The 66,919-nt window shown below is 35.2% G+C and overlaps 2 protein-coding genes across 4 annotated transcripts; one reads left to right on the plus strand and one right to left on the minus strand.

Moving 5' to 3' along the window:
* The first annotated feature begins 2,844 nt into the window (after positions 1 to 2,844).
* Positions 2,845 to 9,852, plus strand: LOC129263884 (putative nuclease HARBI1). Of its 3 annotated transcripts, none has more exons than XM_064103993.1 (4): positions 2,845 to 2,940; positions 6,815 to 6,892; positions 7,160 to 7,376; positions 9,398 to 9,852. In XM_064103993.1, exons 2-4 carry the CDS (start codon positions 6,848 to 6,850, stop codon positions 9,835 to 9,837), a joined length of 702 nt encoding a protein of 233 aa, XP_063960063.1. In that variant the 5' UTR covers positions 2,845 to 2,940; positions 6,815 to 6,847; the 3' UTR covers positions 9,838 to 9,852. The 3 variants fall into 3 exon arrangements, with proteins under 3 accessions (XP_063960063.1, XP_063960065.1, XP_063960064.1); XM_064103995.1 differs by lacking the exon at positions 2,845 to 2,940 and adding an exon at positions 5,841 to 5,924; XM_064103994.1 differs by lacking the exon at positions 2,845 to 2,940 and having other exon boundaries at positions 6,016 to 6,892.
* Positions 9,853 to 13,806: 3,954 nt separating this feature from the next.
* LOC135155295 (uncharacterized) lies at positions 13,807 to 35,219 on the minus strand. Its single transcript, XM_064104244.1, has 6 exons — positions 35,207 to 35,219; positions 34,478 to 34,648; positions 28,371 to 28,532; positions 23,836 to 23,914; positions 16,272 to 16,342; positions 13,807 to 15,414 (listed from the first exon to the last, which is right to left on the minus strand). The coding sequence occupies exons 1-6, from the start codon at positions 35,217 to 35,219 to the stop codon at positions 15,149 to 15,151; spliced, it is 762 nt and encodes a 253-aa protein (XP_063960314.1). The 3' UTR covers positions 13,807 to 15,148.
* Positions 35,220 to 66,919: the final 31,700 nt, after the last annotated feature.

Consider the following 66,919-nt stretch of genomic DNA (forward strand, 5'->3'; position numbering starts at 1 on the left):
AGGAGATAGCAGATTAAACTCCCGGATTAGACTCATGGTAGTATAGGGCCGATACAGGCGCTGGTATAGACTCAAAAAGGTTCAGTCCGCATTCAACATGGACGCCACACACAATCGCACCTGAAAGCACAATGTGACAATAGACAGAGAACAATACCAGACACGGCAAAAGCCACGCAAAATCCCTCACGGTCCAATAAAATTAGCTTGTGTTTCTCTCTTAAAAAAAAACGTATAATTAATGGTTGAAACGATTACAAAAACTTATTTTCTTTGAGGAGAGATCTCAAGGATTCAGGAAAACCCAATTTTATTGTAAATCATTGACGGTTGCTAAGCACTTTCAGTCAATGAAAGGATGAGTTTCCGCGTGAAACATGTGAAAAAAGCTCCGAGAAGTCTGAAAGCGGGCGAAACTTCAGAAGCGATTTTCTCGTAAAAATACTTTTTATGAACTCTCGTACCTGGGACATTTAAAAACTATTTTCTCAGCAAATACCATGTCCCTTAGCATGTGCTATATACCAAATTAAAGCTTGAGAAATGGAGAATCATAATCTTACAAAAAATTATGTTTGAAAAAATCGAATTCTGTCTGCTTTTGACAGGACGAGTCACATATGTAGACCATATAGTAGAAAGCGAAATTTGTTCTCAGCTGTAATTATTTTTTCTTCTATGGGAACTTGCTGTAATATTAAAGAGTTGATTACTTAAATTTTGTTGTAATATATTTTTCATATCACTTGCAAATAATAGAGAAAATATAGTGCCCCCCCTAAAAAAAAATGAATTTTTAAAGGCATCTTGCACAAATTACTACAATGTTTTTGTTTTATTTAACAATCACTATGAGATCTGTATAAAGTGATAAACCAATTAATTATTTTTATATGTATATGTTTCCAATTATTTGCCTATTTATTAAAAAAATAATGTTTGTGTTATTTGACAATTGTTTCACATAATTACGTCGTCGGTTGTCATCTACCTATACCCATGGATTATCTCCATCACCTTCACAACCTTGAATTGCTAAGAGAGGTATGATTGATGAATTTGGTTTACATTGTTTTAATTTGTTTAAAAGTATTATTGAAATGATTTGATGAGATAACAAAAATGAAAACTTGAAATAACATTTTGAATGTAGTTTTTGTTTACGGACAATCTTTTGAAGACAATTAAGATTGCAGTAATTATGTTGGTAGATGTGAAATCAAATCTACATGCACATGTTTACTGTTTGGAACGTTTATAAAGATCACAAAATAAAATAATTAAAAATAATATTCAACTCTTCTGCATACATGTACAGCTACCTTTGCCAAGACCACGTCGTGGGCTACGGGATGTTAGAAATCCATTGGAATCGTACGAGGATGGGCCATTTCGAGATCGGTATCGACTGTCAAAAGAAACCGTCATTTACATCATCAACATGCTGGAAGCCGAATTGAAGAGGGACACACAGAGGAATGATCCACTTCCGTTTATTTGCAAGTGTTGACGGCTCTCCGTTTTTATGCAGTGCGTAATTGAATTAAACGATTATTGAGTGTTTCTGCACTGTTAAAAATTGCCGTAATTTTACGGACAAAATTTAACAGAAATCGTCCGTAAACGATAAAATACGGAATAAAATTGTAAATTTACGGATTTCTACAGAAAATCCGTAAAAATTACATAATAATCAGGTAAATGATCAAATTTACAGACGTTTTCTGTAATTGTACAGAAGATCATTATTGAAAGGAGACGTTTACGATACATCTCATAAATTTACTGTAAAGTAGATGTAAGTTTACGGATAAGATTTAACAGATTAATTTGTATTACGTGTAAAGTGCAATTTCTACGGAAAAATTTGTAAAATTTACTGAAAAATCAGGTTAATGATACATTTTCTGACGTTGTCCGTAATTGTAGTGAAGATCATTCTTGAAAGGAGACGTTTAGTGGTTTACGGTACAAATCTTTGTAAATTTACTAGAAAGTAGCTGTAAGTTTACGGACAAGATTGAACAGATTAATTTGTAATACGTGTAAAGTGCAATTTCTACGGAAAATTTGTAAAAATTACATAAAAATCAGGTAAATTATCAATTTTACAAACGTTTTGATCCGTATAATTGTACAGAAGATCATTATTGAAAGGAGACGTTTACAGTACATCTTGTAAATTTACTGTAAAGTAGATGTAAGTTTACGGACAACGTCAGAAAATTTATCATAAACCTGATTTTTCTGTAAATTTTACAAATTTCCGTAGAAATTCCACTTTACACATATTACAAATAAATCTGTTTATCTTATCCGTAAACTTGAAAGGAGATATTTAGTGGTTTACTGTACAAATCTTTGTAAATTTACTAGAAAGTAGCTGTAAATTTACGGACAAGATTTAACAGATAAAGTGCAATTTCTACGGAAACTTTGTAGAATTTACAGAAAAATCAGGTTAATGATAAATTTACTGACGTTGTCCGTAATTGTAGTGAAGATCATTATTGAAAGGAGACGTTTACGATACATCTTGTAAATTTACTGTAAAGTAGATGTAAGTTTATGGACAAGATTTAACAGATTAATTTGTAATATGTGTAAAGTGCAATTTCTTCGGAAAATTTGTAAAATTTACAGGAAAATCAGGTTATAATGGTAAATTTACTGACGTAAGGAGATGTTTACGATACATCTTTGTAAATTTACTGTAAAGTAGATGTAAGTTTACAGACACGATTTAACAGATTAATTCGTAATATGTGCAAAGTGCGCAATTTCTACGGAAACTTTGTAAAATTTACAGAAAAATCAAGTTAATGATAAGTTTTCTTTTTCGAGCATGCGCACTTGAGAAGTTTGTGAAAAGCCCGCGAAGCAAAGAGAATTTTCCTTGATGTCTTGGATGTGTCAAGTGATCTTCTTGATCAGAAATTCGTCAGTATTTTGCTTTGAATTCGTAAAAGAAATTTCTGCTGTGCTTGTCTGGAATATATTGATACGTTTTATACAGTTATATGAAATTAATAGTGTTGGTTTTCATGATTACGAACAAGGTTTTGGCATTGACAAGTCCAGACGATGCAATGTATCGTCGCGTACGCGCTGCTACAGTCCCATTGGTGCATTTGAGTGTTGGATATTTTGACACTGTGGTTGAACGAATTGAATCGAAGGTGCGAAGCCGTGGGCCAAGCTTGTTTTATGAGCTTCACAAGGATATTTATATTATGATGCCATTTATATATTCATTTGTATCTTCATTTGTAAATGTCAAGATGAAAATATAAACCTCAAAATATTAAATTTGTGCAATTAAACTTATTTAAAGGGGTGGATTAGATTAGATCTAAATCAAATCAATGACAATGTCAATGGGTGATTTCAAGTACGGTGTTGAAATCTTGTGTTGGTGTTGTGACAACACCGTACTTGAAATCAGGCTGGTGTTGGGATTGACCTCGGAAAATACGACGTATTTCCGGCAGTTCGTGTTGAATGTCGTCTGCTGAACCCACTCCTAGTACCAATGAGGTCCAACATTACATGTATGGACCTCATACTCATAGGCGACATCAGTAGTATTTTTGGTTAGAAATCTCTGAGAACAGGATATTTATATATTATATCACAAGTACAAGCTATATTCCTTTCTCTTATTTAAATTATAATTTTATAGTGTAAATGCATCGTTAGCAACAAAAAAAAATGAAAGAAATGAAGGGGAACTTACATTTTCACGGCTTTTTCCTGATTTTCTGGACAGCTGCTCTTCTCTTCTGACTCGCGATCGAAGCTGATTTGAAGATCACGTGATTCGCGTTCTCGTCAGCTGATCGGTTGGTTATTCTTTTCGTCAGACGTTAATAATATATATTTTATAATGCTAGCATTCATCGCTAATTTAGGTGAAAGAGATTGAAGTTAAACAGCGCCAGGTCGGAATCATAATTATTTTGGAAGAGTGTATTTATACACTCGATCTCATACCTGACGTAGACGGCGCTATTCAACAAATGCACAATCTTCAATATAAAAAGTAAAACAGAAAGAACGCCTTGAACACAGGCCAAAATGCCTAACGATTTCTCCGCGGCATTAACAACTATCGTAAAGGGCGCTCCATTTATCAATAAAGATGGATGCTAAGCTGTCTATGGCGACAAAATTTGCCGCAAATATTTACGAAGAATTGTGAGAAATGGTCTGAAAATGCAACAAAAGAACCGGTGAGTACCGATTAAACATTATCAATTTATTTGATAGAACATATTTAATGACTACAATGTAACAATTTCTAGATAATATTGCTTAGTTCTAAGCTAGGGCGGCCCAAATGCGCGTGAGTGGAGTCCCAGTTTATTAGCACGGGTAAGTATTGGGGTGTCGCCTAGAGTGGCTGAACCCAGCACTGCGGCTGGTGTTGACGATCTACGTGCAATTTCCCCATTCACCAACACCAACCCCCAGGGATTGGGAAAATCATGGTTTCAAGTTCGGTGTTGGTGTTGGCAATCTCAAGCTCGTGAACAGGCGGCAAACACGATGAAACATCCCCGTAAAATTAGCTTTTACAGTTAAGATGAGCTAGTACTAGTAGTAGAACAAATCATTTGAGCTGTAGGGGCCTATATATTTTGATAAAGAATAATGTTAACTCTTTCGAATTCTTGAATTAATTAAAACATTGGTAGGATGGGGGGTTGGGTGTCCGGACACGTAACATAAATGAAGCCTTGTTTTTATCTCAGGAATAAACCAAAAATATAGGTTGAATAGTTTTTTTTCACCATCAATATTTGTTCTTTATAATATTTTCTTATATTCTGTGCTAAAAAGAATTAAAGACATTGCTTGTAAACTTTTCAAAATTGAGAGTAAAAGTCATGTGTCCGGACACCCAACCCGTCCGGACACACAACCACTGGGTATACATGTATTCTGTACGATGAGAATTTAATGCATTTCTTTCCGATTTCATTTTCGTCGTCGAGACTTCTCGCGTGAAGTTGAGATGATTTAGCAGCGCAGCGCAGAGGCGTGATGTCATGTGCTATCGATAACGCAATTGGTATCATTCCTCTGAACCCAGTCCCAGCTCGGTGTTGGAGCTCGGTTCAGCGGCCTTTTTACGCTCTCAACACCAACACCGAACTTGAAATCACCCAATGTCAACTACAGTTAGTTAGATCTAGTATACCTCGAGCGAAGTTCGTGCAGGCTCCACTCCACTTCACTACCGCTACACTACACTCCACCTACCCAAACTTCGGGACGGTGATCTCGATCGGATATTCCGAGTGACAAAGGTGGGGTGGCCGATGGAAATGTTATTTATTGTAAAAATCATAACAAAAAATATAAAGAGAAAGAAAAATGGCTTAATTTCTTACTCTTCACCCGTATTTCACTCCGTGTCCATCCTCTGGTTATCCTCTAAATTGTTGATTTTGAGCCAGTATCTATTTCCTCACACGTCACTATTCATGGCCGATTTAAAAACATCGCATGCGATCGGTCGCAGGTCAAACAGCATAAATATTTATATTATTATTGGATTCAGAAAATACCAAAAATATTCTACGAGTATGGGAAAATGTTTTTTTTCCTCATTTTATTTTTTTCTATATTTTTTTACAATAAATAACATTTCCATCCCACCTTTGTCACTAGCGGTAGTGAAGTGGAGTGGAGCCTGCACGAACTTCGCTCGAGGTAGATCTAGTAATGACTTAGTGCTGGCTAGCGACCGACGGGTTTCCATTCTCAGCCATTCACTGATAATTCAGTTATGACAGTGTGTTCCATGTGTGTATGTGTGATGCGACGCTACCTCAGCTCAAGCGATGTAGACGACCTTGTTGGAGCGTACAGTGTAGCGGTAGTGAAGTGGAGTGGAGCCTGCACGAACATCGCTTTAGGTAATGCGAAGCGTGCTGTACATGTGTCCTCTGGACGTGTGGGCATGGGTTTAGTGACAGTGTGCATGTGATTGTTAAGGGTTGAAGCCCGGGTTGAAGTTTCTTACAGCTCTGTGGGTTTATCTATAATTAAATGATTCTCTTTTCAAGCTTAAATTTTTATAATGATGATTGCTACATTCCAATTATTTGATTAAATTGTTTGTTTTAGAACAGGTCTTTTATTTTGTCCTCAGTCTATTTCTCCCATTACATATCAATTAAAGAGAGTCTTCACTTGTGTTTCATTAAATTATTATACAATGTCCACTGTAATGAAAATGGAAACATGCCGGTCAAATGAAAGTGCAATATAAGTGGAAACATGCTGGTCTATTGACTATATGTTGACCATATAGTAGAAAGCAAAATTTGTTCTCAGCTGTAATTATTCTTCTATGGGAACTTGCTTCTCATAGATCAAATAAAATTTCCGAAGACCCCATATAATTTTGTACTATTTGGTGCATTTAAAGAGGAGAAAGAAATGCTTTTTTTTTTCAATTTGCCTAAATTGCATTTAAAAATATACCTTTCTTTTGCTTTCGGCACAGGCCAATTTTTAGAGGCTGAAATATTAAAGAGTTGATTACTTAAATTTCGTTCTAAAATCTTTTTCATATCACTTGCAAATAGAGAAAATATAGCGCCCCCCCCAAAAAAACTTTAATTTTTAAAGGCATCTCGCACAAATGATTACAATGTTTTTGTTTTATTTATCATTCACTATGAGATCTGTATAAAGTGATAAACCAATGAATTATTTTTATATGTATATGTTTCCAATTATTTGCCTACCGGTATTTATTAAAAAATAATGTTTGTGTTGTTATTTGACAATTGTTTCACAGAATTACGTCGTCGGTTGACATCTACCTATACCCATGGATTATCTCCATCACCTTCACAACCTTGAATTGCTAAGAGAGGTATGATTGATAAATTTGGTTTACATTGTTTTAATTTGTTTAAAAGTATTATTGAAATGATTTGATGAGATAACAAAAATGAAAACTTGAAATAACATTTTGAATGTAATTTTTGTTAATCTTGGGAAGACAATTAAGATTGCAGTTATTATGTTGGTAGATGTGTAATCAAATCTACATGCACATGTTTACTGTTTGGAACGTTTATAAAGATCACAAAATAAAAGAAATAAAAATAATATTCAACTCTTCTGCATACATGTACAGCTACCTTTGCCAAGACCACGTCGTGGGCTACGGGATGCTAGAAATCCATCGGAATCGTACGAGGATGGGCCATTTCAAGATCGGTATCGAATGTCAAAAGAAACCGTCATTTACATCATCAACATGCTGGAAGCCGAATTGAAGAGGGACACACAGAGGAATGATCCACTTCCCGTTTATTTGCAGGTGTTGACGGCTCTCCGTTTTCATGCAGTGGGTGAGTAATTGAATTAAATGATTATTGAATGTTTCTGGGCACTGTTAAATCTATTTGACTGAGGTTGTTTCTATTAATTTTAGGACTCCAGACAAAGTTGATGATGATGACAATATCTAGAAATCAGAGAGGGATCACATAAGTAAGAGTATCATTTAAGCAAACAGTCAAGTACCTATGAATTGCATGCTTAAAAATTCCAAAACTACCACAGCAGGAGTGAAGCTCTGCTGTTTCTGCTGTTAGAACTGTTATGTCAGGTTAGAGTTATAAATTCGTCATTAACCCTAAATTGGCAGATCACCCCCACCCCCCCCCCGAAACTTGGCTGTGTTGCGATGAAAAGCTATGAAATTTGGCACATAGATAACAACTCGAGATGAACATACACAAAAAAAACTAGAGCTGCAATCGTATCAGAACAATGTGCATGCATTGACGCCTGTGATTTTATGGAGGGCAAGAAACAGAAGGAGATAAAGAGAAAACTCCTGAGGATATACATTTTCAAAATATTAAGAGGGCGCTATTTTTATAGGCAATGGTCACTGATGCGTAAAAAAAACATTTTGCATATGAGGGATGATGCCATTAGCAAACCCTAAAAAAGTGATACCAAGATAAATGGAAACAAGGAAGTGATGGCCATTTTACTGTTTTCCAACTTTTTAATAGAGAGCGCTATTTCTTAAAGGTAATGGTCACTGATGTGCGTAAAAAAACATGGATTATGAGGGATGATGCCATAAGCATACCCTGAAAATATGAGACCGAAATAAATGAAAACTAGGAACTTATCGTCATGGCCATTATAATATTTCTTTAGTTTGCAATAGAGGGCGCTATTTTTGAAGATAATGGTCATTGATGTGTGAAATGAAAAAAAAAACAATTGAATTTGGACTATCATAAGTCAACCATGAAAATATGAAACTGAAATAAATGAAAACAAGTAAGTGATGGCCATTTTACTATTTTTCCACTTTGCAATAGAGGGCGCTATTTCTAAAGGTAATGGTCACTGATGCGTAAAAACAGATGAATAAGGAAGCATGTTCCCAAATCAGACCAAAATGAATAAAAACAAGGAAGTTACGGCCATTTTATGATTTTCCTACTTTACATTTCAATAAATATTAATTTTTTAAATGTAGACTATTTCGGATTTGAATTAAGGGCATGAAGACGGCATTTTCAAGGGCAAGTCATATTTTCATATGAAGAGCAACTCTTAAACAATCTACAGCAATTTGTTAGAAGTGTGTAGCATGCAGGATAAGAGAGTAAGAATGGGATTAGGAATAGTATGCAAATGGACTAGAAATTTACAAAATGGCGCCTGGATGGTCATGCATTGCCCCTGTCCGTCCGCCCCCCCCCCCCACTTGGTTTCCGCGCAATAAGTAAAAAAATATGTAATGGATAAAAAAAATTTGGTGTGTAGGTATAGGACACCAAAATACAGGCTCAGTTCGAATTCGGAGTCCGCAGGTCAAAGGTCACAGCTCATTAGATATGCGAGTTGGTTTCCACATGATTATCATAAGTTCCAAATGAATATTTAGAAATGTTTTTTTATTTGAATTATAATCATGTGAATGATCACACATAGACATCTACTATGTATGGGAAATACCATGTATGTTGCGCGCCATGTTATATAGTGGTACACTGTGGGGGTACTGACCAATTTTTTTGAACTTTTATCAATAGATCTGCAAAAACATCAAGGTAAAAAGTCAAAAGCACGGGGCAGAAAATAAACATTATTCAATAGCTGTTTTTGAAGTCAGTACTGCTGCTATATCGAATCGCGTATGATGGCGACACTGCAAGAGGCCTTCCACTTGTTAAAATGAATTGCAGAAAATTGTCTGATATTTGTAAAAGATGAATATTCTTATGAAATATGTGCTTAATTTTTTTTATCATCAGAAGTATCATCTGTATGTGTAATGAAATGTTTTAAAATTACCTCGAAACAATGACCTATCAACCATATGGTTTGTTTGATTTTACAGGATCATTTCAAAAGATGCATGGTGATGAGGCAGCAATATCACAGTCATCAATGTGTCGAATCATCAAAGATGTGTCAGAAGCTATAGCAAGAAGGAAAAGGCAATACATGAAGTTTCCTTCGACAAGAGAAGAAGTTGAAGCAACTCAGCGACAGTTCTTCCAGTACTGCAGATTTCCAGGAGTGATAGGTGCAATTGATGGGACACATGTCTACATCAGGAGCCCTGGTGGGGATCAGGCAATATACTTCCTCAACAGGAAGAATAGATACTCGATCAATGTTCAGGTTAGATTAATTATACCCTTTCTTAGGCCCTTTTCACAATTAGTGCTGAGACTGCTTGCAACCTTTGTGATTGTGTGCGACATATATTGTGATCAAATGATTGCAATTGCTAATACAAGCAAATGTGAAAGCCACTTAAATTACTATAACTAGAACAATGTACTATTTTGTATAAAGTTTGGCCAAAAAAAAGAATGTGACATTAATTTTCTTTCCTAGGATTTCCTATCACTTCAGTTTCATTTATAGTAATTATTCGATTCGTATTTGATTGGGCAATTTTTAAAATGAGTAGTTAATTCTGTAGCATATATATATTTTTTTTTGTGCAAGTACTGAGCAATTGAAGCAGTGGAAGGGTGGGGTGATTGTTGGATAAATCAACCTAACATGGAAAGCACACCAATAATTTTTATGTGCATGCATGTTAAAATTGCATTCCAAATATGTGATAAACTTGCAAAACTCAATTGTTGTGTGCTCCCATTGGATGTCCCAAAGAAAATTGAAAATTAAGTGCCCAGAACAATATAGAGACAGTTATGAGTGTAAGATTTGATATTCCTCTTTTGTCTTCTGCTAGTTTGTTTGTGATCAGGCTGGGAAAATAACAAGCATCGTTGCCAGATGGCCTGGCAGCACACCTAACTCCGCAACCGTAAGTCACTTTTCAACCAAACTTGGATGGTAGATGTACTTAGGCGACCTGCATATTATGCTGCAGTCGGAGGTCACATGGTAAGGTCAAAGTGTTCAAAGTTTTTGTAGAAATGTACCAAACCCGACGGTGCTCTCACTCCATGATGTGTCACTGCATCGTAGCAATCCAGTCGGATTTGAAATGGTCTACACATGTTGAATATATGGTCAAGAGCGCAAATAGTCGTTTATATGTTCTTCGCACTTTGAAATATCATAGTCTGTAATTTCAGGACCTTATAGTTGTATATACTAGTTTCGTGAGACCAGTTGTTGAATATGCTGTACCTGTATGGTCAGGAGCACTAACAAAACAACAAGTACAAGTCATCGAACGTATTCAGAAACGTGCCCTTAGAATCATTTTTGGAGCAGCATATTCTTCATATGAGCATGCTTTACTCCAGTCAGAACTGATGTCTCTTGAAGATAGATGGATCAAACTCTTTGTCTTGCGTTTGCGAAGTCTATGCAAATCCCCACGTCTAAACTGTATCACCTTCTACCTCAAAATAGGACTTGTCAATATCAGACTAGAAGCTTGGCCGGAACAGTAGAGATGCGATGTCGAACTTCACGATATAGAAATAGCCCCTTGCCCTCGTTGATTCGGCACCTTAAAGAGAAATTCCAGTAGTTGCAGTAAACACTGATTTCATGAGAAAGTCTGTAAAACAAGGCTTAATTGTCAGTATATCATCGAGGATCTAGATCTGGTACAGTTACATAAACTGAACTTTGTGAAATCTTGAAATCTACGCTGAAAAATGTTCAGGCTGAAGATCCCCAACACAGATAAGCGCACGTGGGACAGTGTATAATTATTGCTTCGAATATCGGGCCCGACGCTCTACCCGAATCCTGTGCTTATTTGCTGATTTCTCAGCAATTACACAATTTCTTCCAGAATCCTTTGGCACATATGTTTTATTTATACAAACAGACACTTTGGTGGTCATTTCATTGGATTCTGTACGAACTCATTTTGATATCGTTACCAAAACTAGCATTTACCTTTAACTCTAAAAGAATTGATTACAAGGAGTAGTTTTTTTTGTATATATCTTCCCCTATCGTTACATGTATAATAATATCAAACTACGAATGGCTGAGAATTAAAGAACTCATCATTCATTGGACTCTTAAAATGTGATATCATTAAGAGATTGTTTTTTATAAAATGCAGATTACATACTAATTCTAATGTTGAGTTCTCTTTATGTTGGCGAACTCAAGTTTCATTTCATTTCATTTTACTTTGTTAATCAAAATATTTTTCTTTCATATGAGCAATTATTCACTGATATCTAGTCGTAAACTTAATATTTGAATTGAAGTCATAAAAATTGCCAAAATATGTATTATTGCAGCATATTAGATTATCGTTTTTTCCCAAAGTAATGTAATTCAGAATTTAATATGTAAATGTGTTTATTAATTTCTCTTTGTATATATGTTTAATCGTTTTATGATTTCTGTATACAGTGAATACTGAATCATTTATTTTAATTATTATTTATTTATTTTTATTTGTTTATTTTTTATTCATTTTATATATATTGTTTATTTCTTAATTTTATCTTATTTTTTATTCATAAAATTTACTTATAAAAGGGGGCCTTCACCCTACAAGCACTGCTTTTTAGTTGGTCTCCTTCCCTTTCGATTTCATGGTATTATTGTATTATAAAAAAATGATTTAAATGTTATATTTTGTTATAATGTATATTGAACTATCATTGTAAATGTAAAAAGATTGAAAGAGAAAATAAATGAATTGAATTGAATTGAATTGAATTGCTTCTTCGCCCTTTTCTCTCTGTTTCCCTTCCACCATCAATTTCTTCTCTTCTCTCTCTCTCTCTGCCTCTCTTCTCTCTTCCACTATTTCTATTCCTTTCTGCTTTCCAATTCATTTCCTCTATCCACTCATATTTACATGTATTTTGAATATTTTTCAAATTTTTTTATTGATCAGTGAGTATCAATTTAAATTTATTTATGATATACTTTGTTACATATGTCTATATTGAAATTTGTTCGTAGTACTATAAGTTTTTTTACCTTGTTATTGATGATTTTGTTTGAAATGTAAATTTTCGCAATTCGGCTTTTGCCGCAAAGAAAGGATTTTTAATAAACCATTTTGAATTGAATTGAATTTACAGGTCAACATTAAAGTTTATGTGCAAGGCTCTTATGACAAGTGTTATTCCATCCCAGTCATTTCACAATGAAGTTTCAATACAATTATGTTGTGTGCCCTCGCAAATCACGATATTTCTGGTTATTTTCATGAGTGGGCGAGACACAATCACTGTTGCCATGTTTTATTCTAGAAATAGTAAGCTTAGTATGAAAAAAATTATTGAAAAAAGCTGGCCCGATTTGTCCAGGTCAGAAAAGGGCAACACAATTTTTGTTCAGGCCTTAAGTGAATGCATTCATACAATCTACCATGTGTTTGGGAGTACATGTTTAAATAGCAAATCAGCGTTCCTATTGTAAGGTATCTACTGATTAAAAAATATCTGTAAAAAATTTAAGAATTCTGTAAACTTGTTTTTTTACAGAAATGTGTAAATTTACATGGGAATTTTGTAAAAGTACGGTAATTTTACGGAAAAGGAATCCGTAAAATTACGGATTAAAAAAAAAAATTCCGGCAGCAAAATTTCCGGACAAATTTTTTTTTTCCTTTAATTATTTATACGGAATCATGTTAATTCACGTAAATTTTCTGTAAAATTTCCGTAAATAATATCCATATTTTACATGGGAATTTGTAAAAGTACGGTAATTTTACGGAAAAGGAATCCGTAAAATTACGGACAAAAAAAAAAAATTCCGGCAGCAAAATTTCCGGACAAATTTTTTTTTCCCGTTAATCATTTATACGGAATCATGTTAATTCACGTAAATTTTCTGTAAAATTTCCGTACATAAAATCCGTATTTTACATGGGAATTTTGTAAAAGTACGGTAATTTTACGGAAAAGGAATCCGTAAAATTACGGACAAAAAAAAAAAATTCCGGCAGCAAAATTTCCGGACAAATTTTTTTTTCCGTTAATTATTTATACGGAATCATGTTAATTTATGTAAATTTTCTGTAAAGTTTCCGTAAATAAAGTCCGTATTTTCAAGAATTGTAATTTACGGAATCTTGTATATTTTACAGAACTTTTCCATAAATTACCACTTTCTGTAAATTTACGGAAAAAAAAAAAAGTCCGGAAATTCTGCTGCCGGACTTTTTCCGTTAAAAAACGGAAATTTTTCTAACAGTGTGGGCTCTGTTAAATCTATTTGACTGAGGTTGTTTCTATTAATTTTAGGTCTCCTGACAAAGTTGATGATGATGACAATATCTAGAAATCAGAGAGGGAGCACATAAGTAAGAATAATACAAAAAGGCAGTTATATATAGTATTACGTCTTAATGACACGCCTTTCTAGCATTAATAGGCATAACTCGGTTACTATACCAGCATGCCTGCTTCATGTAAATTGAAGTTATCTCCCTCTTCTTCACACAAATCATAATCTGTCCAATTTAGCTCCTCAGCAAATCTTAACATCAGAGAGTAAATTATATATTGTACTCACATATTAAGGTGTCCAAAATCAACTATATACATCAAGAATATCAGGATGAGACATCGATTACCGCTTTATGTAGGCACGTGCAGCTACAGCCAGTCTCATCTGCTCACTGCATGTATGAGCTTTTTCCTGCATGCAGTGAGTGTATGTCCACTGGAGCATATCGCTCCTCTTTAGCTACATTCCTTTTGTACCTGATTAATTTGCATTATAAAGAGAAGGTTATTTCTCATCCCCTCACACTCGCATGATTTCTTTTCACGAAACCCATGCTGATTGTCATGTAAGATATTGTTATCATTTAAATGACGAACAAGTTGTTTACAAACAATTCTTTTTAACAGTTTACAAACGTGCGAAGTCAAGGATATGGATCGATAATTACTGGGGTCTTCTTTATTGCCCCTTTTAAAAATGGGACACGCATTAGCACAGCGCCGATCTAAAGGCAAATATCTAGTTAATAGAGATATATTGAAAAGATCACAAAGCGACGGTGCAAGTTCAACGGCACCTTCTTTAAGAATACATGGGGCTAATCCGTCTGGACCTACATACTTTGTAGAATCAATGTTCTTAAGTAATTTACGTACATTTTCAACATTACAGTTAATATCGTTCATATCAGGTATATTACTGTTTTCTGTGCATTCAGGAATATGTATGTTACTGGGCAATCGAAACACGGATTCAAATTGTCTATTCAAAGCATCTGCCTTTTCCTTGTCATCATGTCTATCTGATATTGTTGTTTCTTTGTATATATCTGTTCTAATTTGTTATTTTTTATACTTTGCTTTTATATTTTTGTACATTATTATATTTGTACATTCATGTTTTTATTGTGAATTTCGGAAAATAAATAAATACAAATAAATACAAATAAATGTCTGTAAACTATCGACCGGCGAGGGAAAAACTTTAATAGGAACTATTGTCCGTATGTATAACCCTGACTATCGGTCAATGGGTCTTGCAATTTTCATGAATTTTTAATTTCTTGTACTCCTTTTGCCAGAAATAATATGAATAATAATGAATAGACAAAACTTGTCAAAGGCCGCGTACATTCTCGTGCGCGTACGTATACATTTACGTGACCTTGACGTATGTACTAATTATGTAAAATTCATTCACCCCGGCTTGATGTGCGATATCTTTACATTATCTCACATTTACCTTTGGGCAGTATCTCCTCTTCTCGCGAGCGGAACACGATGTTATCATCGGATCGCTTGATACAGGCTTCCAGGATCTTAAGAAGAGCAATGTGTCTCTTAGAATCCATCTCGTGGTTCGAAGCTGTGTAGTTCTCAATGAAGAATAGACTTTTCCTCTCCATACCAGCTTTGGTGATGTCGCCAATGATCTCTTCCTGGTTCAAGATGCTCTTAGCGAAGGTCACAACCATGATCGGATACGAGCCTGCATGATGATGATGGTAATGATGACGATGATTGTGGTGATGAAGATGGTTAAAAGTGGTGATGATGATGATAACGATGAAAATCGGGATGATAATAATGAAAGTGATGTTGAATACGGTGATGATAATAACGAAAGTGGTGAGGGTCATGATGATTGTAAAAAAAAGATAATGGTAATATATAAATACAAATGTATTTAGTAGTAGTACACTCTAAATTCCAAGGATTTCAATAAATCCAGATCGGCTGTGGATAGTGACCAGCCAAATGCTGCATTAATTTTAAATCTTTATGATTAACTTTCAAATTTCCAAAAAATTAATTTCAAATCTTTTAAGATTTATATTCAAATCTACAACGTTTAAAACTAAATCTAATATTCGGATTGTCACTATTCACAGCCGATCTGCATTTGTTTTAAATCCTTGGAATTAAGAGTGTAGTACTTTGAGTAACAGTCTAGGAGACATACATGCATTACTGTAGTAGAAAAAAGAGTGGTAATTGGTGTAGTATTATATTTTACGCAATTTCTGAAGGTTTTCATCGCAAATAAGACAAGTGAAGTAGGTTTCATGGTACATTTATCTTTCTTGGGCTAATGTTGGTCCTGAAAAGCACCACCCAAACTCCATGTTTTGACATGCACAGCAACATGGCAGAGTAAACTTTGGTCATTCACCTGAAGACGACAAGAACACACTTGTCGAAACGTCGAGTTTGGGTGGTTCTTTTCACGACCAATATTTGATCGAGAAAGATACATGGTGTATCATGAAACTTACTGCACTATGTTTTACGTATTACAAGTAAAGAAATGTAATGGTAATATCTTTTTTAGTTAAGACAACTTACCGAACTCGTTCCTGATTTTTGGTACAAGTAACGATAGGAAGTCACGACAATGTTGTATTCCAGTAGCAGAGCTAGGAAATAAAATACAAATGAAATGATAACGATGATGGTGACAATGTTTGAGGTGACGCAGCGATTTATAATATTCAATAAGCACGAGGCGCCTGCCCCAAGCGTTTGTGGATACAGGGAGTATTTGCATCACGACCCAGGACGAACCCTAGAACACAACAAACGTAAAGAAAATGCCCGTCAAATCACAATAAATAGCTGGGAGGCCTTTGTCGAAAATTTATGAATCTGAACAGCAGCTTTTTCTGCGTTTCGGAGCTGAAAATGCAAATATGTCGCTTGTCCATAGTCCAGGAAGAAATTGCTGTTTCAATTCGTCAACGGTCATCTCAACCGTTGTATCACTCATACGACGGTGCAAACCAATTTCAGAAAAAAAAAATACTTCAAAGTTTACCATAATTTTAACACTTAGTTCTCCAGCCTTACGACATATTCATTGCTTGAAAATACATGGTTGCAAAGACCAAGAAAATTGCTTGACATTGGTATCTTTATTTTGTACAAAAGTAAGGATCCGAAAAAAACACGAAAAAAGCTACATGCTTGTAATGTCGGTTTGAGCGACTTAGATTTTTCCTGTACAAAAACGCCATAGGGCAAAGGCGATACGACCTTTTGACTGACCGCGATTTCAATGCGCGCAATATGTCAAAACGTCGTATCGCTTTTCACGTGCAGAGTCAATGTAGTGCCCAGTGCCAATACGCCGGTTTGGTTGACCGCGATTTCAACGCCGTGAAAATCCTCTCATATTTCAGAAACTGAAATAAATTGCTGCCTAAAAATTTAGTTATGAATAATGTAGGACTTGTACTTTAATTTTCTGCAAAAATCTCAAAATCGATTTTTTGACCAAAATTGACAAATATGACGGATTCATCAACCATGGACAGAGACAAAATGTTATGAAAGGCTTTTGACAATAGATTATCTAGGTTCACGGAAGCGGTATGCCCTGCGGGTGCGAAAACTTCCTAATCAGGTGAGTAAAATCCCTATATCGCGCCTAACATCTCAAATTCAAAACTGTTCATTGTTACACATTATAGTGCATAAAGGAGTTCAATATACCACAATATAGTGCTGAGTTGAAATAAACGCTCAAGAGAACGACAATTAGCATGTACTATGTATTATACAAGATGAGAACACTTCTGACTTGAAATCGTACCAAAATATGTCTGAAATTACTGAACTACAAAATATACCGCTGCACTGCTTTAGGCGATGACGTCAAAATACGATTCAATTCATTGCGCTAGGTAAAAAAAAATAAAGGTGTAATACAACACAAATTTTGAATATTTATTTAATCATTGTAATGAAAAAATACCTTACCCTGTGAGGTTTTGTACACAAGCTACCGTGCAGAAATTGCTGGTATATGTCACGATCGTGGCAATATACCGGATTACGTAATTGCAAAAAGAGGGAAATTGAACAAGCAGAAGCGTTCTCTCATACAACCCATCTTATAGAATTTCGTTCTGAAACGGGTCGGTAGAATGCATTTGGTTGATGATAATTTGTTCAAATCACTCCAAATTGTTTAGGATGGTTACGATATTTAAAGAAAATATTATTTCTTCAGGCCCGTCATTGCAAAAATGAAAAAAAAAAAAAAAACGAGCCCGCAAACAGTGCAAGTCTATACAAAACTAATTTAAATAGGGTACGTAAGGCTGGAAAAATATGATCCAAATAAAAAGAGCAACAAATCAATGTTATCAAAACAGAAGTCCAAAACTCCTTTGGAGAAGCAGTCCATGCATTTCGGAATGAGCGACTGGAGTGCCATTGATGTCATTTCCTTTCCTCTCTCACATACATGTACATGTACCTCCCACACACACCCAACCACACATTCCCTCCCACCAATACATGTTTTCACCCATCCACACCACTCACCCTCACACAAACAGACACTCACCCGAATACACCCACAATAATACAAAATTACACATCTACACACGTGGATATGGCAAGCCCTTCTAACATTTTATTCACATTTTCTGATATTAAGAATAAAATTTCTTGATATCAAGAATTAATTTCTAGATATCAGGAATTCATTTCTGGATATCAAGAAATTGTTTTATGTGGTTCACAAATTATAATTCTTGATATCAAAAAGTGAATTCTTGATATAAAGAAATGATTTTGATTTCGAACGCAAATGTATTGCACGAATTCCCTCTCTGTCACCGAGTGTCAATGTCTTGCAAGAATTCATTCATGATAATATGTTGCCAATTAGTCGTTAGATTTATTTATAAAACTATATGTATATGTATTTTTTGTATCTAGAAATTGATTTGTCAATGTTCATACTGCGAAAAGGCTATTCTAATGTTCATTTCATGAAGCATTTTCTTTGCATGATCTGCTTTGAGAGGGAATTCGTGCAATGCATTTGAGTTCGAAATCAAATGAATTCTTGCAATACATTTGCGGTGACATATCATGAATCAATTCTTGCAATACATCAACGCTCGGTGACAGAGAGGGAATTAGTGCAATACATTTGCGTTCGAAACCACATAGTCCAGGATAGGCCCCATATAAAATTGACCAAACCTTGTTTTTATAAATACAATTTTTTTGATGGTTTCTTGTCAATTCGAGGATGCTGATAATGAATCTGAATGATGCCTCGTGTAATCTTAAGGATTTTCCGCAAATTGGCAAAATACAATATGGTGGCCAAAATATGCAAATTACCCATGAAAATTTCAAGTTAAGTTACAGTTAAAAAGTAAACCCCGAGAGAGGTAACAGTGGAAATTAAGTTGAATACAAAAGCTGAAAATAAGAAAATAAGAAACTAAGGAAATAAGTGGAAATCAGAAAAAGGGTGAAGTAATTTTCAAGTTACAGTTAAAAGGTAAACCCCCGAGAGAGGTAACAGTGGAAATAAAGTTAAATACAAAAGCTGGAAGTTATAAAGAAGCAACTTGTTGTAGTGACGAAAAGGACCTCCTCACTTGGATTCTTGGTTGGTCTTGAGGGCAGCCATGACTCTCCCATCAGTTGACAATGGCGCTTCAACTTTTGGATGGGAGGACAATTCTATGAGTATTTGATGATTTAATTTAGTTACGTCCTCTTGGATGGAGATACCTAACCCCTTCAATTTACGACGATCCTTCATCAAAGCAGCCTTCACTCGATAGGAGCAGAGCTTTACTAGGATTGGTCGTGGCTTTCTGTCGGAGCGGGACTTTCCCGATCGATGCGACCTGTCGATGTCAGCTTTGCTTATTGTGCAGCTAAGGCGATCTGTCGCAATCTTCACCACCAGGTTGTCCGTAGACGCTGTTGATGACTCTGGTACACCAAACACCCGAACATAGTTCTTCCTACTGTACTGCTCTAACTCGTTGCTCTTACCCTCGTAAGCCCCTACTCTGCTTTCCAGCTTCTTCATGGAAGTGGTGATTGAGTGAATTTCAGCCTCCTTTTTATTCAGTGCTACTTGTAGATCATGGATTTCACTTTCCTGCCTCTCTATCCTCTCCTCAAACTCTCGCTGGCGCTTTGAGAGAACTTTCTCAATGCTCCTCTCCAACGCAGACACAAAATCATCTTCACAAAATATTTTTTAATGATATCATGGACATCAGAAAAGTCTGAAGAAAGACTACTCCCAGCAGAAGAACTTTGACGTGTTGATGGCATGATGTTGCTGAAGACCGCGGTGAAGGATAGAGAAGGGAAGAATGTAAGCTCCGTGGATAACGACAAAGAGGTGGAACAATTGAAAGTGAAAGTACACTCTGTCACAAGTTACTCACAGATAGTATCATATGTGGGGCCACAATTTCCACACATACAGATCAAAGACAATTTTCCCATTCAAGAGAGGGTGAAAATTCAATGACTTAGTGAGATCCTTCATATAAAATTAAATCCACATTTTTTCCCAGAGGTTTATATGTAATGTTCAACTCAACTACATGGCATTCAGAGTATCAGATCAAGTCCAATTAAGACAAAAATTAACGCACTCGCAGAGACCATACTAGAAGATAAGGGATGGCATATAAAAATCATAAAATTGTCCGCACATTGGCTATGAAATGCATGAAATCGTGTAGCATAAGTGAAGTACTCTCTGAGAAAATAATTTTTGACAAAATATTTATTTTCCTGATATTCAAAATTCAAAATAGGGAAAACTAATTTTTACAAAAATGAGCACTAAACCGCAAAAAATCGCGATGTATGAACGAACTAATATATTAAAATCATCATTACTAATGAGATATGTGATTTCTTATGTCATATATGGGAACATTTCTGTATTTTGATATCTAAAATAGCCGCCACTGGCCCAAAGAGTATTATGTACAATGGCAATGGCCGGGGCCAAAAAAATGACATGAGTGAGCACTAAAATGCATATTGTTAAGATAAACGATTGGAATACTGACTAAAAACATCATTGTTAATAAGCCATTTATGTGATAAATGCTGTATTAAAAAAAAAATCAAAATGGCAGCCATAGGCCCTATATTTATTATGTACATTGCGAATGGAGAAACTAATTTTCACACGAGTAAGAAACACAAAATGCATGTAATTGTGATCTACGAGTAAAATATTGTCTGAACATGTTTTATAGCAAGAAATATCAAATCTTTTGTCATGCATGAGATAAATGCTGTATTATGAAATTCAAAATGGTCCCTATAGGTCCTAACAGTATTATCAACAATGTGAATGAGGGGCATATAGTTTTGTAAGAATTTGGATTTGCTTGACTATGGCATCCATATAATCCTGTTGTATGAGTATAATGTTATTTGAAAACATATTTTTTTTTTATTATAGCATTTTTTCACCCATAAAGGTGATAAATACTATATTTTGACATTCAAAATAACCTCTACAAGCCCTAACTAAATTATGTAACATGCGAATAGGGAAACTAATTTTCACAAGAGTGAGAATCCAAAAATTGTGATGTACGAGTAAAAATATCGTCTTAAAGATGATTTCTAACTAAATACATCACATATTGGTCGTGGAGGTAATAAATGCTGCTCTTTGAAATCCAAAATAACTGTCATAGGCCTAAAAATATTGTGTACATTGTAACATGGGACATATAATTTTGACATAATTTGGCTTTGCTTGACCCTAAATATTGCATATAATTGTGAATTGTGATGTAAGATGGAATATTGTCTATAACCATGGTTTCTAACGAGATATATAATAATGTTGGGTAATTAAGGTGATAAATGCTGCATTTAAAAATTGAAAATGGCCACCATAGGCCCTTATCGTATAATATACAATTTGAGTGGAGACAATAATGTTCACAAAAAGGGCATATGGCAGCCATTTTGAATGTTGAAATACAGTATCTATCACCTAAATTACATAAGATATATCTTTTGTTATAAATCATGTTTTCAAACAATATTATACTCACACATCACCATTTGGCCAAGCAAAGCAAAATTCTATTGAAATGATTTGTTCCCATTCACATTATGCATAATATGGTAAGGGCCTTTAGCGGCCATTTTGACTTTCCAATAACATAATGTATTACCTAACTGGCAGAATAAATGATTATGTCTTAATATAAATTACACTTTCAGACAATATTTTACTCATAGATCACTATTACGTGCATTTATGGTGCTCACTATTGTGTATATTAGTTTTCCACTTTGCATTGTACATAATACTGTTACTGTCTATGGCGGCCATTTTGAAAGTCAAAATTTCAGTATTTAACACAAACCTGGGGGTCGTGTAGTCCAGTGGTAAAGCATTGGACTCATAATTGCAAGGTTGTGAGTTCGAATCCCAACTCTGCCATTGTCTCCACTTTGATAAAAAGGGCCGAGAGTAATGTCTGTCGTCTATAACGTCAGCCTCTATGACTGATTAACCTAGACGTAAAATGTTTCCTTGGTAATTCGTTTACCAGCAAAATGCTGTCCTGTCGAGTTCCTACGGGAGTTACCATAAACAGAAACAGAAACAGAAACTTGAAACCTGAATGATATATTTCGTTAGAAAACACGTTTTTAGACAGTATCCCATTAGTATATCACATATATTGTATTTTAGTGCTCACTCTTGTAATTTCTTTGCTCCTCTTTCTCATTGTGCATAATACTTTTAGCCTTGACAGCCATTTTGAATATAAAAATACAACATTCATCACATGCATGGCATGTTAATAATACATTTCGTTAACAATTATGTTTCTAGTCAGCATTCCACTCGTTTAATGTTAATAATATGCATCTTAATGATCACTCTTGTGAATTTTTTGGTCCCCATTGCCATTGTACACAATATTGTTTGTGCCAGTGTCGGCTATTTTAGATATCAAAATACAGCAATGTTCCCATATATGACATAATAAATTATATCTCGTTAGTAATGATGATTTGCATATATTACTTTATTCGTACATAATGATTTTTTTGCGATTATTAGTTTTCCCTATTCATATTGTACATAATATAGTATACAAGGGCCTATGGCGGCCATTTCTTATATCAGGAAAATAAATATTTTGTCAAAAATTATTTTCTCAGAGAGTATTTTACTCCTGCCACACAATTTCATGCATTTCATAGCCAATGTGCGGACAAGTTTATGATTTTAATGGGTAATTTGCATATTTTGGCGGTCATATTGGATTTTGCCAATTTGCGGAAAATGCTCAAGGTTACACGAGTGGCATCATTCAGATTTGTAATCAGCACCCTCGAATTGACAAGAAAACATGAAAAAGTATTGCATATATAAAAAACAAGGTTATTCCTCTTCTATCCTGGACTAACAATGAATTCTTGCAATACATTGACGCTCGGTATAAGAGAGGGAATTTGTGCAATACATTTGCGTTCGAAACCACAATGAATTCTTGCAATACATAAACGCTCGGTCTCATATCATGATTGAATTCTTGCAATACATTGACGCTCAGTACCAGAGAGAATTTTGTGCAATAAATTTCCGTTCAAAACCACAATGAATTCTTGCAATACATTAACGCTCGGTGACATATTATGAATGAATTCTTGCAATACATTAACGCTCGTTGACAGAGAGGGAATTCGTGCAATACATTTGCGTTCGAAATAGCAATGAATTCTTGCAATACATTGACGCTCAGTCCAGAGAGAGGGAATTCATGCATTTCATTTGTGTTAAAAATCAGAATGATTTCTTGCAATACATTGACGTTAAAATCAGAAATGAATTCTTGATATCAAGAATTGAATTCTTGATATTAAGAAATGAATTCTTGATTATCAAGAAATGAATTCCTGATATCAAGAAATGAATTCTTGATTTTAAGAAATGAATTCTTGATATCAAGAAATCTAATTCTTGATATCAGAAAATTTGAATAAATGTTAAAACGGCTAGCCATACGCGCACCCACACGCACATAACAAATAAATAACAGAATGAAAGACATCCCACACACCCATGTCCATAATTACATACTTGTATTTCAGGATAAAGATAGGACAGTCGATTTTGTTTCCAGCAGTCCTAGAACGAGCGTTGATTCTTCGTCTTCCAGCTATTGGGAAGAGTTCGATTAAACAAAATAAAATGGTTATTACCTGTTATTACAGTTGTTTTGTACCAAAGACTTTACAAACTATCAAACAAAATAACAATAATTTATAGTCAGGTTCACTTTTTCATATTGTTCATATTTTGAAGAAATTAGAAACGATATACCTTTGGAAAGGTTGTTGTATAATGAATGATCAGAATAACAATGTTTCCATTTGCACCGAGACCTATATGGCCACTCTCTTGAATATTACCCAATGGCCGCCAAGTCCATGGTTTTCGACAAAATATTTCAGTTTCAGTTTGGTTTATTTTAATTTCAACTCAAGTCAAGTTAACAGTAAAATAAATCGTTACAAAGATATAAATGAATATACAAATACATACAGTCTGACGATATGACATAGATAAATAGATATTTACACTAGACACTAACAATGTGATAATAATATTAATAATGATATTTACAATGAACTAGATAATCAAGAATGTGTTTTATATCTTGATTTTAAAAGCAGTTCAGACTACCGGAGTTAATGATGTCGTAACTGAGTATATTCCAGTATTTAGGACCGTAAAAGGATTTTGTTTTAAGTGCAAATTGAGTGCGGGTACGGGGAAGGTGAAAACGGAGGGATTGTCTTATTGGGTAATTGTGAATGGCGTTATTTTTTTTAAACATTAATTAATATGTTTGGCAGTTCGTTTAAATTCAATTTTTACATGAATTGCCCTGTTTGAAAAAGAAATAGATCTGGAAGTTTTAAAATATTTTAATTGTAAAATAAATTGTTAGTATGAGAACGAGGAGGAGTATTATGTATAATTCTTTTAATGTTCTTTTGTAAGATGAACATTTTGTCTGTAAGATATGTGTTGGCATTACCCCATGCCATTGCTCCATAATTAAGATACGGAAGTATTAGGGGGAATATATTGTCGAAAGTGTTGATTTTAGAAAAAAAGTGTCTAAGCTTAGTCATTACACCAATATTTCTGGATGTAGTTTTCGATATATTTTGAATTTGAATGTTCCATTTCAATTTATCATCAATCATGAGCCCTAAGAATTTGGTTGAAGAGACCCTATTGAGAGGAGTGTCGTCCAAATCGGATGTCTCCAAGTAGATTTTGCAAAGTATTACTAAATAACATAACGTTTGTCTTCGGGATGTTAAGGGATAATTTGTTAGCTTTAACTCATTCAACTACATGTCTCAATTCACGATTTATAGTAGATAATAATATATTTTGGTTCGCATGAGAATAGAATAAGGTTAAATCGTCAGCAAATAAAATGAAAGATAAAATATCTGAAGATTCATAAAAATATATATATATTTAATAACAAGGGACCCTACACACTACCCTGCGGAACTCCACAATTTATTGTCGCAATGAAGAATATGATTATCTATTTTGTACGGATTGTTTTCTATTTGATAAATAATTCCTGAACTATTCCAAGGCTTTCCCTCCAGCACCATAGTGTGACAACTTTATTAAAATAGGATACCATGGTTGATTGTATCGAAAGCATTGGAAAAGTCCAGGAATATAGCAATTGTAAGGAAATGTTGATGAACGGAATGTGATAATATATCAATGTATTTCAATATCGCTTGAGTTGTATTGTGATTTGCTCGGAAGCCAAACCGTGGTTCGCAAAAAATACTATGTTTGTTTAAGAAGTATGTCACTCTGATAAATACGATCCTTTCCAAAACTTTGGATAATGATGGTAATAGTGATATTGGTTTGTATTTTTTTGTTCCAGATTTGTCTCTTGTTTAATATTGGGATTACTTCGCAATTTTGACGTTATTAGGTACAATGCCTCTAGCTATTGATAAGTTAAAAATGTGGGCCAGCGGAGTCGATATTGTTAGGATTATGAATTTGAGGAGACGGTTATCAATCTCGTCGTGTCCTGAAATTTTTATTTCCTTCTAACCTATTCACTACACCGATAATTTCCTCACGGTCGCTAGGGGAAAAAACAAAGAAGATGAGTGATTATTCCCAAGATAATTATCAAATTTACTACGAGTTGTCGGAATATTTTCTGCAATATTTTCTCCAACTTGAGAGAAGTAGAAGTCTCAGCTATGGCTTGTGGTTCTTCAATAAAACCGTTAGTCTCTGACTTAATTTTGATATTCTTTTTTTGCCTGTTACTGTTTCTGTTTAATGTTCTGTTAATTTTTTCCCATGTGTTTCTCATGTTATTTTTATTAAGCTCAAATTGCATTTCGCTTGTCGTAGTAAATTGGTTAAAATATTTTCATATCGAGTGTATCTTTTACGAGTCTTCTTATTTGGATTAGTTTTGCATTCATAAAACAGATTATTATTTCGATTTATCGATCTTAAGATAGATTTAGTAACCCATGGAGATCTTGGGTATTTTTTTACAGTTACTCACTCGTTCTCTAAATGGTATACAAATATCAAATTTATCCTTTAAAATATCAATAAAATTATTGTATGCCTCAACCACATCTTCAGAAATATAAATTTGTTGCCAGTCAAGTGTATTTAAATTTTCATTGAGGCATTCAAAATTTCTGGCATTTAGACTTCGAGTTTTTATTTTAGAATTACGACTATCATCTCGTGTGCTTGAAATAGTACTTCTACAAAATAGGGTAATAGTCAGATATATCAGAAATAACGATTCCTTATTTGAAAGGCATATCTTGCATATAAGTAAAAATGTTATCAATCAATGCGAAAGATCGGTCTGTTACTCTCGTAGGTTTAGTTATGGTAGGTAAAAAGGAAGCCGAAAGAATTCTTTCAAGAAAAAGTGAGGAAATCCTTGAGCATTAAATTCACCCATTAAGAAACAGTGTTTATTTTGAATTATTGGACTTTGTAAAATATTTTGGACATCTCGTAAGAAACCATTGGGACTTTGTGGAGGGCGGTAAATCGTCCCTATTATATTATTTAATTATAAACCATTTGATGACCATTATTAAATGAAAGTTTTATATAATAGGGACTTAAACTTGCAAAATTATCTTAAAAATTCAAATCTTAGCCTCGGTAAAGTATTGGAACCACATCAAGATGAAAGTTTAATGACCCTATATGACGTTTGACCTTGAACATGTAACACAAAACTCATGCAAGATACTCGGTGATACGTTATGACTATCATACACTGTTTAGTGAAGACGATTTTGTAAAAAAACGTAATCTTGAAATTGATACCCCAATATGGTGAAAATTCATTGACCCTTGATCATGGTACCGGAAACACATTCCAAATAATAAGTAAAGGGATACAATACACCCTGTTTAGCGTGTCCATACTAAAAGGTAAGATGCGGAATTGCCCAAGCATCATATGAACCCAGTGTCAACATATTTCATGCGTGAATAAAAAAAAGAGCAAGTTGAACATAAACTTTAACATTATCATTTAACCTTTTGAAACCTTTTGACCGCTATATGAACTTTGACCCGATCACCATCATCAACGCACATGTAGTATAAGCGAATGATCATACATGTATGTTCCAAGTGGCAACATAGTTGATGCAGAAATAAGTGAGAGTAATTTGAACAAAAACTTGACCCTTTGACCCCTAGATAACCATTGACCCAACCACCCTCATGGACAAACATGTGGTATTACACAAGGATCATATAAACCAAGTGTGGGCACAATTGATGCAGAACAAAATGTAGCAAATTACACAAAACTTGAACATTATCATTTTACCTTTTGACCCCTATATGACGTTTGACTCTATCACCCTCATGAACACACGTGTGGTATTACCCTAGGGTCATATTTACCCAGTATAGACTTTATTGATGCCGAATGAAAGAAATAAGAGCAAGTTGAACAAATACTTTAACATTTTTTGGAACATACATGACCTCATATCATTTGGCTTTTTGACCCCTAGATGACCTTAGACCCAATCATCCTCACGGACATACATGTGGTATTACCCAATGATCGTATGTGCCAAGTATGAGAGCAAGATGAACAAAGACTTTAACATTTTCGAACAGACTAACGGACCAACAGGAAACGTGATAGCTAGGTCTCTACCGAACTTCGTTCAGACGAGACAAAAATAAAAAAATAATCATTAAATGATTTTATTTCTGAAAGAAAGTTTATTATTTGATATCAATATAGTCCTTGATGTCAGAAATAGTGGCTTAGTGCCAAACGTATTGTTCAAGGTCACTTAGAAGCAGATATATTATCGAAAACTCGGATTTCGCCGGCCATTTTGTAAATTCCAAGATGGCAGCTATCTAGGTCTCAGTGCAAACGCAAACATCGTAATACTGATTCTTTATATAACAACCTTTCAAAAAATTGACATTTTTCAATTCGAGTCTCTCCAAATCGAGGGGGGTTAAACACGCCGGTGGGGTAAACACTATCAATTAAGCAGAAGACATGTAAAAATACAAAATAACTCAACTGATTTCGGCCAAGACATCAATAGCTTTGTCAGCACTCAGATCAGATAGCCCACGTGTATCGAAAGTTGATACTTGACCGGTTAGTAAAGCCGGATCTCGAAATGATGTCTCGCCTCCTTGTCCTTCCGTATTGCTCTCGATGTAGACTTCCTCCCATACACCTTTGTAATGAAGTGAACAAATAAGCACACTGTTTCTTTAGCACAGTTACTGTAGTCTAAATATGCAAAAAATTTACAAGGGTTCATCCCTGATCTTGATTTCCTTTTTGCTATTTTCAAGTTTTCGTATCAACAACAAAAGAATATTAGATCGCGGGCAAAATTCTTGTTAACATTACATGTATGGTACTGTAACACCATTTCGCAAGTTTTGACAAAAGAAAATTTCGTGCTTTCACCTTGAATCCGTTCTCGTAGGATCCATGCTGTCACGTACGACTGCTCACTTCACAGCATGCCCGCCTGACCCCGGAACTCCACCAAGGGGGGGGGGGGGACACTCACATATATTGGTGGTACGGGGACGTACCGCTTTAATGACCCCCTTTTTCAGACCTATCTCTAGTAGTCAGGTCCAGATTTAAAAAAATGTGCTCAGAAAAAGTGCTTTAGGCATTTTGTGTTAATGCTGATTTATCAATTGTTTTAAGGTAATTCAGGGGTGCTGAATCCAAAAATGCTGTTTGCTAAACTTGATTCCGACGTTTTCATCCTCAAATCGGCAAAAAAAAAAATGGCGGCATTTTTAATGCAGTTTCCCATATTAAACGATTTTCATGGGTGATTGTATTTCAGAAATTGGGATCTATGCGTTATTTTTGGTACCCAGGGTTGCAAACATAATGTGTCCGATTGATTTGTCAGCCATCTTTAATTCCAAGATGGCTGCCATGATTCAAAGCTGCTGATTGATAAATAATATGGCCAAATGTTTGATAATTTTGGGGCGATGCTGGCATATTCACATCGTGATATATTTAACTTGTCCGCCATTTTTTCCTTGCCTGCATAGCAGAAGCGAGACATGAACGTCGCTTTATGGATGGCGGCGATGACCATGGCGGCGGTGAAGTCAACATCAAATCTTAACCGAGGTTAAGTTTTGGATATGTCATAACTTTTAGGGTATAGATGTCTATTTCATAAAAGTTAGGCATGTTAGGATTACACAAAATCTATTGAGACATGTTATAGTTACAAAAGGTCGTCAAGGTTACCTGAAAATCCAACATAGAGTCCACAATGGCAGTCGTTGCACCATCAACTCCAAAAATAAAGTGAATCCTCAAAAGCAAAATCAAAATCATCAAAAAGTTTTCAAGGCAAATAATGAAACAGGACATGTTTACAAGATAGTCGGTGAGTGTGTCAGAGAATCCAATATGATCTTCCTAAACGGCGTCTATAATGGACGTCTAGACGTTGTATCTTTGAAATTGACAAAATTCATATAATACCCACCAGGTAGACATAACTTTGGGGTCTACCAAGAATAAAATAAAACTTATAAAAAATCATGGTTCCAAAGGGAAAAATAATATTTGAAAAATTTCAAGGTTTATCAGTGGTGCAGTTTTGAAAAAAAAAATGATGATGGCCTAAAAAATAGTTATTTCTTAAAAATTCTGGCTCCCAAAGTGCATATACCCAAAAACATTAATGTGTCTTACCAGTGATTTCAAGGTTCAAATAATATAGGTGAAGACGAATTACATGGATACACCGTTGTACATTTTGTAAAAAAAATTGAAGAACGGTCCAAAAATTACATTCGAATTGGCCACCATTGATACAAAAAAAGACAATACTTCATACCCCATCTAGTGCCACTATTTTGGTGTCTCTGCTTTTAAGACTCATGAAAATACGTTTTACAAGAATTTGTGACATAATTAGATGGTGGTGCAACAATAAGTAAACATCCGAAAAAACAAACTTTAAAAGGTAGGGTAAATTTTTACCTAAAAAGTTCCATAATTCACTGATAAGTATGTAAAGACATGTCATTTATATGTGCTTGGGACTACCCTATGGTTTCAAGATTAGGGGACAGCAGTCATTTTTACGCAATTTTAGAAGTCACTTTGGACTTTTTACGACGAAAAGATAAACTGACACTCCTTTTTCTTTGTCCCGATTTATTATTTCAGCATTCAAACCACAATAGTGTAGATTTTGTTCACCTAATTATGACTATGTTTAGGTGATGGAAGTCATTTTAGACTCATTTTGATAGCCATCTTTAAATAATTGGTACAATGGACAGCTTCATATCATTGTAGCTAATCAAAAAGTATTATTTAACCCTTGAAATCATAGTGTAGACACCAAAATCATATCTCCCAGATGGATTCTAAATAGATTATGTCATTTTTTAAGTATCAGCAGCCATTTTAGAATCCTTAATTGAAAGCCATCTTGGATTTTAGACATACGGGACCATTGATTGCCCTTGTAACTATCCTAATGTATCACTTGACCATTTAAACCAAGGTTAAGACAACATAATCATATACCCCAGGCGGATATCAAACAAACTATGTCAGTTTTTAGGTAACAATAGCCATTTTAGACTCAAATTTTGGATGCCTTTTTTAATTATTGGACATGCTGAACCTCTTGCCTGTCCATGTAGTTTGTCCTAATTTATTACTTGACCCTGTAAACAATGGGTTAAACACCAAAATCATATACCCCAGGCTGATATTAAAACAAACTATGTCAGTTTTTTTTGTAAGAACGGCCTATATAGACTCCATTTTTGGAAGCCATTATGGATTTTTGGACATACTGGAACCACTAACTGTCCTTGTACCTGTCCCAATCTAATATATGACCCTTTAACCATGCGTTATACTAAAAATTCATATTCTCCCGGCGGTTATAAAACATACTATGTCGGTTTGTAATTATCGACAGACATTTTATACTCCATTTTTTGCAAACCATCTTGGATTTTGGGACATGGAGGACCATAGACTATCTTTGTTACTTGTCCCAACGTATTTCTTGACCCATTAAACCATGGGTTAGACACCAACATCATATCCCCAAGGCAGATATTATTAAATAAACTATGTCGGGTTTTAGGGTTTTTAGATAACAACATCTATTTTAGACTCCAATTTTGAAAGCCATCTTGGATTTTTGGACATAGTGGACCGTTGACTGGCCTTGTAACTTGTCCCGGTTTACTTCTTGATCCTTGAAAATCACCAAAACCCAAATAAAATACATTAAAATAGGTAATCAATGAATTGTGAATTTTTGGACATAGCAGCCATTTTTACGCAATTTTTGATTTTCCTGGAGTGCTTATGTCCATTCTTTCCTTTTACCTCATACACCATTGAATACATGTATGTATATAAAAGGTGTCCATGGTAGATAAAGTGCCGGCTATTTAAATTTCAGTTGATGGCGGCCATCTTAGACGCCATCTTGAAACTAACCCAGTCCCGGATCCCGATTTTGGTGGATTTTTAGTATGTTATTTCTGAGATCAAATGGTACCAAAAATTGTTGACAAAGATTTTTGTTACAAGTTTTGGGGGTCAGAATAGAGTAAAAATCGGTGTAGAATGGCGGCAATATTTTTTTGCCAATTTGAGGATTTCAACATCAAAATCAAGGTTGGCAATCAGCAAATTTGGACTCAGCGTCCTCAAATTATGCTAAAACTCTTTTCAATTCAGCATTAGCACGATTTGCCTAAGGCAGTCTACTCTTCTCAAATCTGGACCTGACTGTAGACAAAATGACAAAAGTTAAGTTCAGAAGCCGCCCAGACCCGCTCGCAAGACCCCCGTTACGAGATGTCTCAGTTCCCCGACCCTGCCAAAATTGTCAAGCACGAGCACCGTATGCGAGAGGATGCTCGTACAGCTTCCACATATGTTAACCGCCCATAGGCTTTGTATCAATTCAGCGGGGCGCGCCATTTAACATGTTGAAAGGCCTTCTCGCCAAGCAATCTTGTGAGCATGCAGCGCTTGTTAGCATCTCTTTGCTCACTCTCCAGACGAAGGCGCTCTCGAGCTCTACGACGACTCTAGAGTACCTCTAAAAACTCCTCCCAAATCGGAAATGTCTTTGTAACCACAGTAGCAACTAGAATTTTGCACACGAACAGCAGATCTAATATCCCCGTTGCGGTTGCTAAAGTGCATGCAATACAAATTGCGTTGCTGGACATTTTGTTACAAAGGGGCTAAAAGTCTCTTCCAAAAGGAACTAGCGTCAGAAAAGTAAGTCTCCGTCCTCAGGCGAACAATGTCTTTGAGCTTTGAAGTTCACCTAATTAAAAGTTCTCGAGTCGAGAATTGCGCATTCAAAAGGCAATTAAGGCAAGCAGCACCTTTATTTCTTTCACATGTGAGAAATGACAAAAACATTATCTATTTTTTTTTTGAAATTTCTATTACAATTATGAGAAGTACAATAAATGCATTTTATTTAAAATCCACGTCATTTTCAGCAAAATATGCAAGCTTTTAGTGAAAGGTGTACTTAAGCGGGGTAAACATTAAATATAGGGGTTTAGGTGCTTGTTTTCAAACTATCAACACGTTTGTTGGGAAAAGTGTGGTATTTAAAGCACCAAATAAAAAGGCTTTGTAACTATGTGAGGAACTCTACCATTAATTTTATAAGATAACACATCGAATCTGCGGTGAGAATGTAGATCATGTGAAAATAGGTACATGTATAAGTGGATTTTTCCTTGATCTGCATTCTAATGACATATAAGATGTGTTATTTATTAAAGAAGCTAATTAGCTGAATTATCCTTGGAACCTTTTTTTTAAATACCTCTACAATTTTAGAATACTTTACTCTGCATTAATTGTAAAGTATGACGAATGTAACCTCGAGTTTGAATAAACGGTAGAGCAGTTTGAGATGCTTCCTCACATCGATACAAGGCATTTGGGACGATTTTGATCATGTTGATGTTTTCAAAAGCTCGTTTCCTACGACAAAAGTTTTGATAGTTTAAAAACAGGCACATGAACCCCTATTATTCAATGTCTATGCCTCTTTAGTATACTTTCTTCTACAACTTTGCAAATGTTGGTGGAAATGACATGGGTTTTGAGAAAAGTGCAGCACTTATTGTACTTCGCAAATTTGTTACAGAAATTTCAAATTTTTCGGAAAGGTTTTTGAGTTCTTTTCGCAACACTTTAAAGATCTGAATGTGCTGCTAGCCTTAAAAGGGCAATCGAATAGCAATATGAATGGATTATCCATCTCAGATATACATGCAAGGCTGAATTATACTGTGAAATTTGATGAAATTCACATAGATTGCTTACACTCAATGTAGTGATCCCATTATGTTTAAAAATGTTCAGACCTCGTGAATGACAATTTCTGAAGAATTTCAAATTGGGTGAACTTCAAGTTCGGTAGAAAAAAAAGTCAAGCACATGAAATCATGTTATATTTTGCATATTTGGAATATTCAGGCGCCGAAGTACCTCTGTGCAAAACTTAGTGACAATGAGTACTGTGGCACGTCCTTAATCCATGTTGCTTCGCATAAAGAAATAAAGAAAGAATTTGCACACGCACCATGTGAACTAATATATATTTAAAAAAAAGGGCAAGTATACCCTAATGGGGAAAAAACACAGCGTCCCACTGTGTGTGACAGGGTGTTCACATTGTTTAAAACAATGCTAGATTACTTTCACACTGTTAAATTTGAGATTTCTACTATGAGAATTTCATATTCACACAGTCCACTACGTGACAGTCACACTGTCGAGGCGTCCACAGTGTGAAAACATATTCGCACTGTTTAATTTGTGTATTTTAACAGTTTTGATAATATTTTTACTATGTGAAGACACTGTGATCACATTGTATATATTAATGAAATGAAGAAATATAAAAGTCAATTTCACAACATGAGGCTGGATTTTGCCAATCAACCTTATATGTTTTTATTATTTGTTCTTTGGGCCGGACGTCGCCATTATGGTGAAAAGTGGTCCATAACTGCCACATAATAAACCATAATTAATCTAATTAGCAGAAAGTTTGTGCATCAAGCTAACTAGAGGAAACGTAATATGCTTTTATGGAAAATTTCGAACCTCTGTAAGCAAAGTGAAGAGAGTTCAGAAAGGTACTCTTGCCTGAGTCTTGCACTCCGAAGACACCTAGTCTAACCTTGGGTGGTCTGGTGAAGCTGGTTCCTGCATCTCTGATAGTCCAATTACCAGGTCGGTAATCTTGGATCTTCTTACGGAGTCGTCGAATTTCAGCTGGCAAGCGTAAAAATGATTTTTAACAAGATGATAGAAAGTAAGAAAGTTGTCAGTTTGTTCAATTGTATTGAATAGAAATGGAACATATAATATATCTTTACAAACATTTGATTGTACTCTATTCGAGCCCTCAAAACCAACAAAAACCATATTATGCACAGTATTTACAAGGTTGTATGCAATTTACACAGTTGTGCGTATTTTCCCTTGCTTGCTCTGCCCTCACTCCTATACGGGGCGACATAACGAGAACGTTTGGTGCAAGATGAACTTTTGAACCCTACTTTATGCTGAAGAAAACCTGGACAACATTTTATCTCAGTTTAACACCGAATTCCCTAAATAATCAAATTGGCTTCTTTAGAGTAAATTGTGGCTTAATATCAGTAAGACCAATTATATTATATTTCATAACAAAATTGTTAATAACCCAAATCATAACATTATTATAAATAATACTATCTTAGAAAAGTAGTCAACTGTCCCTGGGTATTTTAATTGACGAATGTCTTACATGGAACCCCCAGTTTGAAAACCTAAAACTCAATGTATTACGTATACGTGGCATTATGTCTAAGCTTAATTTCTACCTTCCTTCTAAGGCAATGATTTTTAACTCTTTTATCTTGTCTTCATTGTCATATGGTGTCATTGTCTGGGGAAATTGTCACTCCTAACATATAGATATGTTATTCAAATTACAAAAGAGAGCTGTAAGATTGTGTTCAGGATCTCACTATCTAGCCCACACCGATCCAATTTTTAAAAAGCTGGGACTATTAAAAGTTGCTGATATAAATATCATTCAGACTGCACTTTTCATGTTTAGATTGAAGAATAGGATATTGCCTTCCCAATTTGATTCAATGTTTAAACGTAATTGTCAAATTCATTTATTTAACACAAGAAGCTCGGAAAATCACCATTGATGTAGACATTTAAATCAATAAGACACAGGGGTCCCGATGTCTAGCACTCGCCTCCCAGTGAGATCAAACAATCTTCATTCTTATCGACATTTAGAAGGAAGTTTAAAAATCAAATTATAGCTAAATATTAATAGGAAGAAAGGCAACTTATGATTATGTAAGGGGGTGGGGGTAGTTAAGGATTTCTTTTGGGCAAGTTACATTACAATTGTGCTTTCTTTGTATGTTATTTTATGTATATGTATTCCACAATCGTATTATGTAACTGGGATAACCCCTTTCAAGCTCCTTGCAGCTTTTTGGTCTTTCCCTTATCTCTCTTACAATACAAGTTTTACAATTTCAAGTTTATATACCTATTCACTATATTATTGTTTTAATTATTATGTTTTTATTGTTTGAATGTAAACATTTTGTATTGTTTTATCATGAGATATAAAGTCTATCAATCAATCAAAATCAGAAAATTAAGCCAATCTGGGTCGCCTAGAAGGGCGCGCACACAGAATTGTGACACGCAGGTCTCTCCTCCCTATAACTGGTAGGGGAATGCAGGTGGACCACAACACCGGGGTTTCCCCCTACTCTTATTCGAATACTGCAGTGGGTTCTTAACGTGCAAAGGTGGTGATTTTTTATCTACACGGGGCCATTCACCGTCCTGTCCGAGGGACGGAGTGTTTTCCACTGTAACATAGCCTGCATCTATGAAACAAGGGAGAGACGTTCGCGGGTCGACGCCTCCGCTCGGAGCGGAGTGTCAAAATCAATCACAAAATAAGATTTTGTAATGAAATGTCGAAATTTTTGCTCGCTCGCTTCGCTTCGCTCGCAACTTTTTGAAATGAAATTTTGTGCGATACGCCATATCTAGCCCGCTCGAAATGACTGGCTCATAACGCTACTGTCCTGACATTTTAATAGTCTCACAATGTACGGAAATTCTGAGTGTCGTTCATTGGGCGCGCCGTAGTCTAGTGGTTCTGACTCTCTTCTTTCAGAGGGTCATGGGTTCGAATCCATGTCATGTCGTGTCATTTTTTCACCAAAAACATTATCCATATTATGCTGCACTCGACCTGGGATCTTTGAATGGGTACCTGGCAGAATTGATCAATCGATTTTTTTTAAATATCTCTTCACTTTGTCGGCCTATAATTGAATACGGTATACCAGTCTGGCTACCCCATCAAAAAATATCCTCTCTTGAAGCAGTGCAACGTTGATTCACACGCTTCTATTTTTCTTATGATCAAGCAAATTCGCTCTCTTATGATGAAAGATTACACAGCTTAGAATTCCCACCATTGTAAAACTGGTCTACCTATCTACCGCCTTTGTCATATTTGTTGTAAAATCGTTGCTTAGAACTTACGACATACCTACTCATATCTTCAATTCAATTCAATTCTTTATTCCATTTCCATTCAAAACAAAGTAATATATAGTAATACAAATCAAATACAATTTTACAGACGAGCATTCTTACAGTATAATATTGAGCATAAATGGAAATGGGGGGGGGGGGGTCCACTAAAAAGCAAAGCTTTCCAAGCGTGGATTCCCCCTTGGAAATTAAAAAAATATAATCGACTTATTCATATATATGCATTTATATACAGGAAAGAAAAAAAGAGAAGGAACAAAAGGTTGGAAATCATATTAATGTAAACATAATTACAAAACAAGTGCATAGCTATTCACACAAAGAGTTCTTCGCTGTGGAGGAAAAGGAGGAAAAGTCAAAACCAAAAGCAAGCTTGATCTGGTGAAGGAACAAAAGATGATATAACTGGACAATATAAGATGAAAAAAAGATAAAACAATAAAAATGAAAATTGTAAGGCTGATAATCAGGATAATGAAGTCTTAGTTCTGTTGCGAATAATTATAGGAATGAAGCAGGATAAGTTTGAGTTTACGATTGAATGAATTTAAAGAGACACTGTCTTTGACATTATTAGATAGGGAGTTCCAGAACTTAGGACCGTTGAACAGAAATGTATTTTTGGCCAGTAAAGTTCTGTAAAGTGTTGTATGGAGTTCGTCAGTGTCTCGTGGGGTAGTTATGATAAAGTTGATTTTAGGGAACAAAAATATGGGGAAGTGCATTATCATTATAACTATACATAAAATGCCCTAACTTTAGTAAATACAGGTCTTTGACTTTTAACAGTTTACTTTCTAGAAAAAGTGGGTCCGTATGAGAACGAAAAGCTGTACTATAAATAATACGAAGTGCTTTCTTTTGCAAAAAATAACAATTTATCTAATAAATATTGATGCGTATTACCCCAAATAAGAATCCCGTAGTTTAAATAAGGAAAAATCAAGAATTAGTAAAGCATGATTAATGAGATGGAGGGAATGCAACATTTTAGCCTATTAATAATACCTATATTTCGTGGATTTTTTTTTGCATATTTTTTCAATAGGATTTTTCCAAGAAAGTTTACTATTAACTGTTATTCCCAGAAATTTGGTGTACGTTACCATTTCTAATGGGGTATTATCGAACATAATGTTTATCGGTAACTTGTCTATGGAATTACTAAATAACATGTATTTTGTTTTGTTAAGGTTCAAAGATAATCGATTGGCTCTTATCCATTCAGTAACATTGACAAGTTCAGAATTGATAACATCAACTAGGGTTTGTGGATTCCGATGATAAAAAAATAAGGTCGCATCATCTGCAAACAAGAAAAGGGACAATATTCCGGATGATCTACAGAAATCATTCATATAAATTGTGAAAAGAAGCGGGCCCAATACGCTGCCCTGATGGACACCACAGTTAACATATTTCAAATTGGAGTTGTAATCTTAAAAGGGGAATGAAACCTTTGGAACAAGTAGGCTTGTGTCGAAACAGAAAACTCAAAGAATAAGAACAAAGAAAGTTTGAGAACGATCGGACAAATAATGAGAAAGTTATGAAAATTTGAATATTGCAATCACTAATGCTACGGCGAATCCTCCCATTGGCAATGCGACAAGGATATGTGATGTCACATGTGAACAATTTTCCCTTTGATGGACTATAAAATGCCCCCAAAATTTCTATTTTTGCTTTTTCTAATGGTGATACAAACTCTTTATCCATGATTTATTCTTTAAAAATCTGTATTACATGCCCTCCTATAGAAAGAACACATGACTTTCTGACAGATGTGATAAAAGAGGCAGTTTAAGTGCAATATATACTAAGGTAATGGGGAGAGTTGTTCACAAGTGACATCACACATCTTTGTCGCATTGTCAATATGAGGATCTCCATAGCATTAGTGATCACAATATTCAAATGCTGATAACTTTCTCATTATTTGTCCGATTTTTATCAAACTTTTTTAACAACCCAAAAAACAAAAACAATTTTTTTTTACAAACAAGTATTGTTGTCTGTTGAATAAGTAGCTCCTAAACCACTCCAAGGCCTTCCCTCGCACACCATAGTGAGATATGTTTTTAAGTAGGATTTCATCATGTTCATGATTGATGGTATCGAAGGCCATGGAGTAGTCCAGGAAAATACCCACAAGGTGACTAGATTTGTCGAGAGCATTGACTACTTTGTTGACAAAATTCATCAGGGCATGAGCGGTGTTGTGCTTTTCGCGAAACCCAAACTAAACATCAGATAAAATATTATGAATTGACAAAAAAAATTCGGTTCTAACGTATACTATTCTTTTCAAGGATCTTAGAAAATGTGGACAAAAGATAAATAGGTTGGTAATCACCGACATCCAACTTATCACCCTTTGAATAAAGGAATTACCTTCATTTGATTTGGAACTGTACCATTTTTTAAAGGGGAATCCAGCCTTGGCCATAAAATGTTGTGGTGGGAAGGAGAAAAATAAATTAAACAGAATGTGAAGGTTTGAAAGAAATCGGACAAGCAATAAGAAAGTTATAGCTGCTTTAAAATTGAGATCACTAATACTATGTAGATTTCAAATTCGCAACTGGGTAAGTAAATTATGACAAGGGGCAAGGACAACTTTCCCATAGGCCATGTACTTTATTATCAGGGATTTGTGGTTTTCTCCTAAGTATCCATTCCCCTGGGGCGGTAATCTAAATATAACCCAGGTAGTATATTTTTTTATGTCCTCATGAAAGAAAAATATAATTTGAAATAAAACTTTTGGGAAAAATGACATTTTAGCCATAATATGTATTGGAGTACATGGAAGAGTAGTCCTTGCCTTACATCACTATGACATCCCATATGTGGCCAATTTGAAGTCTCCATGGGTATAGTGATTACCAATATTAACAACTTTTAAAAATTCATAACTTTCTTGTTGTTTGTCCAATATTGTTCAAACTTTCACCTATCAACTTGTCTGATTTTTCTTTTCCATATAAAAACAAGTTTTTATTTGGGTTGGATTCCCCTTCAAGGAAAGATTGAATATATGCACCAACGGGGAAACAATATAATTTATTACGGACTTTAAAATGAAATTATTAATTTCATCAAAGCCAGGTTTTTTTTTTATTTTTCAAACCAGATACAATATCAATAACTTCGTGATTATATGTTGGAGCAAAAAAATATTTTATTTGGGTAAGGCGGGCCGAGAAAGTCCGAAAAACTTTTCGTCGCGGGAGGAATATCTTTAGCCAGATTTGCGCCAATAGAAGAGAAATGGTTATTAAAAATATTTGAAAGGTTGTCACCATCAACAATAGCATTATTAAATCAAATTTTTGAAATGTTTGATTTATTATTAGATAAGTTCATGGTCTGTTTTAGAACCTTCCATGTATTTTGCATGTCGTGTTTATATAGAGCCAACTGCCTAGAAAAGTCATTTTTCTTTTCAATGTGTAATATTTTAGAGAGTGTATTCTTATAAGATGTGTATTCTATCTTTGATTGTTGGGTACCTTTCATTTCGAATTTATGAAATAAAATATTTTTTTCTATTAATCGAACGTAAGATAGATGGCAATATCCAAGGTGACTTAGGAATCTTTTATATGTACTACGCTTGTCATTTTTTAACGTTATTTGCAGGTCTAATTTCTCATTAATTATATTCATAAAAAGGTTAAAGGACGCATTAACATCTACAGAATTGTATACAACTGACCGGTTACAGCCCAATAGTCCGCGGGTCCGATAGTCAGCGGTGTGTGTAAAATTATGATCAGAATATAGTGAGATGAAATGCCATCGAGAGGTCAAAAGGTCATATGATACCAGACCATAGGTTTCTATAAAAGTAATTCAAAAGACGATCGCCCCCTGACAAGTACTTCCCGGGGGGGGGGGGGGCTGTCAAATATATTGCTGTACACATGCGTGACCAAAAAATGCGTTTAAGAGGAGTTTTTTCAGTTTTTGGCGCGGGCTGCGCTTGCACTCGTTAAGGATATAAAAACACCAATTTTACAAAAAAGGGTGGTTGTAAAAGACTGGTCAGTTAATGGTCAATCGCAGGGTCAAACGGATTTTGGGTATTCTTTTTTCCAATAAGTTTATTTTTCTTAAGACTAGCCAAACATGTTTAGGGTATGTTTTTCCCCCATGTTTTTCCCCGGGGTCATATTCTGGCGACAACTTATTTAGGGGCCAAAATGTGTAAATAAAGCCCACTAAAAACTCGTTTAGGTGTGTTTGGAAATAATTTGGTCACGCATTTGTACAGCGCGATACATTTGACTGCCCCCCCCCCGGACTACTTAAATGAAAACATGATCCCCACATTTTTGTCGCCGGGGACTATTACCCCCCTCCCCCAATTTACCCTCTAGACAATTTCCTCTAGTAGGGGCTTTGAAATGACATCAACTTGACGACATGGCGAGGTACTTTATCTTGCCATGTCGACTTATAACAAGTTATAAGTCAACATGGCGAGATATTTGATTCTCGCCGGGACTTGTTCACTTCATATCTCGGCAAGTCGACATATCGACTTCACAAGATAAAATGTATGGGAATGTCGACGTAATAAGCTTATTGAGTTGACATGGCAAGACAATGTATCTCGCCATGCCGTCAAGTCGATGGCATTTTAAAGACTCCGTACTAGGGGTAATTGTCTGGAGGGTAAATCTCGGGGGGGGGGGGGGGTAACAGTAAAACTATTGGGACAATATTTTTCTTGAAGTAGTTGTCAGGGAGTGATTGCCTTCATTGTGTTATTTTTATAGAACCCTGGCGTGGATCAAAAAAAAAATAATATTAAAATTGGGGATGGGTAGAAGTTTAAGAAAAAATGAGATTAAAAAAAAAACATTGAGGTATCTCACAAGGTATTAATAAATAATGCGAACTCGAAGCGCGATCGGATTTTTTTTTTCATTGTTCATGGATTTTATCCTTAAAGCTTAAGTAGTTATGATGAACATGATGCTTATCTAATTTCAAGAAATGAATGCAAGCACGAAGCGCTAGCTGAAAACTTAAAAAATGATGAAATGAAAAAGGACACTTTCAGTTGTCAGGTAAGAATATCAAATATTTACAGCCCGCGCTTCTCGTTCGCATAACTTTACAATCAATGCTAGTGCGAAGCTCGAGCTTAAAATTAACAATATATGCGGGCGCGAGTTGATATTTTTTCCAACTTTCAGACCCAATTTTTTAAAGCACTTTTTGTAACTATGAACAGAAGAGCTATCTTACTATAATTGATGCGAGCGCAAAGTAGGAACTGAAAAAAAAAATGAATTTCGACTTTTAAACTGGCAATTTTTACAACATTCTGCAACTATGAACAAAATAGGTATCTCACCAATTTTCCGACTGGAAAACTAAAAATGTACTTTTCGAAATCATTAAAAAGGTAAGTATCAGAATCAACAATTTATGCGAAACGATTGAAATTAAGCGTGATGTGACTTATTATTCAAATTTCCGACCTGAAAGGCAGATATTCTGAGCACTTTTGACAGGATTAATACCTAGTTAATAATTTGTGCGAGAGCAAATCGTGAGCTAAACTTGGGAAAATGGGACATCTATGCACTTTTTCTAACAATGGAAAGTAGGGGGTATCTTCAATGCGAAAAAAAATATATATTCCGATATAAAAAAGGACATTTTAATCGTTTTTTACTAAAGTACACAAAGTGTAACCCACCCCGTAAAAACGGGATATTTTAATTCAGCTGCATGTATTTAACCTTTTTTGGCAGGACATGTAATTTGCTATAAACAAGCAATACGAGCAATGTTGCGCCCCCGGTCAAACATGAATAGGCATGGAGCCCCCTATAGTCTGGTAGGGAGATAGGGTTCCCATGCACCCCATTGATATATTTTTTTAACCTACATTTTCGTAATCCTCAAGATGTCTAGTGAATGAATTTTGATGTTCCCAAAACAAAATATTGTCCCATGGGGTTCAAATCCAAGATGGCATCCAAAATGGCCCCCATATTCATGGAATTTGGATTTTCGTACATAGATTCCGAAACAAACATTCATTTGCCACAAAATTAGTATCATATGAAAAAAAAATTGTCTACATGTTGATACTATTCATTGATGATGAAAAAATAATTCGGCTGGGATTTTTATAAGAAAAGAACAATTTTGAGATTTTTTTTCCAAAAAATTGAAAATTTGCGAAATACATGATTTACCATGAATCTAATGAAAATGATGGGATTGCCTTGAAACTTTCTAGAAAACTTTCCTAATATACATCTATTAAGTGGACGAAATTCCAAATTGATACCATTATTTTACAAACTTATAATGTCTCAAACTTGAAAATTAAATTTTCAGAAATTTAGCTTTTTTTACTGCATACCGCAGACTTGGATATACTAATGTATATTGTCACATTTTCAACCCAAAAAATGGAAATAGGCCTTAATAAAAAGCGAAATTATCTATTATTTTGTTGGTAGAATTTACTACAATCCCTTTATTCTTCAATTTAATGTCGGTTGATATAGTTTTTGAAAGAACTAAGACTTTAGGCCAAAATTTGTATGTTTTTGGTAAAGAAATTGCACTTGCAATGTTATTGATCAGATTTATTATGAATAGCAGTAATAAATGCATAATCTCAACATTCGATATGAAAGAGGATGTATCAATGAGAATATTGGCAGGCTTCATGCCACCATAAGTATCTTCATTTGCTTCAGATAGAAGGAAAATATGCTGAGTGTATTAACTGATTTTGCGCTAAAGTGAGGCCAAAAAGCAACCTGTGTGGCAGTCACGCACATGAAAATGATTGCAGTGATTAATGGTATGTCATTCAAATAATACAATAGCTTTGATCGGCCTCTCGCATCGATTGTATTGGTATGACTAACACACCGTCATGTACAGTATGTAATGTGCATGGTAATAGAAATGTATCTGATTCAGAAGGATGTATAGACAAAAAGGCGTTCCTGTTACATCATAAAGAAATTTATTCAATAAAGTTTCTTGTAAGCAGTAATAAGATACACTAGCATTGCAGGTAATAGAGATGAAGTTCTGACACATCAATACACAACTGAAAGGAACATGTCAAAGCTACCCCCACCTTATCTGTATTTTGAATCCATGGCCTGTATTCCAAAATCAGGTTTATTTTCGAACACGGTCTAACTCTTTTCTAAATTTATGAAGAGCCAAAATTCAAAAATTCTATTTATATTTCATATATGTTATGTTTACTACTCTGTTCCTTTTTTTTCATAATGAAGGAAAAAGACTTAACCATCATTCTCAGACAATTATGAACAATTTGGGGTCAATATTAATGGAATTGGCTCTCCACAGTGAAAGGTCATTGGGCGAAATTATGTCGTCAATCAAAAAGTGATCATAGTAAAAAACTATATCTATACTTTTTTCGGGAGAGATGGATGATATCTGCGGTGATCCATGGCTTGCGTCGCCGACCTTTTTCTTGGGCCGAGGGAACAACATCTTTGACAGCCGCATGCAATAGCATAGTAAAGTTATCCCAAGTGGTGTCTATATCATTTTCATCGATAAACATATCCCAGGGAATCAATTGAATTGACCTTTGAAAATCATGTTTGTCTGCCTTGTGAAATTGCCAAAACGAGCGAGGGAGTGATTTTGAACAACTTTCCCTTTGATGGACTATAAAATACTCCCAAAATGTATCTTTTTGCTTATTCTTATGGTGATACAAACTCTTTATCCATGACGTATTCTTTAAAAATCGGTATTACCTGATCTCCTATAGAGAGAGTAAATGATCTACTGACAGATGTGATAAAAGAGGAAGTTTAAAGTGATTGGCTAACATTGATTTGACTTTTAAAAAATCTGAGCTAGAAGGTCACGCTTGTCACCTGTGTCTGTGATATGCTACAAAAATGAAGCCCAGAAAAAATTGCGTTCGAAAATAATTGTTTACTGCTTCAAAAATTTGAAATGTAAAGTGACCGAAAACACCATCTTAATTTCATCCCATACACTTATGTGTACTATTAAGGCGTCTATAAGACGCCTATTTACAAAATCGGGGTTGGCCTTGTAGTTTTAGCTTGTCATTCTCAATAATGGTTGTTTTCAGGGTTTATTAGTTTTAATAGATGCACTTGTACACATGTTTCATCTTGGTTTGATATTTTTTTTTTAATCGGCTGCTCACAGAGTTAAACAATACCTTTAAGTGAAATATATTCTAAAGTAATGGAGAGAGTTGTTCACAAGTGACATCACACATCTTTGTCACATTGCCAATGTGAGGATCTCCATAGCATTAGTGATCTCAATATTCAAATGCTCATAACTGCGGACTATCGGACCCGCTGACTAACGGACCCGTGGACTATCGGACCCGCGGACTATCGGGATGTCCCCCAACTAACCAGTCGACATTATCTAAAGAAGCACATAAACTGACTGTATTTTTGTGCGTAGGTCTTCGTCTTCGTTGTTGGGAGTGTATCGGTCTAGTTGGTCGTCTTAATGAAAAATTAGTAAAAATCGGGAAATGGTCCGTTATGTCAGAAAGGATTATAGAAGAATCGGGAGGAGGGAGAATGTTACAGAAAATATTGCCTATAAGTGTAGCAGTTTCATTAAATACACGTTGTTTAGAAATCAGTGGCAAGGAGGCCGAAAAAAAATCAAGAAAATATTGAGATATATTGTTGTGTTTCAATAAATCAATGTTAAAATCACTTATACATGTAAATACTACATCCTTATTAACGAGAGCTGGATTATATGTTGTTTCGGAAAGGTAAGTTAGAAAGTCATTCGTATTTGAGTTTGGGGACTAAAAACTACACCAATAATCATATTTTTTGCTACCAGGAATATTAATTTGAATACATAGATATTCTACAGTGGGGTTCATGCGGGGGTTCATGGAGTTGAGATAATCACAAACCGTATGCTTATAGTCATGTGAAATATAGAACGCTACCCCACCCCCAGGTCTGTCTTCTAGGTTATTCATTACGAAATCATATCCGTCTAGTGAAAATGGATGGTTGGAATCACACGATATCCATGTCTCGGTGAGGCCAATTAAAGAATTTAAGGGGAATTTTTATTATAATTTGAAGTGTTATTCAAAAGTAACTTAAGTTCATCAAAAGTTTATTTAAACTTCTTATATTGGCATGCAATATGCAGAATGTATCGTCATTAATTTTTTTTGTAAGATTATTTACCTGATGTTGCGTAATATACTCAAAAGAGGAATTTTGCAATTTATTATGATCCTGTTTAAAATCGAAATCTAATCCTTCCGAAGCTAAATTTATATTATTAGTAACACAATTATCATAAAATGAAGGATTCATTGGGTTGCTAGGTACAGTATCCTGAGGTCTCGATTCGCTCAAGAGGTCATCACTATCCAATGATGTAAATGGAAACTGGGGTGTATCGTCTATGCTAAGAAGTCAGTACATATCCGAAAGTGTTGTGTTATGACCAATAAAGTGTTGGTCAAGGTCATAGAAAAAGCAGCCAAGCAAAGTAACAGAGCAGAGCGAGGGGAGAAGGCAAATAACACAAAACACATAAAGAAGGACGAGGAGGCGCAACACAAAGGATTCTTACACAAAACCGAGAACGTAGGGCAAAGACCTTTCAGTGTGAACGATGCAGAATCAATTAGAACGGAACGAGTGTAAGCGAAACAGACATTGGCAGAGGACATAAAGTGAGAAGCTCCAAAACAAAAGAATATTTAGTAAGGCCTTTGATAAGGTATCACACAGGAAGCTGCTCTACAAATTGGAGTATTATGGCATTACTGGTCAAATGCATGGATGGATCCAAGCTTTTCTATCAGGCAGATCTCAGTCAGTTCATGTTGATGGAACGTCCTCACCACGAGCCAGTGTACTCTCAGGCGTGCCGCAAGGCTCAGTACTCGGGCCTGTGTTATTCCTGCTGTACATCAATGACATCTGTGAATGCATCTCATCACCAATCAGACTCTTTGCTGACGATTGTGTGCTGTATCGCAAGGTCAAGACAAGAGCTGACCACGCAATTCTCCAGCGAGATCTTTCAACATTATCAGATTGGGCAAAACTGTGGGATATGTCCTTCAATGTCAAGAAGTGTGCCCACATGTGTATCTCATTGAAACGACAACCCTTGGCTTGCAACTTTACCATCAGTGACCAACCTGTTCCAACGGCAACCTCCTGTAAATACCTCGGTGTGACCATCACAGACAACCTGAGTTGGAACTCCCATGCACAGAAGATATCCTCCAAAGCTGCTCGTACTCTTGGAATCATACGTCGAGCATTGGGTAAATGTGACCTGAAAGTGAGAGACATTGCGTACAAGGTACTTGTCAGACCTCAACTTGAGTATGCTTCATGTGCATGGAATCCTCACATACAGAAAGATGTAAACATTATTGAGAACATTCAGCGTCAGGGTGCTCGGTTTGTCCTTCATGACTATAGCAGAGAATCCAGTGTAACATCGATGTTGTCAACCCTTCACTGGGATACTCTCCAACACAGACGCCTTCTTAGCCAATGTGAGATGTTCTACAAAATTCATCACAATTATGTTTACATCAACATGTCACATCAGATTAAGTTAAGCAGCAGTTCTCGTCCACAACGTTCACAACACACTGGACATCAGCTCAAGTACACCCAGCCTTTTTGTAGAGTGAATTGCTACATGTACAGTATGTTCCCAAGAACCATCCGTATTTGGAATACTCTCCCAGACGCTGCTGTAACTTCGACCTCTATAGCTGGCTTCCGGGGAGCAACATTGCCTATCATTCAGCAAATGTTGCCTCCCCCTCCCCTTAAGATGCTGTAAGAGGGACACACACGCACCACCCGCACACTGCACCTAGCACACTGTATATAGTGCACCAAGAATACCACAACAGGATCACCACATCACCTGAAGCACTGGCAGCACCTGACACAGCACAACCCTCTCCAGGACAGCGTGTACGCTTTTGGGAGAGTACTTCTTCAAGATTCAAGATTCAAGATATGTAGTGAGATACACCTAAATAGCAAATTCAAATATCAAGATATTTCAAACACGTATATAGTGAAATCGTTTATGCATGCATAATACAATAAGATCGATGTTACAAGGGAATATTTCCATTCAGTAAAGTCAATCAATAGAAGTTAGGCACAAAGGAAAGACATGAGTAGATATACACAAATTCGAATGATTCAAATAGAAGTTTATAATAAAATAGACGCTAATTAAGGCGTAATGCAAGCATGCAAGGCATGATCAAGAGCTTACAATGAAAACGTTTCTTTACTTTTTTTTCTAATAGAAGAATGTTGGCATTGCAAAGGTGAACAATAAAAAAGACAAAAGAAGTAAAAGAGTAATATGAAAGAGTAACGAGCATGGCCTGCATGACATCAATAAAACAGAAAAGTTAACTATGCACATCTTTGGCATTATTTTATCATGAAAACTTGCAAGATATTTAGACATTTATTGATAAAGAATAAAGGAATACGACATACATGTCATGATATTTGAACATATTTGAGCACAAGTCCTATTCGTATTCTAAGAATTGAACAAGAATACCAATCACCAAATACTCGGAAATTACTTTATAGGTGTGGCAAGAGCAAACAAAAATAAAAGCAATGAATTGAAAGAAGGGACCATGCCCAACATGTTGAAATGTCAAATGGATAATAGAAAAAGAAGATTGCCATTTTGGTGAAACAAACCATTGAAAGTAATTATTAACAAAAGGCAGACATTGCCTTTTTGAGTAAATTGTTTAAACAAAATGTCGATTATATAACTTGTAATACATAGTAAAACTGACAATAAAAAGTGATGCAAGCATGCTTGGCATGATCAAGAGCAAGTAAACACAAATCTTTTTTATAATTGGGTAAAGTTAATGTTACAAGAATAAAGAAGTAAGTCAAGCATGGCATTAATCGAAACTGAAGACATTTGTAGTTAATGATTTGCATATCTTTGACGCTCTTTTATGATCTTGCAAGATACTGAAACATGTGAGGGATATGACATGAATGGCTTGATAAGTTAACGTAATTAAGCACGGGTCCTTTTTGTATTCTGAGAAACAATTAGGAATACCAATCAAATTCACAGTATTTATTTCATAGGTGTGTGTTGTGTATACAATCATTGGTGCAAGCATAATTTATTCAAAGTAATGCCGTGCATGAACATTTAAAGATATTCAGGTCACCACCTGGTGTAGTTACTGCATACATTGTAATCTTACATGTTTAAGTTGAGCTATTGAATTGCACTATCGTGCTTGGGTGAAGCCACACCTAAATGTACAACATTGAATCAGACATTAAACTGGACTCAGAGAGTCAATATTGAATCTCACTATATCTGCTGTCTACATTGGCTCTTATGTTTCTTCAACAACACTACATATTTTGGCGACGAGGATTTTGAATTTCGGATCTAGTACACGGACTTCAAAATATCAATTCCACCACCTTCATATTTTTTGCCTTCACCCGGCCCCCAGCAACTCCATGGAACTTGTGGAAACAGCAATTTGAAAACTATATGTTAGCGACAGGTAGCAATGAATTTCACCCAGAAAGAAACACGGCACTGTTGCTACACTGTTTGGGGTCGGAAGGCCAGAGAGTGTTTTATTCTCCTCCACAGAGTCGTCAAGAGAGACGTCAACTGCAACTGGCTCGCAAATCTCGACCGATGTTTACGAAAAAGCTATAACATACATCGAAGCGTATTTTGTTCCTAGAGTGAATGTGGTAGCTGAACGATATAGGTTCAGAAAAAGAAAGCAGAGATCGGATGAAACAGTGCTGCAGTTCGTCACAGCATTACAGGAACTTGTTGCACATTGTTCTTTCGGGGAGCTAAATGAAGAGATGATTCGTGATCAGGTTGCTGAAGGTGGATGTAGCGAAAGAATACGTGACCGACTTATATTTGAACCACACTTAACTTTAAAGAAGCTCAGTAGCTGTATTGAAGATGCAGAGCGAGAAACAAGAGCTATATCTCGGGGAAGTGAAAGCACCAGTGAAAGCGTGTACGAGCTACGGAAGCAAGCGAAGGAAGGTCAAGGAAAGGAGCAGAAACGTAGTTTCAAAGATAGAAAGCAGAGTTGCAGAAATTGTGGGTCTTTTAATCACGCCAATCACGACAGTTGCAAAGCTACAGGAACAAAGTGGCACAATTGTGGGATGTTAGGCCATTGGGCAAGCGTGTGTCGTAATAAGAAGGCAGTTCGTGGATCGGTCTCATCCATGAATGTTTTCAACGTGTACACTCCTGCTCTTAATCGGAAGATTAGATGTGATGTTAAGCTCGCAGGTCACTCAATTTCAATGATGGTCGACACAGGATCAAGCGTTTCCATCGTACCACTGAGCTTTTACAGGAAGCATTTTTTGATGGAAGCATTACAGCCGTCCACAGTCAAGCTTAGAGCATATTCTCGAGGGAATATTCCGATGGCTGGAGTGGTGCATACCCAAGTTAAGGTCAGAACACGAACTACGGATGTAACTCTATATGTTGTCTACGAGGGGTCTGCATTGTTAGGACTTGATTTAATTAAGGACTTAGATCTTAAAATCAAGGGTAGAAGTGCTTACGTCGATAGCGTAGATGATGTTGCTCCATCGACACCACCAGTGGAGGCTTCCAGTGCAGGTAGATCCGTGGAGAAGGAATTTCAAGATCTCTTTTCGCCTGGTCTTGGCTTCGCGAAAAAACTACCAGCATCGTATCAAGGTCAAGCCTGATTATCCACCTGTTCAGCAAAAGGTAGTACGTCGATTGCCGTATGCAGTGCAGGATCGCGTCTCTCACGAGTTAAAATGTCTCGAAGAAGCGGGTGTAATTGAGAAATTGATGCTAGTGAGTGGGTGTCACTCATTGTCGTGAGCACAAAGAAATCTGGAGATAATCGATTGTGCGTAGATTTACGAGAAGTAAATAAAGCGATTGTCGTAGATCGTTTTCCATTACCAGTTATCGCAGAATTGTTTGTGCATTGGAAGGATCATCAGTATTCTCTAAGCTGGATTTTGCATCAGCTTATCATCAGTTGGAGTTAGCTGAAGAGAGTCGTGATTTGACCGCATTCATTACTCACGACGGATTGTTCAGATACAAGAAAGTTTGTTTCGGATTAGCATCCGCTCCATCGACCTTCCAGAAGATGATGAATTCTATCCTAACAGGTTTACCTGGTGTACAGTGCTACTTGGACGATGTCATTGTATACGGTAAAGACAAGACAGAGCATGACAAACGCTTGACAGATGTTCTCACTCGGATGCAAAATGTTGGACTTCGTCTGAACAATAAGAAATGTAAGTTTCACCTAACTGAGTTAAGTTACTTAGGTCATTCAATCAGTAGTGAAGGAATATCTCCCGATGATGACCATATAACTGCCATTCTGAAGGCACCAGCACCCACAGACGTGGGGGCGCTTAGATCTGCTCTAGGGTTGACAAATTACTATGCTACATTTGTTGAGAATTATGCCATATTAGTAGAACCTTTGAGAATTTTATTACGTAAGGATGTTCCATTTGTATGGGGTGTAGAACAACAGAATGCATACGATAAGATTAAGAAAGTGATTGCTCAGAAAGTAGTACTCAAGTTTTTCAATCCTAATCTTCCTACTGTTGTAACAACTGATGCTTCAGACTATGGTCTAGGAGCGGTACTGAGTCAAGTAAAGAATGGTAGAGAAATACCCGTCGCATTTGCATCAATATCATTAAACACCTGCAGAAAGGAAATACAGGTGAGAAAGAATCTCTTGCTTGTACTTGGGCCTGTCTGAAGTGGTAAACTTACCTTTGGGGTCGACATTTCACATCAATGACAGATCATAAGGCCTTAGTGACATTGTTAAATGCTAGGGGTACTGGAAGACAGCCTATGCGAATAGCAGGATGGTGTGCCAAACTGTTGCACTTTGACTATCATGTTGAGTATAAGATGGGCAGGGAGAACTTTGTATCAGATGCATTGTCAAGACTGCCTCAAAATCAGTCTTCAGTTAATGTAGATGGGGAAGATGATGAAGAGGAGAAAGTGATTCTTAGTTTAGATGTAGCTCATGTAGATGGGAAAGATGATTAAGAGGAGGAAGTGATTCTTAGTTTAGATGTAGAGTGCCCAATTTCGAACTTAGAATTACAGAAAGCTACTAAGGAGGATCCAAGATTGGTTCAGGTTATGAATTTTGTTGAAGAGGGTTGGCCTGCAAAACACACCTTTTCTCAGTTGAGACCATTGTATGTACTCAGAGATTAATTTTCCATTGTTGATGAGGTTGTCATGAGGGGTAATAGAATAGTTGTTCCTGCCACACTACAAGGCAAGCTAGTTCAATTTGCACACTCAGCCCACCAGGGCATTGTACGTACCAAGTCAAGATTACGGGATGATTATTGGTTTCAAGGAATGGATAGAATAGTAGCAGAAGCTATCAAAACCTGTTCAATTTGTAGAGAAAATGACAAGTCACAGCGCACATATAATGCACCCATGCAATCTGTGCCATTTCCTGATTCGCCTTGGAAAAAGATTTGTATAGACATCACAGAGCCATTTGAGAATGATCCTCCAGATCAAAAATATGCAATTGTTGTAGTGGATTATCACAGTAAATGGCCAGAAGTTGCATGTTGTAACACAGTTACAAGTAGAGTGGTTATCAGTACGTTAGAGTCACTATTTGCAAGAGAAGGGATTCCTACTCATCTTGTATCAGATAATGGTACTTGTTTGTTTCTCAGGAGTCTACTGAATTTCTAGAGAAGTATGGTATCAAACACTGCCGATCATCTTTCTACTACCCCCGGGCAAATGGAGAAGTAGAGAGGTTTAACCGTGTTCTAAAATCAAGCCTCCGAAATGCTCTGATTGCTGGGAAGAGATGTATGAAGGAAACTGTCCTAGAATTGTTGTTGGCTTACAGGGCAACTTCTCATCAAACAACAGGGTGTTCACCCTCTGAATTGTTGCATGGTAGAAAAATGAGAACTAAGTTACAGGTTCAAAACAAAATGCCAAACAAAACTGACAAACAAACTGAAGAGGTAAACGAAAGAGTTGAAATGAAACTAAAGAAATCAAGAGAGTATACCGATACAAAGAGAGGTGCAAGGCAACCTCACTTTAAGGTGGGGGACTATGTTCGGGTCCGCAAACAAAGACATGTCCATAAGGGGCAAGTACACTTTGGTTCACCTATGAAGACTGTCAAACAAGAGAACAATGCAACATATCAGTTAGAAGATAGGAGTACATGGAATGCATATCATTTGTCTCCTTGCCCAGAAAGTCCAGAAAAACAAGAAGTGAGGCAAGATGCTGTAGAAGAGGGAGAGGACAGTGCACCAATAATTGAGACGTAGTACTCAATCAAAGAAGAGAACCCGAGTACTATGGAAATTATGTGAAGTATTGAAAATTAAATTGAGAAACTAGTACTCAGAAAGAAATTGCATGACGTATAATATAATTTAGACAACCCCTTTTTGCAAAATTGAGTATTTCAAAATTGTATGAGGTATAATGTCAAGATTGTTGCTTGAATGCAAATTATTCGATTTCGTTCATAATAAACATTAAAAACTACTATTGTAGTAAGTTTGAAAGGAGTGTATTGTAAAAAACCAAAGAACATGTATAAATTGGAATAACCAGGTATATTAATCAGATGGGATAGATGTAATTTTTTGGAGAGATTTACATTTGGATAAATTGAAAAAAACAAAACAAAACAAATGTTTTCAGTTTGGAGATAAATTACAGGTATATACATGTAGAATAATCAGTTTGAAAGTTTCTTGTGTTATGGTCACCACTTTACTCTGTTCAAGTTTGACAAGGGGGAGAATGTTGTGTATACAATCATTGATGCAACTATAATTTATTCAAAGTAATGCTGTGCATGAACAGTTTAAGATATTCAGGTCACCACCTGGTGTAGTTACTGCATACACTGTAATCTTACATGTTTAAGTTGAGCTATTGAATTGCACTATCGTGCTTGGGTGAAGCCACACCTAAATGTACAACATTGAATCAGACATTAAACTGGACTCAGAGAGTCAAGATTGAATCTCACTATATCTGCTGTCTACATTGGCTCTCGTGTTTCTTCAACAACACTACAGTGTGGCAATAGCGAACAAAAAGTTAGGAGTTAACCATGGACCAATCCACGGAGGATTATATATTATTACTGGGGGTGCTGTGACAATGCTCAGCACTCCCAGCAACAACATAATACTCATCCATGGATAGTTCCATGGAGCAAAGGTCCATGCACGGAGTTAACGAATTGAAAGAAGAGGTCATGCCCTACATGTTCAAACACCAAATTGATAATATGAAAGGAAGATTGCCATTTGGTGAAGCCAGCCATTGGAAGTTATCACAAAGGGCAGACTTTACCACAATCAAGCATTTTTATTTTAACAAAGAGTTGATTATTCAACTGGAAATCGATAGTAGAATAGACGAATGTTGAATAATGAGGCAAACATGCTTGGCATGATCAAGAGCTAATAACACAGATCTTTACTCAAAATTTGGTAATGTTAATGTTACAAGAATAAAGGAGTAAGTCAAGCATGGCATTAATCGAAACTGAAGACCTTTGTAGTTAATGATTTGCATATCTTTGGCGCTCTTTTATGATCTTGCAAAATGCTAAAACATGTGAGGGATATGGCATGTATGGCATGATAAGTGAACATAATTATTTAAGCACAAGCCCTTTTTTGTATTCTGACAAACAATCAGGAATACCAAAACGAGTCATTGGAAGCTATTATCGCAAAAGGGTAGACATTACTGCCGAAAGCAAATTCTTAAAACAAAATGTCGATTATTCAACTTGAGATCGATAGTAGAACAGACAATGAATAGTGATGCGAGCATGTTTGGCAAGCAAGGTCACGGGCTCACAAGTAAACACAGATTTTTACTCATTTTCTGATTGGGTAATGTTGTTATTGCAAGGGCGAACAAGGAATGTTGAATAATGATGCAAGCATGCTTGGCATGATCAAGAGTAATGAACGCAGGACTCTACTCATTTTTATAATTGGGTAATGTTGGTACTGCAAATGAAGGTGAAAAAACTAAACAAACAAAACAAAAACAGTCATGTAGAATTACTAAAAGGGCATGCATGATAGAATCAACATTCGACTTGCAGTGAAGAGAAAATGAAAAATATATGCAATGGTACCAGGCTAGGGTTCGGTCACACAAAGAGGAACTTATGTAAATGACTAGAGTAGATCACTAGATATTACAAATAGATGAATAATGCATGCATGAAGTTGTATGCATTAAGGTGTACACAATCTAGCACACTATTGTCTATTTATCCGTTTGAGGTAATGATATTTTAATGTTGAACAAAAAGATGCTAAATACTAATACAAGAATGTATGCATGGTGTATACTACTTCACTATGTTCATTAGGACAAAATATTAGGGTAGCAATATAAAAAATTGTGATGCCAACTAGGATATGATTAGCATAGCGAAAAATGGTCAAACAAATAAAGATAAGAATTAAAAATAAAATAAAATAAGAACAATTTAGTCATGCACTGTAATGAGTAACAACAGTTACAAATAACGTTGCCATTTAGATAACATTGGTGGGAAAAAGTAAATAAAATTAAATAATAAAAAAGCATGTATGACATGACAGAGGAGCATACATGACATAGGCAATGTTGCTTACCTCTAATGCCCTAAAATGTTTCTTTTTCCCCCCAGATTCTGTGAATCTAGGCTTCAAAATTCAGAGATATTTTCCTTGGTGTATATGTGACTCCTCTCCATGTCTCCAATTAAAATGCGTTTTAATGTGACATGCAGAGTATTGTTTTCGTCTTGTCTGCGTTTAGATCTCTCCAATTTCTTTCTTTTTCCCCTTCTTCCTTCATATTAGTTTTCTCTGTTTTCTCATTCTATGCAGGCTAAAGGGTATTGTATTTAGCCTTATAATTCTTGGCTTAAAATGTTGTGCCCTTTGTTATGCATTTTGTTAATTATTGCTATGCATTTGCCTTTGCGCTGTTCATAATGTTTATTCCTATGCTAGTTTATCAAACTGTATTCATGGTAGATGTCATGTTTCGTCTCTTTATCACCTCTCTCTCTTACATTTAATTCTACCCCAGTCCTCTAAACTCTTTGTTCCTTCCCCTCTTATCTTCCTTTTCTTCTTCTCTCTCACTCCCCACCCCTCTCTCTCTGAATATTGTATACATGTATCTGACAATTATTTTGATACTATATTTTAATTTGCTATTTGTGTACTTTGCAGCATGATTGTTGTTGCCAAGTTCTATTTTTGTGTGTTATCTGATATGGTAACATTTAAGTTCTCACAGCATTTGCAATGTTTTCGTATTCTAATATTTTAATCTTTGAACCTTTAAAAATAGTTTGTTTTGTCTTTTTTTCGAACAGTAATTAGATATTTGCATTGCACTGCAAAAACTCTGGTGTTGATTTAACACCAGCCCGGAATCTCATGTCCACACCAGAGAAGTGTTTTGGTCTAACACCAGATAGGTGCTTATATAACACCAGTTAGTATTAAAACAACATTGGTTTGATTCCAAACTGGTGTAGTTTCAATGCTTCTCTGGTGCGGACATATATAGATTCCGGGCTGGTGTTAAAATCAACACCGGAGTTTTTGCAGTGTGAGAATAGAGTCTATAACTACGGACAAACACTGTATATTCACTGGTGTGCACATGTTTGGACAACATTGTATACATGCTTATATTCTAATTTTAATTTCATAACAGAACATGTAATTGCTTATCATGATAATTTAAGTTTTCAATAATATAATTTTTAAATGTATAAATAATGATGATTACATGTTTTCTGTCTAGGCTTTACTATCTGATAATAGCTTAACGTTTTTTCGTAAAATAATAATAACAATAACAACAATTTTATATACCACAAATTCGCAAATTGCCTCTGAGCGGTTAAGAATAAGAGAAAGGAAATATGAAGTATAAAGAAAATAGAAATAGAAACATTTCAAAATGACTGGATATTATAATGCACAAGGAAACAAACACTGTTTGTTACTAAGTTGTTTGTTTTAATAAGTAATGCATCTAAACATTTATTGCCAATTTATACCGATTTTGTTCTTGGATAGTTTGTAACCCGACTAGTAAGAAGAGTTTCATAACAGAGACTAGTTTTTCTTTTAGTCAACCTCAAACACTAGTTGGTTGCAATTTCTTCCTCTTGTACATATTCTTGTTGTCGTTTGCTTGGAAATAAAATATATGAATAAAATAAATAAAGCGCTACCGATAAGACGTAAGCTCCTCTTAACAGTCGTTTTGCTTTGTATCATCAGGTAAGAAGTAATATGAAACTCTACTTATGGTGATTATTATGGTTATTATCGTCATTAATATTATTGTCATTTTCAATTATTATTATTACAATTTGTGTTATTACTATTATCATTATTACTAACAATGTCACAAATACATCTTATAATCATTTATTATATAAATGCACTTGCATTGTAGGTCTAGTGAATAGGAAAAGTAGAAAAATATACTACAAACCTGTGTTGTTCATATACCAAAAGACGGCCAATGGAGCGAGTACAACGAGAACCGACAATAATACTTTATAAACCGTTTCATTTCCTGAAAGAAATTAAATCATTATTACATATTTTATGATGTAGTATGTGCAAATGAGGCCGGGTTGAAAGCGTAACTTAAAGAAGAAGTTCATCAAGACGATAAGCTGTTTTAATGAAACCATATAATAATTATTAAATTTGTGAAGACTTCATGGAAATCCATCAACGAATGAAAGCGTACTGAATAGTCTCTGTGAGGTCATATTCGAGCAGCTCCCCGTCTTTTGAAAGACGGCGTGAAATGTTATTGGTGATATATCCACTGCACGAATTTATTCACTTTTTTTACCTTTAAAAAAGAAGTGGGGAATTTATATCCCATGAAATAATAAATGAAATGATCGTCATAAATGAGACGTCATAAAATAACGATAACTTATTATTATTATTTTTTAATTTCATGTTAAGATATATACCAAACCTCCACTATTTTTCTGCTTTTAAAATCAATTTAACATCAGGGTGAACTTAATTTTGTCTCAACTGCATAGCAGAGCAAGAATCATACATGTAGGCGCCGCTCTTACGACGTCGACGACGGTGAAGGCTGCGCCGTCAATATTAAAATCTTTACAAAGGTTAATTTTTTTCATATGTCATCATAATTTTGAAAGTATATGAACCTAGTAAATGAAACCTGGACATAACAGTAATCAGGTATCACTGATCGTCTTGCCTAAGGTTTTGGTCACATGATTAAGTTCAAAGGTCACACAACGTCAATGAACTTTCACCAAGGGAGAGCGAGAGAGCTACATGCACACCAGAATATGATGTGTGGGTTTTACTTACCAATCACAAATGAGCCTAACAAAGAAACGGCAACTAATCCGATCAAACATTTCTTCACAAGTTGTTCATTCATATCCCCTTATATGGCAGAGATCACTAGCAGAAAATTACGAAAAGGTTGTAACTTGAGATTAGTAGAAAGACTAGATGTTACGCACTCATTTGCAGAGAAGTGGTTTTTGTTGTGGTAATTGTGCTTGGTTCAGTACAGCATGTTGGGTATCCCAAAGCTTTTTGACTCATGACCTTGCTGTCAGACTCACTTCCGGAAGTTGGTCTGTATAAATTGTGGTAGACCTTCGTCGTCTTTCAGAACTCTATGCAAGTTCGATATAAACTATGCTAATAAATGTACATTAATAATTGGATCATTTTTAGTAAAATAAAGCAATTTATATTATATTGTCTGCAAATGAACCTGAATGCCTATAATGCACTGGGGAGAACATTATCCAGCTCATACTCCGTGTTGTCATGGGATTCCCCGAATGTTCAGCGTACGAATCAGGAAGTAAACATCGGCTGTCATAACAGTATAATTGCGCACTATTGCACGGAACGAAATGATATTGGACAGAACGGCATTGGACGACACGGTTATCGTACGGATTGGCATAGGACGTAGAGGCAAATCACCCTCAAATAATTAATCTCTATTCCATTACAGCCGTATAATCTTTTTTAAAATTATTACCAAAATGTTGTCCAAAAAAGCAGGTACATCACGTAATAACTGCACATTTTGGTAATACAAAAATCCTGTCAGGCATACATGTACATTAAGTGCACTATCGGCACATATTTATAACACATTTATTTTACCAAAATGTGCCGTAACAAGGCCCATTAGTGCCTAGATTTTACTCAAAAATTCCACGAGCATCTTTTTTTTTTTTTTTTTTTTTTTGGGGGGGGGAATTTAAGTAACTTGTTAAAGAATTAATACAGAGGTATACATACTTGGCAATCAAAATGCAAGCGCGCAGCGCTAGCTGATAGGCCTATGTTTTGACAATCACATCTGGAAAGGGATATTTTGAAAACTTTATGGAATACACAATTAGAATAGTAAGCTTAAAAATCTGAAAATGCTGATATTTAGACCATTAAACGAACATTTTAAAGAGCACTTACAAATCAATTTATAGATAAAAAGAAATAACAATAAATTGATATCCGAGCTAAAGTATTTTTTTTTTATATTGACTTCAAAAATTGATATTTTAAGCTCCATATCGGCCTATGGAGCAAGATATGAATCTCATCTAACAGGCAATGTAAGCGCAAAGCGCGTGCGAAAATTTTATATAGTGACATGAAAGTTTTATTTGCAAATTTTCCCCTTATTTTTATTCACTCTTCTTCCTCCTCTAGTTTTCCTTACATTGTTCTCCCTCTTTCTTTCTCCCTTTTTTGCTCCGCCGTTTTTCAAGGGGGAGTGGGCACGTGCCCCCCTGTAGCTACGCCCTTGTGAATCATCCGCCAAACCTAGCATTTTTAATTCCAATCATGACACCACCGTACATTACATTGATCATGCAACTTCAAATCATATGTTATGATGTTAACAATTTATACCAACTGTACGGCTATACTTGAATTACTGCATCCTTGTCTGGGGTGGTGACGCTACTAAAGTTCATTTAGATGGGCTATTAAAGTCCAGAAAGGGTTATTAGACTAGTATGTGGAGAAAGTTCACGATCTCATACTAATATTTTGTTTTATGAAAACAACTTCCTTAATTTACATTACATATTTGATCTCAACCTCGGTTGCACTATGTATCAATTAAATAAAAGAGAACTTCCACTTGCCCTTGCTTCTTTATGTGCTAGAAATGACCAAATCCATTCTTACTATACAAGACAAGTTTCTTTTCTCCACTTGCCATTGTTCAAAACTAGTTTTCGGCTAAATACATTTGTTGATACGGATCGGTGTAAAATGGCAGAGGTAAAAATGGCAAAGGTAAAAACGGCAGAGGTAAAAATGGCAGAGGTAAGAATTGCAGAGGTATAAATGACAGCGGTAAAATGACATATATATAAATGACCAGTCTTAAACCCTATGCAAAAAAAAAATCCAAAAGCCCCTACATGTGCAGCAGATTAAATAAGAAATGTTCTGAGAAGAAAATTAGTATTATAATGTTGAACTAATGGAAAGGATAACATTTTAAAATCACACTGTAGATCTTCTACACCAAACTGATAACACTTGAGTTGGTATTTCTTATTTTTTTCCTAGACTTACATGCACTGCCTTCTCACGTCAAATCGCCCCTCTGATATTCAAATTTAGTGAAGCACACTTTGGATCCCAAGTATTGCACTTAATTCATTAAAGGGGAATTCAACCTGACATAAACTTAAGTTTATTGTAAAAATAACAGGAAATGATTAAAAGCAGTATTGGTTAGGGTTTTTTTGGGAATTCATCAAAGATTTAAAAAGCTACTAGAATTTTATATTTTAATGGTGACATCATTTGCGAGCTGTTTTTCCCCATAAATGGTGAAATGAAAAATATCAATGAAATGTCATTTTCCAAAAAAGAGAAAAAAATTGTTGTTATTGTACCTTAAGTATATCAACATACGAATCATTTCACATCCGCTCCTAAAACTTTTTTTAGCAGTCATGACCCACTGATTAAAAATTGAAAAGTATACCGTTTTGGTGCATAAAATACGGGGCGGCTGCTTGTATATGACGTCACAGCTCAAAAACTAACATTCATAACAACTTTCTTAATCTTTGATGGGTTTTCCTTAAACCTTTACCAATGTATTTTTCTGCTATATTTGCAGTAAACCATTTGTCAGGGAAAACTTCTCCTTCAAAACAGGTCGATATAATGGTACCTAAGAAACACCTATGATTATTTTTAACTCTGCCATTATTACCTCTTTCATTTTTTACCTCTGCCATTTTTATCTCTGCCATTATAACCTCTGCAATTTGTACCTTTGCCATTTTACCTGGCACCGTTTATACAGGGCCAAAATTATGGAACTCCCTTCCTACTTCATTGAAGCAATCAGTTAGCCTTATTGTTTTTAGAACAAGTTAAAAACCGATTTACTGAATAAATACTTAGATCAGTAAACGAATGCCTGCTGGTTATATCTTGTCTAACTTTATAGATTTTATTCTTCCCACAATTATCTATGCTAAAATAGAACTCTGCTTATTTTCTTTATTTTTACCTCTTTTCTTTCTTCTTTTCGAATGTCAGATTCTTATACTTTAGGTCTAATAGAACTTGTATTCTGCATTTCACTTTTTGTTACTTTTTAGTGTACCTTTTGTAAATATGTATATTGCTTTTTCTAAATGATGTTATAATTTATTGATAATGTAAGTTTATAACATTCTGGTGGCCTATAGCTAAGGTTCTTAGAAGTTCACAGCGTTTCATTTCCATCTCGTCTCATGGGTATTACTACTGTTCCTTAAAAAGTAGTGCATGTACAGTATTATGTGTTTATTCTGTAATTATTTACTTTTGTTCTTTGCTATTTACTTGTATCGCAGTGATTTACTGTTGATGTTGTTTAATATCGGAGTTGAATCGAAATAAACATTCATTCATTCAAATACTGCTCAAAATTTTGGTTGGACACAAGTCATGATTACCCTCGTGGTGTGGAACAATTTTCCTAATATTTTTACAGTGTAGACCATGACTATTTATTTGAAGGCCATTCGTTTGATTTCGGCGCATCTTTCATTAAGTGGATGCAAGTTTAAAATATTGTCTTGTGAATAATGGTAAATATACTGGATACTTTCAAATTAAGAAAGGAGAAAGACAGGGGATTCCCCTTTCTCCCTATTTATTTATAGGATTTTTAGAAGCACTTGCTATACGCCTTAGAAATTCAGTTGATGTAAGAGGAACATCAGTTGGTACCAGTGTCTTTATACGCAGACGATTTTTGCTCATTTTGTTCTGATGTGAACTCTCTAAACTCATTATTTGATATCATACAACAGTTTAAAAAATGCTGAAGTTTAACTATTAATTAATTAATAATAAACGTCCAAGTAACAAGTCGGACATAATGATTGAAGGAGAACTTGTGTCAGATAGATTCCATATTGCTTGTGAGTTAAATTCGATGTTTAGCGGTGTTTGTAAATCAGCTTTAGAAAGAATGAACAAAGAAGATATTGGAAACGAAGCTTTGAATGGATTGAAAAGAGCCCAATCCAAGTTTATCTACTGAATTTATTCAAAGAGAGCTTAATAACTTGGACTGTTCCAAGTCCATTGGTCTCGATGATCTACACCCCAAACTTTTGAAAATGGATGCACATGTGATTGCATCGCCGATAGCTCATGTTTTTGATTATTCAACACGGACAGGAATATTTCCTTACGATTTTAAACTTGCCAATATTGTACCTATACCTAAGGGGAAATCATGTGATGACTTAAATGGTTACACTTCGTAATTCCGAAGGTTCTTTATTCCGAAGGTTCGTAATCCCGAAACACGTAAATTGCCTATACCTCGATGTTGGTTAATCCGAAAACGTAAAACGGTTCGTTAATCCGAACATTTGTGGCGTTGTTCCGAAGGTTCGTTAATCCGAAAAAGAAATAAGGTTCGTTGTTCCGAAGGTTCGTTAGTCCGAAAACGAAATAAGGTTAGTTAATCATTTATAGTTTTCGGACTAACGAACCTCACTTCGTTTTCGGACTAACGAACCTTCGGAATTACGAACCTTCGGTAATACGAACCTTCGGAATAACGAATCTTCGGAATTTCCGAACCTTCGGAATAACGAAGCTTCGGAATTACGAATGTATGCGACTTAAATAGCTTTCGTCCAATATCTCTATCATTCGTGGTTGCCAAAATTTTTAAAAGGGCTGTTCACTTACAATTAGTTACCTAAAAAACACAACCTTATGAGTGAACGCCAGTCTGGCTTTATATCAAATTACTCAACCGGAACATGCTTAACTAAAATCAATGATTATCTGTATGATAGCATTGACAATGGTCAAAGGGTTGGTGCCGCTTTATTGAATTTATGAAAAGCGTTCGACATCATACCACATTTATAACTACTTATAAATAAGTATTTTGGTATTACAGGACTAGAACTAGAATGGTTCATATTATACCTGATCGGTAGAATGCAGTTTTTTTTTTTTTTTAGGGCACCCTCATTGATTTTCTCCCTGTTTATTCAGGAGTGCCTCAGGGCTCCGTTTTCGGGCTATCTTTAAAGCGATTGTATTATACATTAATCCTTCCCCACATTGATTGCAGTACAGTATGGGCGTCGTTAACTAAGAAAAATATCTTAAGATTACAAAGATGTCTATGTAACCATAATGACCACTTTTTAATGTTTTTTTTTTCGTTGCTTGTAATGAATTTTGCCCTTCATGCTTGTATTTTGTGTTTATATTTTATTTTCCTTATTTTATACTCATTTCATTTATGATTTTCTTTCTATGAAAAGCGTTGTCTTTGTTCATTGTCATTCACTGTTTTTATTTTATCCAGGATCTATCAAATGGAAGAATTAAGATCGTACATGTAGATGTGCATTCAGCTGTATACGTCCCGCAGTTATTTGGGATTGAGAGAATAACGGTTACACTTCGTAATTCCGAAGGTTCGTAATTCCGAAGGTTCCTTATTCCGAAGGTTCGTAATTCCGAACCACGTAAATTGCCTATACCTCGATGTTCGTTAATCCGAAAACGTAAAAGGGTTCGTTAATCCGAACATTTGTGGCGTTAATCCGAAGGTTCGTCATTCCGAAGGTTCGATAATCCGAAAACGAAATAAGGTTCGATGTTCCGAAGGTTCGTTAATCCGAAAACGAAATAAGGTTCGTAGGTCCGAAGGTTCGTTAATCCGAAAACGAAATAAGGTTCGTTGTTCCGAAGGTTCGTTAGTCCGAAAACGAAATAAGGTGCGTTAATCATTTAGTTTTCGGACTAACGAACCTTCGGAATTACGAACCTCATTTCGTTTTCGGACTAACGAACCTTCGGAATTACGAACCTTCGGAAATACGAACCTTCGGAATAACGAACCTTCGGAATAACCGAACCTTCGGAATAACGAAGCTTCGGAATTACGAATGTATGCGGAGAATAACATGTAATTCAATTAAACATTTATTTCTTCAGAGTGACATTACACAGGTGACATCCAATTTCATGTAAAATAAACAGATCAGTAATATAGAAATATACCAATGAATGTAAATACAATATGTAATTTATATACATGGAAGAAGGTGTAAAACCCCAGAAAGCAGCAGACGCTTGTGTTGGAATTCGCCTGTAAGAGTATACAACCAACCAAACATAACAAAAGAAGTGGGTGAACAAGGAGGGTTTCAAATTCTTCAATATCATCTCAAACAGAAAAAATGGGGGATTATTTATATCTCATTGTAACTACGGTCATAAAATGTTGAGCTTGGATATTCCTCACTTCTATATAGTTATTTTACAAGGTTAGAATACTCTTAATGTGAAAAACAGAGATGATAATAGGAAGTTATCTGGAACATTAAACATCTGTAAGTTTTGTTTTTTTTTATCATTTTTTTCCCTCCGATAGGGCATATATTTGCATAAACATTTTAACAATGATATAATTTGATTTTTTATTTGATTTATTTTATTTCCACATTTCAAAACAAAAACAAAGAATATACAAGTATAATATTTTTTTTTCAATATTACATAGTAGGCAATATTTTTTTTAACATAATGAATAATGCACATAAATCATAATAAAATATCAACTGTACTGTGAAAATTATATCTATATATACATTTTCTTTAATTACTGAACATATATGTATAGAAATGTGGGAATCCTCCATCTTAAGCTTGGAGCTTAAAAGTGATGGAGGCCTCGAAAGGAAAGGGGATAGAAAACAGACTGTATAGTGCAATAAAAGAGACTTATCTTTTATTGCACAAAATAATAGGAATATATCAAAAGTGGATAGGGAAGATAAATTTGATCGAGAGAATTGACATAATACCAAGCATATCATACTCACATAGCATAATTTTGAACAAAGTATAGGCCTACAGGGCGTTTCAAACAAAAGGCAACCGATCCTAGAGTGGCCATGCCCTATACACCCATCCGTTCCGCCACCGACACATGCAGCAGCAAAAATCAAATGAGCACCGAACAAGGCCCCTCCAACAATAATTGATCACCTCTCACCCGAAACACACTGCATATTCATCATGAAAACATGTTTACATTAAACAGAAATACATATCAAGGTCCGGAAATCTTATTACAAAATGACAAGAATTATTTCGAAATTTACAAATTTTTGATCAAATTTATGTGTTTTGTTTTCTATAATTCTAATTTCCCTCTCATTTCTGTAACATTTTCTTATGTATTTTTTAATTTTCTCAAAATTAGGTATGGTCTTTTCCACACGAGCAGAGTATACTTGTTGTTTCGTCCAAATTATCAAACAATTTAAAGCATCGTTTCTTTTCGCTGTGAAACCAAACAAAACATGTACAGCATAAAGATTTATTATAAAGCTTGTTAAATTGTATAACCAGTCTGTAAATCGTTCCCAGATAAGATTTACCACATGACATTGATAAAAAAAAATGTATAGCGTTTTCTTCTTCCCTTCCACACAAAGAGCATTTTGCATTTACAGTTATTTTCATCTTTACAAGATCCTTATTCAAATATAATATCTTATTTAGTAGTCGGTACTGAAAGTACCTCATTGTAGTATAAGTTGTACATGGAAACATCATTTTAAAATAATTGTTCATATCTCTGGTGTCCATCGAAAAGTCCATCGAAAAGTTACTCGAGATATGATCTTCCTTAGAAAATTCTAAAGAAAAAAAGAATTGTGTTTTCAAAGACAAAAAGTTTATTTGATTCAGCCGCCAATATTTTTTTTTAGATTGCAAGGAGTGTATTCTGCGTTTTTAAGACAAATTTTCCTAAGATATCATATACAAACTCATTTAAGAACAACATTTTATCAAAGATAATTTTACCTGTTGATGTGGTACAGCTGAACAAAACAAAAAGGTAAACAATTTTTATGTTCTATTGGTAGAAAAAAGATATGAGCGCCCAGTACGTACGTTTGTCTTCAAAATACTGTATATATATTTCTAGAGATATTTCTAAATTGACCCCGAATGGTCATTAAATTGTCAACAAAATCAATTGCATATACCCGTTCGTAAAAGAGTTGCTTAGAATGTCATTACAACGTATCAACACAAATGGCATAAAAAATAATCAATTTACACAAATAAGGCGTACAAAGAAATCGTACAGAGCGGTAGTAATAATCTTATAGTACATGCATAGTCAAAACGTAAA

This window comes from Lytechinus pictus, chromosome 8 (genome assembly GCF_037042905.1).
Source record: "Lytechinus pictus isolate F3 Inbred chromosome 8, Lp3.0, whole genome shotgun sequence".
Classification (NCBI taxonomy): domain Eukaryota; kingdom Metazoa; phylum Echinodermata; class Echinoidea; order Temnopleuroida; family Toxopneustidae; genus Lytechinus; species Lytechinus pictus.

Excerpts from the sequence above, each read along its gene's own strand:
- LOC135155295 (XM_064104244.1), bottom strand. Across the intron at positions 23,915-28,370 it reads TGATGTCTTGGCCGAAATCA|CTGGAAGACGAAGAATCAAC; the intron begins GTTGAGTTATTT and ends TCTTCCCAATAG. Across the intron at positions 16,343-23,835 it reads ATCTTTATCCTGAAATACAA|CTCTGCTACTGGAATACAAC; the intron begins GTATGTAATTAT and ends TTTATTTCCTAG.
- LOC129263884 (XM_064103993.1), top strand. The coding sequence starts at position 6,848 with ATGGATTATCTCCATCACCTTCACAACCTTGAATTGCTAAGAGAG. Across the intron at positions 6,893-7,159 it reads ACCTTGAATTGCTAAGAGAG|CTACCTTTGCCAAGACCACG; the intron begins GTATGATTGATA and ends ATACATGTACAG. Across the intron at positions 7,377-9,397 it reads TCTCCGTTTTCATGCAGTGG|GATCATTTCAAAAGATGCAT; the intron begins GTGAGTAATTGA and ends TTGATTTTACAG.